Raw genomic sequence first — 72,089 nt, 5'->3', positions numbered from 1 at the left:
TACTCCCCATGAAAAGACTAGTGGCTGAACCTGAAGATGCTCATGTCCTTCTAGATGGTGAGCCAGCTGTCCTGAGAGGATAATTTCTGTTAGAATTTCTCAATCTCAAATTTTGTGCCCACTGCTGATGGTTTTTCTACATATGGCTCTGCTTCCTGACCTGTAGGTATTTTGGAAATCTTTGGCCCTTGGCATGTGGAATTAGAGGGGGTGGTGACAGCTATAAACTCCAGAAGGAACCAAGTTTTAGAAGCCAAGTCTCCCTAATACTCCAGAATCAGTACGCTCTACTGCACTTGGGTCCTGCTTTAGACTTGTGTATTCAGGGCAAACACTTCTCAAACCCCATTAAACAGACTTCAACACTTACTGTTCCTTATGAGTAATAAAATACTTTTATTAAGTTGGTCAACATACAGAACGTATCTGTGTGAGAGATTCCTCATATGTTAAAAGGAAAACTAAGCATTAGCTATTATTGTTGTTGAAAGACACGAACATTAGGTGTGTTTTTGTTTAAGTATTATAACATTTAGAAGAATAGTACATTTTTTCCCTTTTGGCAGTGTTTCTCAGAAAGTATTTCTTCCAACATCAATTTTAAGAGATGATAAGAGCGATAAAGATTCTGGGACTGCACACACTATGACCCCTTCTGGGTTGTTCATAATGTGGAAAGTGCTGCAGTGAAGAAACTTTTTAACATAGTGTTTCTCAAATTTATTTGACCACAAAATACTTTGTTTATCAAGAGCCATTCATATTTCACAGGACTCATTTTCTGTGAATATATTTTAGGAAAATTTATTCCAGAACAAAGAATGGATTAGGAGTTTTCTTTAAAAATAACGACAGCACACATACAACATGTTTAATGTTCTAGAGCTATGAAGCATGTAAGTGCAATTTGGTGGATGCAAATGATTAGGAAAATGGCTTAATAAAAAACAATAGAGCGGAAAAAGTGAGAAGCAATAACTGTGAATAATATTATTGCAGCCTCATCCTGTTTTCATGAAGTGCCATGTCAGGCCTGCTACAGACCCAGATGACAGTCCCCGCTCATCATGAGATTGCTTGTGATGATTCTGTCCCCGATCACGGTAAAGCAGGTACAAAGAGAAACCTCTTGAGATAATCTCCCTAAGGCCTCCATGTGCACAGCAGGGCAGTATTAGAGAGGAATGGGCTATTTATTGAAGGATTTGTAGAGTGGATAGAGGGGTAGGTTTTCATCATACATCAAGCAAACATTTTTATTATCCCAAAGCTTTTAGCTTTTGTCTTCAAAGGAGGTTCTTTACTCTTACATTATCTCCTCTCCCAGATCCTCCTAAAAACTCTACATACCTCTATACCTCATTAAAAATTCTACTCTCTCTTTGCTCCTACTCCAGATATAGCCCAGTCCGTTCGTATACTTAGAAAAATATAAAAGAACATCTATTAACTGCGATTCTCCATAATGCAGGTAACAATTTAGTGATTGTCTTTTTCTGTTTGAACAATCTCTTTAGGATCTCAGCCACGGTCAGCTTACCAAAGTATTTTTCTTCCAAACACACGTAGTGGTGTATTCATTTAGCAGTCTAGTGTACAAAATTTTCTTTATTGATTTCACATCAAAAATTAGAAACTAACCATGCTTCTACAAGTTTCTACTATTGCTCTCTTTAATTCATTGACAGAAGCAGCTTTTACATTTGTTTTTAATAAAATATATTTGAAAGTGTACTTGAATTAAAACTTTGATGTCTCTAAGCTATTCTTAGAGTTTAATAAATAAAACTATTCCTACTCTTTTGGGGTTTTACTGAGATAGGATCTTCTAACAAAGATTATCCAAAGCAATTCTGGGCCAGGTCTCTGACAAGTACAGCTTCATTTATTTCTTTCAGTACACAATGGTCAGTTGGGCATCTCCAGATGCAGAGACCAAGCACACTAGAACATAATCCTGTTAAAAATTAGGAGCTTCATCAAAATGCTCATTAGAATAAATGGCTTATCACCATTACCTGAGTGCTTTCTACCGTTAAAATTGCCATTGTTAAAACCACAATAAAATGCTTACCTAAAAGCCGAAATAATGTCACATCCTCTTAGACATACAGCCCTAGTGAATGAGAATTCTACAGTTATATATTGTTCCATTTAGCACCTATTCATTTAAAACATCATATAGTTTATTGACATTTTCTTACTAAATAATCTTTCTCAATCATACCCAACCAATATTTCTGGCATGAAAACTGGGACATCTGTGGATTTATAACTTTTACTGATATTTATCTGAAGTTATATCAAAGTTTCTTTAATTAATAGGCATAGAAATAATGACATAATCACATGTTGCTTTCTTTATTTTTCTATTTCTTTTTATTCTCACAAGTATACCTGATTGTTTATTATTCCATCCTTAAACGATGGGATCTGCTGCACCCTAGACCAGCTGGATTAGCACCTTTTATGAACCCACAGGAAACCAAACTACAGTGACAGCAGATTTAGCAAGGCTGCCTTTAAAAAGGAAAAATGACTTTATAAATGGCATAAAGAAGGCATGACACAAATGCAAATTGAGACACATCTTCACTAGAGACTTGCATAAGTATTTAGATTTCCTATTTCCAGATGTCAAACTGGTAATATATTCTCTTCAGAATTGTATTATAATTACCAAATATGTCAGTCACTCTTGGCAGCTGGTGGGTAGGTACACTGCGTTTGGATCTAACTTCTGATAAATATATGGTGTGAATAATTATTCATTACCTGGAGACTGAGTGATTTTTTCTAAAACCTGCCCAGTTTTCTTTTTCAAAAAAGTGAGTGGAGGTGGATAAAGAATGGGGATTCTTTTGGAGCATATTGAATGAGGGTGAAGTTTTAATTCTATAGATGCTATATTACAGTCATTTGTAATGCTTATATCTCATGTACTACATCAGGGCTCTATGTCCAAATGCTAGATGAAAAAAATAAAAATTTCTTTCTGCTGATACCCTCAGTGATTTTTAAGAGACTGTTAATGCCATGATTTTTCCTCCTGAGATTCATTACCTGTCCATTCACATTTTCCCTTGTACAAAAAACAAAATGCATTTCAGAAGACCTGGGGAAAATATAATGTACTTTTCAATGTGAAAATAGAAAAAAACAAGAATGCTTTTTCACTGTCAGTCCTATTTCATTGAGGATGCAGATGTAATAGGTACCTGTCCTTGTGTAAGGACCAGAAAATGTTCATGTAGCTTTAGAGTTCTTTTGTCACTGCTATAACATGGGAAGGTATGGGATTGGGTAGCTCTAAGTAAATGGATTTCTCAGGGTCTCCAACTCCCAATTTATAAGATAGGAAAATAAATTAGTCTGTTAGGTTTTTCTTCCATAAAAATAATCTCTAATATTTACTTCCTAAAGCACACTTTACTTTTTTTCTCCTCCCTTATGTCCTTAAACAGGGAGGCCCTATAGATGCATGGCTATTACACAGTAAGAGTTCTTTCCTAGCATCAAGCATGATCTGCCTCTTGAATGTTATCCCATCTTGCATTTTGTTTCCTAATTTGTTTCTGGAATCTTTAAATTCTGACCTCTGGATAATTTCCTAACCATAGCCTTCTACTTGTCTCCTTGGAGCTGATAACTGGCCTTACCATGTCAGTATTGGGTCTCTTTCTCTCTCTTTACTTAGGCATAAAGATCCCCTGCTGGGGTCATTTCCTGAGGGGAGGAGCCAACAAAAAAATAATTTGTGCAAACCCACTTCCCTATGATACTTGTTAGAAATTCTGAACCCAGATGAGTTGAACTGGGTCATCCATCAGTCAAGTGTATGCTGCAATTTTGTAATCGAACTCCCTGATTCTTTGATTCCTTACCTCCAAGTTACCAGAGCTCATACCTCTTATTTCTGCTCCCCTTCATCCAATGTGAATTTTTATAGTTATATTTTTATGCAAATGGGATAGCATATCTCAGTAATACTTAGCTAAAAGTGGCTTAATACTGTGGAAAGAGTTTGTATTTGGGGTTAGCAAATCTGAAATTTGGATCTAGTCTATTGCTTGGGGTGATCATTTGAACTATTCTAATCTCATCTATAAAATGAAAGTGATGTTAACAACAATGATAAGAATACCTAACGTACAAGATAGTTGTGAGGAATTAAAAGAAATTGCTATGTAATCATGAAAAGGAACTATTGACAAAAGAATTCTAAACTCATGGTCTTAATTTCTGTTTACCTCACTTCTTTCTTCTAAATGGCAACAAGGATGACATTCCTGTGATCTACACCACTTTAGTACCTCCTCATTCCCCATCATAGCATAAAGCTCTAATAGTGTTGCCATTTCTCTTCCCAGATAGGGTAAGTTTTCAGGTATTTACATCCTGGATAGGTAGTGGCAAAGTCTGCTAGAATTTACATGATCTACAAGGAGTTATCATACGGGAGATCAAATCTAGTTGTGGAAAGAACATAAGCTATAGAGCCAGACAGACCTGGGTGTGAAGACTGTCTCTACCATGCGCTAGCTTGCTATGTGGCCTAAAACTTGTTACTCAACCTCTGTTTCCGAAACCTCTGTTTCCTCACTGGCCACAAGAGAAAACAAATTTCATTTGTGAAGTAGCACATTGAACCATCGGCCAATGGTAAATACCATTATTCCCATTCATGGAATGTCTCTATAAAGGTTTGCCAAAGGCTTTTATTAGCTTTGTCACATGAGGGGGTATTTCACCTTGGAGCATGATAAAAGCAGGAGGCAGCCTCTAAGGCTCTCGTATTTAATACTTGCTTTTCTGAAGAGTCATACTCAGGGATAATTCCCTCAGGGCTAACGTGAAGTGATAATCCAACTAATACTTCAGTAAGTGGAATGGCTTAAGGTTTCATTTTTATAGGGTGCATGAACTTGCACTTTCCTCACCACAGGAATATAAGTAGCCACATTAGGTTTGGGGCAGGAATTTGGCAGAAGAATGTTTTTCCTGGAACTCCTAAAATCTTTGACTCTGCACAAAAGCAGGTAAAAAGAGACTCAACTCCATCTAGTTATAGAAAATGACTTACTAGTACTGAATATCTACTTTTAGCAGAACTAATACATTTTTAAAATTTGAAAGTTCATAGTATGGTGTAGATTCTAGAAATTTAATGTTCTTTTAATGCTATACTAATAGATATGAAGCTACTCAGAACATAAGTATAATTTAGTTTTCTGTTCTTAGAAGAACACAGACTTTTGTTCACTTGGAGGCATACCGTTTTCAGAGGAACTAGCTAAGTTGTTTTGCTTCCATATAAGAGTGGAGAAGATTGAAGTCAGGTAGAGATTAGCCAAATAAACTAGATTATGTTAATTTTGTGCCTGAGACAAATTTCAGCCTTTCAGAGTCAAGTATCTACCAAAAGCTAGTCTTTTGGTATTTTGTGTGAATGAACATGGACTTAGCGAAGGGCTGTAGCCCTTATACAAGATTGGAACTCCCTTTGAGTAATCAGGGATAAGCCTAGTCATGGTTCTGGGAAAGTATGCCAGAGATTAGTGGAAGCCTGAAGCTCAGAAAGTACTCGACTAGTTAGGGCTCATACCAGGACCATCTTATACTAAGCCCATATTAGTGCAACTAACCTCAGACATTATTTGCTGATGGGGATGGTTGTCATAAGATATTGGCTGTCTTGGTTAGGGCTGGATGGAGAAGGAAAGGACACTAAGTATGTACGTGCTTAGCCTGAGTGACTCCCTCTGAGTAGGTAAAGGAGAATAGGAATTGCTCAAATTCCTGAACAAGCATTTAGTGGCAAGATTCTCTCTTGGGAATTATTGAAGCAGGAGATGGATGACCACAAATTTGTTGCATTTATGGGCATTTAGACTAGATAGATATTAAGACACTGTTCAACTTTATTCCATGATTCCATAGTCAACATAGGAGTTAGCCTGGATCTATTGATGTCTTTTATTTACCTTTATAGTTTTCTCTTTATCCTGAGGACTTTGCCAATTCTTTAAGATAAATCATTTTCTAAGCACAACCTCGTCTTTCTTTTTTCCTTTAGAGAAGTACAAAATGACCTACAACCCTTGGCAAGGACATGATTTCTGGCACAAGGTAAATTCAAAGAGATTTTGTTAACAATAAAATTCAGTCAGCTGGGAATGAAGAATAACATACTTTATCGAATGCCCAAAAGTCAAAAAGAGGAGGAGGTGAAATGGAATAGTCTGTTGATCTCTTTAACACACAGGGCTGTGCTGGGAACAGATACCATGAGGGCAGTGGGTCTGAGAAGATAAGGCTGCTTTCCTTTTATCCAGCAGTTCTGTTGTGAAAGCAAGGTCAAAAAAATGCTAATAAAACAGCAAAAACCTGAGTCAAATAGTATAGATTAGGAGGGCCTATTCTTGGATGCTAATTAATGTTATCACAAGAGATGGCTATAATGAAAATATTACCTACTAGTAAGTTAACAGGATGTGCTGAAACATACCACAAGGGAGGAATTGCCTATGCTAATATTATATAAAAGAGATTGCTACTGGCAAATGGTTCACGGTAAAGAGATTTCTATATTCTGTATAAACTTGAGGAGATATGACTTAAAGTGTGCCATGAACCTTTAACTGAGAGAAAATTATTTGCACAGGATAAAAGTGTGATGAGAAACCCATATGTCATTTTTATTATCTATAATGAACTTTGTGAACCATTCAAAAAGAATATATTGTACTAGATTATTTGGACATAATCAAATTAGTCCAGCAACGTATGTATCTACATTTGCTACAGAAGTCAACGGGTTATTTCTAATCTCAGTGTTGTCATCTTTGACTATGGTCTAATTGTTAGCTAAAGTTACACGGAACTTAAACTAGGTTGATTCCTTGGTGTAATTCCTGGAAGCTAAGAAAAAACTCTATCTCAATGATTTCAGAAGTGAGACCTAACTTTTTTAAATTTCAAATTCAGTTTTTACTAGATTTATCTCAATAGTTGAGAAAGAAGTTGGCCTTGATAAGACAGAGAAAATGAAAAGAATGCAAAAAAAAAATGAAGAAAAATAGGTGAAAAAGAAAAATATTAAAAGGCTGATACAGCAGTTCCCAGATTGCGTCTCAGACTTGAAGTACTAAAGCATACTGAAGTAAAGTTACTAATGCTTTCAATGGTCATAACCCGTAGGACCCCTTTAATAGTAATTTTAAAAAAGAAGATAGAAGATAATAAGCTAATACACATATGCTTTCCCATAGTCTTCTCATTCTCTCACATTCCAAATCAGTGAGATAGCATCCTTCCTAGTTTTTGTACTGTTTTTGTTTTTGTACCCTAGATGACATACTGGTGAACCAGATTCTACATATTCTTTTTTTGTTGTTGTTTAAATGTTTTCTGTCATTATCCTTGACCTTGTAGTTTTTATCAAAGTCATTAAACCTCTTTCTCGACAATTTTGATCAGCAACTGCCATTCTTCATCTTGCCTATCTTCTTTTTAGCATTTACTTCTGTTGGTCATTCTTACCAGACCCTATGACTTTCATATCTATAAGCTCTTGATTTTCCTGCCATTTTTCCCCCACTTTTGATTTTCTATATAGGAAGATCTGTCTTTTGCCAACTTTAAAAAATACTGAGGTTCCTTAGAAATCTCAGTCTCTGCCTCTTCTATAGCTACAAAACTTCCCTGAGTAAACTCTTAAAATCCTGTGTCTTTATCTTCAGTTATCTGAAGGAGACTGATAGCTTCTAATTATTTTTCTTCCACGTCCAATCAATTATCTAACCATAAGACCGGCTTAAGGTTGGGTTTACTTGGCCATAGCCATCTCAAACTCACTCCACTTATCTGAAATCAAACACATCATCTTTTCCCCATCTTACATAATCTCTTGGTTCCAGAGCTGAGTGGCCCCACGTTCTACACAATTTCCTAGGATCCAAGTCTCAAAGTCATCTATGAGCCCTTCCTCCCTTCACCATGCACATCAAATTATTGTGCATTCTGTGGATTCTGCACCCCCTAAATATGTCTTAAATCCTTCCATTTCTCCTCTTCTCCCGAAAATACCATCTGTCACCTAAATTTCTTCAACAGCCTCCTATTTATTATTCTCCAGTTTTACCCAAACTTAAAATATTCACACTGCAGTGATTGCTCTTAGACACAAATCTAGAATATGTCATTACTCTATGTAAACCCTTCAGTGGACCCCCATCACCTTCAGAATTCAACATCACTGACATTGATTGCAATCTCTTATTTTTCTGTTTTGCTGTTTGTAGTCTGATCTTCCTTTCCCAAAAATACAGTCACTCTGAATTTCTTAAAATTGGATATCTGGTTCATTGTGCATACTCCTTCTTGTGCCTAGAATGCTCTATTCTCTTTCTCTTTTCCTTTCTCTCCACTCTTTGTCTGATTTATTTCTAGACTTATTTAATTTCTCAGCTTATATGTTATCCTTCTGATCTTCATGACTGGCTTAGTACTTTCTCTATGCAAACTCTGTGCTTATTCATCTTATGCTATGTTATAATTTCCTACTTTCTCATATATCTCCTCTACTATATTTTAAACTTCTTGAGTCCAGGGAATGTGCCATTTTGCTTTTTCTTCAGTGTTCAGTTTAGTAGCCAGTAAATATTTATTAATGAATAAATAAAAGCAAAGCCCGAACTGAGCTCAGCCTCCAAATCCCATGGATACTACTATGCTAGAGTTTTACCTACCATATCAAGTCATCTATATTTTCCACTGGAATTTAGAGTTTATCTACAGCATTACTACCTTCTAAATCCTGTTCACTCCCTACTACTTCCACACATGCCATAAAAAGTATTGAAGTAGCTGATCCGGCATGAAAACTATTAACATGAACTTCAGCCTTCAAGCTGTCAGGTTACTTACTATTTTCTGATGATGCTATTGGCTTATGTTTCAATTCTTCTAAAATATTTTATTATGACACATACAGTATGTAAGAGTATGTATAAAATAGGCACATAATAAAGCAAAATACCATGTATCAACCACTTTGCTCAAATATTAGAGCTTTATCAACATCTTTGAAGGCATTGTGGGCCTCATCCAGATTACAAATCACTTTCTCCCACCTCAGGTATAATCACTGAAATGGATTTTGTGTTTATTGTTCTTTTTACTTAACTTTAAACTTTAAATATTTAAGTATGAATCTTTAAACAATATGTTATTTAGTTTTTCATAATGTTTGTAATGAATAAAAACATTAAAAGTATTCCTTCTTTTCAGACATGGTCTTGCTCTCTTGACGGGGCTAGAATGCAGTGGTGTCATCACAGCTCACTGCAACCTCCAACTCCTGGGCTCAAGCAACCCTCCTATTGTAGCCTCCCAAGTAGCTGGGACTACAGGTATCACCACAATACCTGGCTGATTTTTTAAAAAAATTTTCTGTGGAGGCAGAGTCTTACTATGTTTACCAGGCTGTCTCCAACTCCTGGGCTCAAGTGTTCTTCCCTCCTTGGCCTTCCAAAACACTGGGATTACAAGAGTGAGCCATTATGCCCTGCCAAATGTATTCTTTTCTCCTTCAATGTTATGTGTCTGAAATTCAACCATACAGTATCTATGGTCCATTTATTTTCACTATTACACAATTCCATTTAAAAATATATATATTTTATTAAATATATATATATGTGTATTTATTCGTTTTGAAATTCAGGATGTTTGTATTTAGTCCCATGAAGGAGAGTTTTCTAATTTTCCTTTCTTACAATGCTCTTTTTTTGTTTTGATATTTGGGTTATGGTAACCTCATAAAGTGAGTTGAGGAATATTTGATATTTTTTTCTTTTTGTCCTGAAAGGAAAGAAATTTCCTGTTCCTTGAATATTTAGTGGAGTTGACCTCTAAAACTACATGAATCTGGTAGTTTCCTTTGAGATAGTTTTCCAAAAAAGTTTCAATTACTTTATGGTTACAGGACTATTGAAATTCTCTATTATATTTTGAGTCAGTTTTTATAATTTATATTTTTCTAGAATTTGGCTCATTTCATAAACATTTTTAAATCTATTTGCATGAGTGATTCATAATATTACTAGTATTTCTTTAATCTCTGCTTCATATTTTTGGGTCCACACTTAAAATTAGCTAAGAGGCTCATATATTTTATTAGTCATTTTCACAAAATCAATATTTAATTTTATTTATTTTTATATTGAAGAACTGAAAATTTACTATTTTTGGATTTATCTTTATTATTTCTTTTCTTTGTCTTTTTCCTAGAGAAGGGATTTAGTATGTTTGTTTATTTTTCTTGCATTTTATGTGAGATACTTAGCTCATTAATTTTTTAGACTATGTTTTTTAATATTTGCTTATAAGCCTGTACATTTCCTTTTATTTATTTTTATTTATTTTTTTATTTCAAAATATTAAGGAGTACAAGTATTTTTGTTAAAGGGATAGCTTTTATAATGCTTAAGTCAGGACTATAAGTGTGCCCATCATCTGAATAGTGTTCATTGTACCCGTTAGGTAGGTTTGTACCTCTCCCTTTCCCCCCTTCATGATTTCCAATGATTTTTACTTCTCTCTGTGCCCATGTGTGATCATCAATTAGTTCCAAATTATTAGAGAGTATATGTGGTGTTTGTTTTTCCATTCTTGAGATACTTCACTTAGGGTAATGGTTTCTAGTTCCAACCAGATGGCTGCAAAAGATATTAGTTTATTCCTTTTTTAAGGCTGAGTAGTACTCCATGGCATGCATACATACATACACACACACACACACACACACACACACACACACATAGACACACACACACACAACTTTTGTTAATCCATTCATAAATTGATGGGCATGTGATCTGATTCCAATCTTTGCAACTGTGAGCTGTGTTGCAGTAAACATTTGAGTACAGGTATCTTTTTCTTCGGGTAAATACTCTGTAGTAGGATTTCTGCATGGAATGGTAGGACTACTTTTTAGTTCTTTGAGAAATCCCCATGCTGTTTTTCATAGGGGTTGCACTAATTTGCCATTCCACCAACAGTGTATAAGCATTCCTTTGTCTCTGCATCTACACCAGAATCTGTTGTTTTTGGACTTTTCAGTAATAGCCATGCTGAGAGGGGTAAGGTGGTATATCATTGTGGTTTTAATTTGCATTTCTCTGATCATTAGTGGTATTTAACACTTTTTCATATGTTTTTTGTCCATTTGTCTATCTTTTAAAAAGCTTCTGTTCATATCTTTTGCCCACTTTTTAATGGGGTTGTTTGTTTTTTCTTGCTGATTTGTTTGAGTTTTTTGTGGATTCTGGATATTAGCCTTTTATCAGATGTATAGTTTGAAAATATTTTCTCCTATTCTGTAGATTATCTATTTGCTCTATTATTTCCTTTTCTGTGCAGAAGCTTTGACTTTAATCAAGTCCTATTTATTTATTTTTGTTGTTGTTGTAATTGCCTTTGTAATCTTATTCATAGATTCTTTGCCTAGGCCAATATTTAGAAGAGTTTTTCCTACATTTTCTTCTAGAATTGTTATGACTTTATGCCTTATATTGAAGTATTTTATTCATCTGGAATTAATTTTGTAAGTGGTGATAGAAAGGGGTCCTGTTTCATTCTTCTGCAGGTGGCTATCCAATCTTCCTAGCACCATTTATTGAATAGGGCTTTATTTCCCCAGTGTATGCTGTTGTCTGTTTTGTTGAAGATCAGTTGATTTTAGGTACATGGTTTTATATCTGGGTTCTTTGTTATGTTCCATTGGTCTATGTCTCTATTTTTGCACCAATACCATGATGTTTTGGTTACCATAGCCTTGTAGTATAGTTTGAAGTCTGGTAATGTGATTTCTTAAGATTTGTTCTTTGACACATCTCAGAGAACTAGAAAAGGAAGAGCAAACCAAATGCAAATCCAACACAAGAAAAGAAATAACAAAGGTCAGAGTAGAACTAAACACAATGGAAAAGAAAACCAATACAAAGATCAAACAAAAAGTTGGTTCTTTGAAAGATAAACAAAATTGATAGGTCTCTTACTAGATTAACCAGGAATAGAAGAGAAAGGACCCAAATAAGCTCAATTAGGAATGAAAAAGGAGATATTACAACTGATACCACAGAAATATAAAATATCATCCATGAATACTATGAAAATCTCTATGCACATAAACTAGAAAACATAGAGGAAATGGACAAATTCCTGGAAATGCACAACCTTCTAAGACTCAGTCAGGAAGAAATAGAACTCCTGAACAGACCAATAAGTAGCAGCAAGATCAAAGCAGTAATAAAAAATCTTCCAACAAAAAAAAGCTCTAGACCAGATGGATTCACAGCCAAATGCTACCAGGCCTATAAAGAATAGATACTACCCATACTACAGAAATTATTCCATAACATGGAGAAGGAGGAATCCTCTCCAACTCATTCTATGAAGCCAGTCACCTTGATATCAAAGCCAGGAAAGGACACAACAAAAAATAAAAACTACAATCCACTACCCCTTATGAATACAGATGTAAAAATCCTCAATAAAAACTGACAATCCAAATTCAACAGCATATCAAAAAAAAAAAAAAAAACCATCATAACCAAATGGGCTTCATTCCAGGAATGTAAGGATGGCTCAATATATGTAAATTAATAAATGTGATTTACCACATAAACAAAAGCAAAAACAGTTTATATGATTATTTCAATAGATACAGAGAAAGCATTTTTAAAAATCCACCACACTTCCATGATAAGAGCCTCAACAAACGAGGCATAGAAGGAATATATCTCAAAATTCTAAAAGCCATATGTGACAAACTCACAGCCAACATCACACTGAATGGAGAAAAATTGAAAGCATTCCCCCTAAGAACTGGAAGAAGACAAGTGTGCTCACTCTCCTCACTTCTTTGCAACATAGTACTGGAAGTCCTAGCCAGAGCAATCTGACAAGAAAAAGAAGGAAAGAGGTGGTCAAAGTATCACTTTTCACTGACAATATGATCTTGTATCTAGAAAAATCCCAAAGACTCCACCAAAACACTCCTGGAGTTGATAAGTAAATTCGACAAAGTCTCAGGTTACAAAATCAACATGTACAAATCAGTAGCATTTTTATATACCAATAATAGTGAAGCTGAGAGTCAAAACAAAGACTCAATACCATTCACAATAGCCACAAGGAAAATAAAATAGTTAGAAATACATTTAAGCAAGGAGATGAAAGATCTCTCCAAGGAGAACTATGATACCGTATGGAAAGAAATTGCAGATGGCACAAACAAATGGAAAAACATATCATGTCCATGGATGGGTAGAATCAACATTTTCAAAATATCCATACTTCCCAAGGTGATTTACAGATTCAACACAATCCCCATCAAAATATCAACATCATATTTCACAGTTCTAGAAAAATAATTCTATGCTTTCTTTGGAACCATTTCTTTTTAAATATCATTTTATCTAACTCTTGCAAGTTTGATATTTGGTGTTTTTTCTTTAATGCTATTTTTTTAATTTATAAAGCAATTTATTCTTTGACATCAAAATAATTATTTAGAAGTTCTGTTTTTAGTTTACAAATGCATGGGTCTCAAGAATTAACTTTGTTAAATTTATTCTGAATGTATTACATCGTGGTCAGATTATGTGTTCTTTATGGTATCAAATTATGTTCTTTTTAATTTGAGACTTTGTGCTAAAGTATATGTATGGAATATGACTTATTTTAATCAATGATACATGAGTAGGTTAGACCTTCTGTTCCTATGTCTTTTAGGTCAACTTTGTTCATCTTGTTGACTTAATTTAATTTAATTTAATTTCTGCTTACATTTGTGCCAGGTTTTTCTTCATATAGTTTGAGTATGTAATTATGCTAATACAAGTTTAGCATGTTTTCTCCCAATGGATTAAACCTTTTATTAATGTGTGTCTTTATCTTTATTTTCTTTCATGGCAGTAAAGCAAAAATAATTTTTTTTATTATTCACTCAGCATAATATTTTTCCATTATTTTATTTTCAACCTTTCTGTGTTCTTTTTTTAATTTTTAATTTTTAATTTTTTTTTTGGAATTATCAGCCCAGAATTTTTTTATTTTTTTTTTTTATTTCAGCTCTTCATGGGGGTACAAAAGCTCAGGTTATATACATTGTCCATGTCCTGCCCATCCCCCTGAGTCAGAGCCTCAAGCGTGTCCATTCTCCAGACAGTGCACCTGGCACTCACCATGTAGTCATACCTCCATCCCCTCCCCCCACCCCCCACCTCCCCCGGGTCAGCACCTTCAAGCATGACCATTCCCCAGACGGTGCGCAATGCACTCATCATGTAGGCATACAACTATCCCCTCCCCCCACCCCCCGTCTCAGTCTGATATCCAATTGGTATCATTCCCCAATGTGCATTTAGGTGATGATCAGGGAAACCAATTTTCTGGTGAGTACCTGTGATGCTTGTTTTTCCATTCTTTGGATACTTCACTTAATATAATGGGTTCAACCTTTCTGTGTTCTTAAGGGTTTTAGAACCTTTCTGTGTTCTAAAATATAGATGATTTTTAAAACTCACAGACTAAAATTATTTATGTTTTGAAAAAGATTTTAGATCATCTTATCTTTAGTTTGATTATGGATTTTTAAAAAATTTCTAAAATAATTGTTTATGCCCTCTATTTCTTCTTTTTTTGATTGTTTTTTCTTTCCTTGCATTTTAATATTGGCTGAGTTTTGTTGTTACAATAGCAATTATGCTTATTATTTAATATTTTCTCTATACATATAGTTTTTTTAGTAATCACAGGGAAAATCTTAACATTCTTATTTTACATATAAAAGATAGACCTTCTGAGATGATTTTCCCTCTGTTTTAAGTATATCTTTTATCATTATTTTAATTAAGAATCTATTGTGAAAAGCTTACTCAGCTATATTTGTGTGTGTTTTAAACTGTCTTCATTTTCCCTTATTCTCAAAAACAATATCCATGAGTGTATAGTTCTAGTCTTATTTTAGGGATATTAGTCCACTGTTTTCTAGCATCCAGTGTGAAGTCTGTGGTCAAATTGTCAGTTATTTGTAGGTTAACTATTCTACCTTTTAAGGTATTTTCCTTCTTATTATTGTGTAATCCTATTATATTGTAAATACATGTATATTTTTTTTATTTATATTGAGATTTTTTGGGCTACCTTAATCTGAATATTTGTGACTCTCATCAATTGAGAAAAACTCTCCATTCATCTTTTCTAATATTTATTCTCTCCTCATTTTTCTTCTTCTCTCTTTATAAATTTAATTAAACATATGGAAGACTCACCCACTCTATCCTTCTCATTTCTCAGCTTCCCTAGTTTCCATCATTTTGCCTTCTGTAACATTCTTTTAACATGTTTATTTCTATCTTCCAGTTCACAAATAACCTCTTAATTTGTGTCCAATTTGCTGGTTATCCAATTCATTGAAGGTTTATTCTTCTTCTAAGAAATTCTGCTTGTTTCTTTTTCAAATCTGACTATTTATTTTAGATTGCTTTTATATGTTTAAGTTCCTTTATATAATGTTTCTTTACAAAATGGTATTTACTATTCTGTATCTGATAGTTTTGTGTCTATAATCTGTGTGGTCTAATTTGTTTTTTGGGGTATTTGGTATTTTTCTCATTGCAAGATTATTATTCTTTACATGTTATCAGTATTACTATTTTGAGGTCTGGTCGAAGTATGATTTTCTAGGGAAAGTTATTCTGTACTCCTGCCAGGTTCCAAGAGGCACTACTACTGAGAACCATTCCAATTTAAATTTATTTCCTTCTTTGGGTTGCCTGAGGAACCCACCTAGTGTGAATACTGTATGTTGCTAGAAATTCTCAGGAAAATTTTTCTTGACCATAAGCTAAAGTAAGCAAGTATTCCCACTTCCTTCTCCCTCTTCAAAACAGTCCATCTCACCACCAAGATACTGAAGGTATCATTTTTGGGGAGTCCTTGTTTTATGTCTTTATGTGGGTAAATTTGACTCAAACTTCCATCATATTTAAGATCCTCAATTTTGACTTTTGTCCCAACAAAGCCCTTTAAATCCTAATGTGTAGGCCACCTTAGATTGGCACATGCCTCCATGACAAATGACAGATTCAGTAGTTGCTTGTTTCTGTGAATTTTTTCTTTCTTAAACTTTTTACTAAGCCATGCAACTTTGGCTATGCCATCAATTCATTTAAAACCTCTATGTATGATGACTCTTCACCTTTACATGAAGGAAAGTTATAGTAGATGATCTATATTATGACACTCTTTCAAATATTTTTTTCAATAACTTTATGTATAGTTCTCAATAACATTCAAGCTGTATATTTTAGGTGTGGGTTAAGTGGTGACCTTACTGGCAAATGGAGAAAGTTGGCGTGTCAAACTTTGTGAATACGAGTGCTCATTTGCTTCTTCCTGAAATGAAGTTTACTCCATGGAATGACTTGCAACTCTATCATCTCATAAACAAATTCCATATGGTGATGATAGCTTATATATGTTATTTCTCCCAGGTGACACTTTGCATATTAAAAGAAATTACTTCAAGATAATGCATTTACACGAAGCAGAGAGTTAAAATGTGGAAATGCCAGGCACTCCAGCAAAACTTTTATGCAGAGAAACTTTATTTTATATTACTTAAATTATGCCTACAATGTAAATCTAATCCATATATATCTGTACTGTGGTCAAGATGCCAATATGCCTTCAATTGTGGCCAATACCCTTTGATCCAATTTTTCTAGAAAAGGTGCAGATAATTTCATTCTTCAGTTATCTCCAGGAATTAGTGCTCACAGTTAATAGGATCATCAAATATATACCACAATATTGGTACATAAAAGAAAACTTAAATAAATTGGACTAAAGAATTACCCTGGTAATCATTTTATTATTCTCCCTTTATAGACCCTGAGTAATGAAAATGCTGCTTTGCTCTGTAAAGATAAGCGATTTCACTCTCCAGACTGAATAGCATGGCACTGATGAACAGCTGTGAATGAATCAAGTGCAGGGTAAATATACAAGACAGAAAATGATTTTTAAGCTCAACAGCCCATGAACAGTAACTGTAATTAAACTCAATAAAGAACAAGAAAAGAGAAAAGAGGCAGACTGAAAAAAAAATCACTGCAATAGCAGCAAAACAGACGATAAAGACTGAAGGAAACCAGCAGAGTACCAGAGAATTGCTGAAGCCACTTTGCTTTGTATTCACCAAAATTGATCATTTTATTGTCAAATATCCTTTCTGCCCCCACTACAAGGAGTATAAAGACTAAATTCATGGTCAATATGTCCTTGAATATATTTGTTCAATTTTAGAGTATATAACAAATGACTGGGAGAAATAAAGCACACCTCAAATTTCCTTCATCTCTCTCTCTCTCTCTCTCTCTATTTGGTAGTCATTTTAACAGGAAGTTTTCTGCATTTAATGGAAACACAGCATCCGAATATGTCTTCACTGGCATAGTTTATCATTTCCCATGTTTGTTCCTAGCTTCTTCATATTCAACACATTTCACTTCAACATTATTTATTTAGTGTTTTTCTCGTTGGTCTCATTTTCTTATCTTCCTGTCACTCTTTGTGGGATGACAGTTCCTGATGCTCTTATAGAAATGGCCATTGTCTTTTCCAGATGCAACATTTACAGCATATTGAGAAGTCACAAGAAACATATGCATGCAGCAGCATGATTTGTTCCCTAAGAGTGCCATGAGGGTCACTGTGCCAATTGAAGCCACTTCTGTCTTATTAATATGAAAAGAAAAGAAAGAAAAGGTTTTTAAGTTTCTGATTTCTCCCTCAAAAAGCATCTTTTCCAATGTAAACTTGATCAATTTCAGGAAGCTATAATAATCCAGCTGCAACTAATGGAGTATGTTAGAAAGATGTGAACAAAAATCAAATCAATGCAATGCGAAGGGTGATGACCCTATTTTGTTCATAAACAATAGAAAATATAAACCTATTTCTCTCTTTTGTGAAGTAAATCGAATAAATTGAACAAAGTCATTTTGAATTAGCCAATGATAATCTCTTTCTGATGTGGCCATGACATTAGCAGAAATGATAGAAAAAGGGATTCAGTCCAAATTGAAAACAGTCTGAACCAATGAGTATTTTGTTGTTATTGAATTTTCTATTTTTCAAGAAGCTGACACTCAACTCTGCAGTACCCTGAGTAACCTCCAAAGATTTTTGTCTGGGTTTTATCATCATTTTGGAGACAAAAAGGACCAGGGTTCTCCTGACCTGTGACCGTAGATTCAAATTCCCATGGAACCTGTATGACTCTAGTCAAGTTATTTGTAGTCCTTGAGATTCCTATTGCAAAACTGAGAATGATGGTAACTAGTTAAGAGAATGCCAAAAGAGGGTTCAAAATCAAATATATAGATCACCATACATAAAGGATGCAAAAATCATATATATTTTATATAGCATAGTTTATATATATTAATAGCATATTACACATGTAGCACATATTAGAAGCTCAATATCAGTTAAGCTGAAGCCCTATTCCCTTTCCTTACTTGCACATTAATCATAAAATGTAATGTAAGTTAAATACTTTTTATGTGCCAAATAATTTGCTTTAATTTCATTTATTTCTCAGCACAGTTATTATACCCATTTTAAATATTAAACTACTTAGCTTTGCATTCCTCATTTTGCATTCATGGTTGCTGTAAAGTAATCTGAGGATGCACTTATACTAAGTGCCAGAGGGATTAGAACTCAGATTTGTCTGATTTTGGAACCCACAGTTCTTAACTACACTTAAACATCTCTGCTTTTCTAACATACTGAAAAGAAATGGAAGAAGGTTTGCTTCAGCAAAATTACTCTATTCCTGAACAACTTGTTTGCCTGATTCTTGGCTTCCATGTATGACCTACTGGCTCTAAGCACATCTACTGCTTTGTATTAGTTATTTATTGTTGCCCACAAATTACCACAAAACTGAGTGTTTTAAAACAACACACCTTTATTATTTTACAGTTTCTGTTTGTCAAAAATCTTGGCAAGGCTTATCTGTAACCTCAGCTTCATAGTCTCTCACAAGCCTGCAGTCAAGGTGTTGGCCTGGAGTCTGCAGTCTCATCTGAAGGCTCAACTGAGAAAGGATCTGCTTCCAAGCTCACTCATTGGTTGTTGGCAGCACTAAGTTCCTAATTGGCTAATGGACTGAGGGCCTCCGATACTTACTGGCTATTGGCCAGAGGCTACTGTTATTAACTGAATTGTATCCCTTCAAATTTATATGCAGAAGCCATAACCTCCAATGTGACTGTATTTGGAGGTAGGGCCTTTAAGGAAGTAATTAAGGTTAAATGAGGTCATAAAATGGGGCCCTAATCCAGTAGGATTTGTGTCCTTCTAAAAAGGGGAAAAGCAGAGATTTCTCTCCAGCTGTACACCAAAGAAAGGCCATGTGAGGGCACTGTGAGCTGGTGGCCATCTGCAACCCAAGAAGAGAGACTTCACCAGAAACCAACTGTACTGATAACTTCCAGAACTATGAGAAAATAATTTTATGTTATTTAAGCCACTCAGTCTGTATTCTGTTATGGCAGCCTAAGCAGATTAATACAGCTACCCTTAGCTTTTTGCCAGGTGGACTTCTCCAACATGGCAGGTCGCTTCATTAAGGCATGCAAGCTGATAAAGCAATAGAGAATCTGCTAGCAAGACAGAAGTCATAATATTGGAAGCCCAATTACAGAAGTGACATCTCCTCTAGGTTATTTCATTCTATTGGTTAAAGGGAAGTTAATCAAAAAATTCCACAAGCCTGTAAATACCTGGAGGTAGGGATCATGGGGGCCGCCTTAGACATTGCCTACCACACTCTCTAATTCTTTATTTTATTTTATTTTATTTATTTCAGCTCTTCATGGGGGTACAAAAGCTCAGGCTATATACATTGTCCGTGTCCCACCCATCCACCCAAGTCAGAGCCCCAGGCGTGTCCACTCTCCAGACAGTGTGCCTGGCACCCACCATGCAGCCACACCTCCATCCCCTCCCCCCCACCTCCCCGAGTCAGCACCCTCAAGCACGACCATTCCCCAGACAGTGCGCAACGGACTCGTCATGTAGGCATACATCCATCCCCCCCTCCCCCCCGCGCATCTCAGTCTGATATCCAATTGGTATCCTTCTCCGATGTGCATTTAGGTGATGATCAGGGAAACCAGTTTTCTGGTGAGTACATGTGATGCCTGTCCTTCCATTCTTTGGATACTTCACTTAATATAATGGGTTCCAGCTCTCTCCAGGAGAACCAAAGAGATGTCGTATCATCGTTATTTCTTATAGCTGAGTAATACTCCATGGTATACATATACCACAGTTTACTAATCCATTCGTGGATTGATGGGTACTTGGGTTGTTTCCACATCTTTGCAATTGTGAATTGTGCTGCTATAAACATTCGGGTACAGGTGTCTTTGTTATGGAATGACTTTTGTTCTTTTGGGTATATGCCCAATAATGGGATTGCTGGATCGAATGGTAGGTCTACTTGAATCTGTTTAAGGTATCTCCATAATGCTTTCCACAGGGGTTGCACTAGTTTGCATTTCCACCAGCAGTGTATGAGTGTTCCTGTCTCTCCGCATCCACACCAACATGTGTTGTTTTGGGAGTTTTTGATAAAGGCCATTCTCACCGGAGTTAAGTGATATCTCATTGTGGTTTTGATTTGCATTTCCCTGATGATTAGGGATGTTGAGCATTTTTTCATACTTTTTTAGCCATTCTTATATCTTCTTTTGAAAAATTTCTATTCATGTCCTTTGGCCACTTTTTGATAGGGTTGTTTGATTTTTTCTTGCTGATTTTCCTGAGTTCTAAATAGATTCTTGTTATCAGTCTTTTATCTGATGTGTAATATGTGAAAATTTTTTCCCATTCTGTAGGCTGTCTGTTTATTTTCGTGACTGTTTCTTTGGCTGTGCAGAAGCTTTTTAATTTAATCAGGTCCCATTCATTTATTTTTGTTGTTGCTGTGATTGCCTTAGGGGTTTTCTTCATAAATTCTTTGCCTAGACCAATGTCTGTAAGAGTCTTTCCTACATTTTCTTCTAGAATTCTAATGGTTTCCCTTTTAAGGTTTAAATCTGTTATCCACTGTGATTTGATTTTTGTGAGAGGTGAAATCTGTGGGTCCTGTTTCAGTCTTCTACACGTGGCTATCCAGTTTTCCCAGCACCATTTATTGAATAGGGATTCTTGTCCCCAGAGTATGTTTTTGTCTATTTTGTCAAAGATTAGATGGCTATATGAGGATGGTTTTATATTTGGGTTTTCTGTTCTGTTCCACTGGTCTGTGTCCCTGTCCTTGTGCCAATACCAGGCAGTTTTAAGAACTACAGCTTTGTAGTATAGTTTGAAATCTGGCAAATCAATACCTCCCATTTTGTTTTTATTGCTTAAAATTGCTTTTGCTATACGGGGTCTTCTCTGATTCCATACAAAGTGTATAATTATTTTTTTCTGAATCAGTGAAAAATGATGTTGGTAATTTAATAGGAATTGCATTGAATTTATAGATTACTTTGGGTAGTATAGACATTTTAACAATGTTGATTCTTCCAATCCACAAGCATGGTATGGATTTCCATCTATTTACGTGTTCTGCAATTTCCTTCCTTAGTGTTTCATAGTTCTCTCTATAGAGGTCCTTTACCTCTATTCTTTTTTTTTTTTTTTTTGAGACAGAGTCTCACTTTGTTGCCTGGGCTAGAGTGAGTGCTGTGGCATCAGCCTAGCTCACAGCAACCTCAAACTCCTGGGCTTAAGCGATCCTACTGCCTCAGCCTCCCGAGTAGCTGGGACTACAGGCATGCGCCACCATGCCCGGCTAATTTTTTCTATATATATATTTTTAGTTGTCCAGATAATTTATTTCTATTTTTAGTAGAGACGGGGTCTCTCTCAGGCTGGTCTCGAACTCCCGACTCGAGCGATCCCGCCTCGGCCTCCCAGAGAGCTAGGATTACAGGCGTGAGCCACCACTCCCGGCTACACTCTCTAATTCTTAAGAGGCATGCATGAGCTTCTGTTTACTTCTAACACATTGGAGAAGGTGGCTAATGCTGGCTCTTGAGTGCTACGAGGTTCCCTCTCAATCTGACCATGCCATTACTCCCTCCTTGTTTATTTTTTTGGAATTATCTTATGAAGTTATAGGGATACCCTTCCCAGAGATCTCTTCCTTGAGTCCAAATGAGAAGCAAAATAGAAACTTTTCTACTCTGAGATGCCTTTTCACTCACACACGTTTTTTCTTTAGGACTTAAGCCTGGACAGGTAAAGTTTTAAAATGTCTTTTATTCCCTCTTTTTCTTAAATTTCTCTTCTCTGCCTCTTTTCAATTTGTCAGGACTAGAAATAGCTTCCTTTCATTTGTCTTTTTGTTTGGGAAAGAATTCCACTTTGCAAAGCTCCATAATCAAGTTGACAAGAATTACCTCTTTAATTTTAAATGAGAGAAAGAAGATAAGAAAGTTAACACAAACCCTTTTTGTAGATAAACCCTAGTTTTCACCATTGTCTTGTTGCAAACTTTAAAATTCAATTGTAGATGTCAGAAACCAAATTTTAACTCTAGTCATGCTGTGATTGCTGTGATGCTCTCTTTGCACATCCATAACCCTTGGTTTTGAAGTAAACACATGTCTTGGTGTGATGAGGGGGAAAAAGGCATGCATAAGGAAACACAGAGACAAAAAAAACACATAAATATTTTTGAAAACATTATTTGTTTCAAGGGTTTTCTTACAGAGAAAGCAGAAAAGATCTATAACCTAAGGAATTTCTCTAATTCTTTGTACACAAAGCTTTCATCCAACAAAATTGGTATGTGTGCAAAGCACGTCTTGGAACAAAGCCAGACCACTCTAATTCTGGCAAAGTAGCAGTACATCTGTTCCCAGGCTAATAGAAGGACTTGTGAAATCATAATTTCATATTTGAATCAATTGTAGTTTCTTAATCAGTGATTAGGAGAAGAAGTGTCAGGATTTTAGTGACACTATTTCAGAAAGTGTTGGAGCACATGGCCCTCCAGGCCACAGGGACATGATCCAGAGCCTCCAGGCTGCCCATCACCTGGAACATTCACGATCACTTTGGAAGCACAGATACTGGAGCACCTGATCAACTCCAACTGCATTCATTGCCTTTGCATTTTCTTCCTTACAGATACAGAGGCAGGCTGTGCCTGTGTTGGCCTGCAGTCTCAGGGAAGTTTGGGAGATTTGTCTGCCCAGAAACACGATCAAAATGGAAATTATATCTTAGAAAGATATTTGGCATGTTTTTATTAGTGACCTGATATTTCCATTATTTGCAGAATTTATAAATTTGTTACTTGGCTCAAAGCATCCATATTGTTGAACCTCTGGAGCACAATTAGGAAAAATCCCTTGGGATCTGAGTTATGAGTATGACATATACATCCATGCAATACAGATTGGAAATTGTGAATCTACTTACACTATGCTATGGGAATGTTACATATATTATCATTCTATGTTTGCATCCATGCTAGCAGAATTCAGTAGGACATAATTGTCTTTCCCGGGATTTCAGGAACACATCTGTATGCTATTTCAGATGATGCCGACTATATCATGCACATACACATTCTTTCAACCATTCCAGATTCAACAAAAATGTACTGAGTAACAACCACATTCTAGATACTTTTGAATGCAGCAAAACCTTAGGCATATATATACTGGATGGGGACTACGATATAACAACAGGAGTGATTTCCTACTTCTTTATTTTAAACATGATTTCCTACAAAGCAAATTCATTAAACCATGAGCTAATTATTTGCCAAAAAAGAATGACACCTCTGATAATGGAGTTTTTCCTATCAGGAGAATTTATGTAATTATCGAATATGGGCTATCTGGAGGCTGATATTTCTGCAGAAAATTATCTTATCTTACAGAATCTCAGAATTGGAAAGATTTTAAAGACCATTTAGTTTAACTCTTTAGAAGGCAGAATTCAGTAGATTCTGAGAATCAGGGAGAAGAATTAGGCTTATTTTGTTTAATTTCAAATTATTGATTAGGTCCAGAATTGATACAGCTGGAAAAAAATCAACTTTAATGTGTAATTTCCCATCCAAAACCATTCCTTTTATAATCACAAGAGAAGATATAAAAAGGAGGAGAAAAAAAAAGCAATAGAACTGCCAAGTAAACCTCACCTGACCTAACAACATACAAAAGAAAGGTGTTTTGGTAAATAGTATCTGAAAACAGCCATCATTAATCCTTTTCCTCCTAATGTGCACATGTTGTCCTTCATATTAAAGGGCATTGTAAAAGGTGCATCCCTTATCTTGGATATAGGGTAGACTTAGTGACTTGCTTGAATAATAGATCTTGGTGAAAATGATGGCTGCTATTTCCCAGGTCGTGTAATACCTTGAAACTTCTATTTTGTGTCTCCTGGAAAGCTTGCTCACGGATTATCCCTCTTGAAACTTGTACATCATGCTGTTGGAAGCCCAAGCCACGTGTAGAGGCCACGTGTAGTTTCTCTAATCAAGTGCCTAGCTAAACTCTCGGTCAACAGCCAGCATCAACTGAGTCAGCTGGGCTTTCCAATAACTCCAGCCTCAGCTACCTATGAAAGACCTCACAAAAGACCCCAAGCAAAAAATTTCAAAATGAGCCAAGTCAACCCAGAGACCCTCAAAATATAATAAGCTATTGTTTGAACCCACTAAATTTTGATGTTATGTAGTCCCAACTGTGTCTATTCTGGACCTAATCAATAATTTTGGATTAATTACTTAATTAATAACTTGAGGTTAATATATTCTTACACAATCTATTGAACACTGCTTTCCAAATAGCTAAAATAGATAATCTTTAAAGTCCCTTTCAACTCTAAGATTATCTATAAAAAATGATTTTCCATAGAAACATTATGGTATCAGAATTGATGGTCACTGGTTTTTGGGAGTAGATTTGTCACTGTAGTGTCAATTAGTTAAAAATTCAGTTAATCATAACTGAAAATATTCCCTCAAGTTTTACAAAAATTTTCTCATATATATAAAGACCCCAATATTCTGCCTAGACCAAAAACACCATATATAACACATGGATCATTCATCTGCAGCAAGAATATGAAGTTATGGTTTCTAGTGCAGTACAAGACAGATTTGTGAATTGAGCAAAATGATTGTACGTGGTTGACATTTGTTATTCATATTCCCTTTCCTATCATACCCAGAACTCTGAAGGCCAGGATGTCAGTCTTTTTCATCTTGACAGCTTTTGATTCACCATCTTCTTTATTTCAGACATGTTTGCTCACTGTTTTTAAAGAGGCAGCAGAGTTGTATTAATATCTGCTTTGGGCCGGCACGGTGGCTCATGCTTGTAATCCTAGCACACTGGGAGGCTGAGGCGGAAGGATCACTCGAGATCAGGAGTTCGAGACCAGCCTGAGCAAGAGCAAGACCTCCGTCTCTACTAAAAATAGAAAGAAATTAGCTGGACAACTAAAAGTATATAGAAAAAAATTAGCTGGGGCATGGTGGCACATGCCTGCAATCCCAGCTGCTCAGGAGGCTGAGGCAGAAGGACTGCTTGAACCCAGGAGTTTGAGGTTGCTGTGAGCTAGGCTGACGCCACGACACTCTAGCCTGGGCAACAGAGTGAGACTCTGTCTCAAAAAAAAAAAAAAAAAAAGTCTGCTTTGTACACAGAGTTAGATTAAAATCTCAGTTTTAAAACATCCCCAGTTGTATGATTTTAGGCAAAAGCCTTTTTATCTCTTGTAATATCATGATTTTCATTTAAAGCAGGGGTTGCAAATTCTGTCTTGAATGCATTTTGTTAATCCTGATTTTTAAATTGTTATTAATAGAGATATTTATCAGGTCATCTTATAAAATGAGAGTGTTATTATGAGATTATTGAGTCATTTAGAGTGGGAATCCAACTAAAAATAACACTGTCTCTTTCTTGTATCCCACTGAATTAATGACCATTTGCCTTCTGGAAGCTGTGTGGCCATGACTATTTTTTTTTCTATTTCTGGGTTCTTAGGACCTTACATGGTACCTATCTCAGAATAGGTGGTTAATAAATATTTGTAGAATAAATGAGTGATGTAAAACCGAAATCATGACTAATTACCTGATATTTATTACTCATAAAGTATTAAATGAGATAATTTATGAAATAGTTCCAGTTGTGATTCTAGCTCATAGTCTATGAAGTCATAAGGTATTTGTTTCCTTATTTACTCTTTAGCTCTTTTTAAGTGAATGCTGTTTTTCTATTTAAGAAATCACTGCAATAAAGAAAAAATAAGTTTTGGGAAAAGAAGACTTCTAAAATATACCATCTGGGCAATCACCTATTTTCTTATAGAATTTACAAAAAAATTGAAAATTTCTTACAGTGTAACACTATTTAGTTTTGTGGATGGAAGGCCTCTGGAAGTATAGTGTTTTGTGATCCCAAATCCCTTTTGGCACTTTTGCTTGCATTCACTGATACTCTTCAGCTTGGTGGATATTGCTCACATTCTAGAATATGTACCTCAGAAAAAGAAAAATATATAACAAAATGGCATTCTCAAATGTTTGGAATAAAATAACTAAAAATTAATTTAGAATTTGGAATAGTGGAATCCATTTTAATCTGTATCATCAGGGTCTTTAGAGAACTTCATGGTAAAGCCAAGTTGGTGTGATGGGTGGTAGTAAGATCTTTTGTTCTTAGGGACAGAGATAGCGGCAAGAAATGGTTTTTCTTCTCTTTCTCTCACTTTTATTTTTTCTGTCATAGTTTGCTCCGGTATAATCTTTACCTTCAGAGGCATTTTGTTTCCCCATACCAGGATTTTTTCTCAGAAAAATTAGATTCAATTTGCTTCTGGAATGCCCCCTCTCCACCTCCCCCCCCCCACAAAAAAAAAGACTTCTTGTTAAGCCAGTGCCATTTGCATTTGGATTTTCTCTTTTGATTTACTACTGTCCTTCTTGTAGAGCTTTGGAAGTAACCTAATGTAGGTTGCAAAAGTTCAAATAAAAATTACAAGTTATATGATTGCATGTAAGTTTTCAGTTTTGCCTTTCTTAGCATGTTTACAGACACAGATACAGAGAATTCTGTGGGACTTGGTGGGAAAATTATGTTGTGTCTCCTTTTCTATGTGTGGTTTCAAATACTGGGCATTGTTATTAATCAATATTTAGCTCTATATAGCAGTTTTATACACACAAATGGGATGGGCACATATGTCCTTGCTGCTGTAGTAGACCCATCTATAAGCCTGCCCATAATATAGCAATCAGCACATCTGATGTTTTTCTCTTAACACAGAATTGCTGAATTTGAGGAGGAATTTGAGGCAATCATTTCACAAGCTTGTATTAACTAGTGTTTGTGGTCTACAAAGAGACTCTTTGGAGAAATGAGTCCTGGAATATTTATTTTGTATCACAGAAAAACTCTAAATATTAGCGTTATGTTCAATGTTCCTTTGCAGCCCCTAATCCCTTGAGCCAGCTTGCTCTCGTAAACAGCTGTAGGGAAGTCTAGATGAGACTGGTACACAATGAATTTTAGATAAAGAATTGTAGAGCCCCCCAAATAAAACAAATATTATTCATGTAGAATAGGATTTCTGCTCAATAAAGATTACTGAAGCAGAAAATAAGCAAGGACTCAGCATTTTTTCAAACTGGTTGTTATGTGTACTGTATGCTTTCATTGCCACAAAGAAAGAGAAAAGGTTATTTCTATTTTTGCAGAGTACTGGCCTTTTTACATCTGGCCCAAACCAAACCTGGAAAGTAAAAGAAGAACTTGTAAAGATAGACACAAACTCTGTCTTTCCTCTGTTGGGCTGAGTCAGCAAGATGGACTGAAGAACATAATAATTCAGAATATTCTCTCCCATGAAGGTAGAGTTGAGGGGGTCCAAAATGGTGGTGGGGAGAGCTCTGGATCAGACTGTGGATTATATTTGATATACACACAGACGATAACCCCAGTAAAGGCCGCTTTTTAAAAATCACGCTGCTATAAGTTGGGCTCCTGAGAAATAGTCCGACATGGAGATAGGCATGTCTGCGGTTTATTAGCGAGCATTCTCAGAAACAACAGCTGTGGGAGCAGGAAGGATGCAGAGGGAGAAACTGAACTGCAATACCGTAGCAACAGAGACCCCCTTCGGTCCCGTGGGTGCTCTGGAACTAAAGTGATCTTTCACAAAGGTCCAGCATTGAGGCAAGACGGGGAGATCTTTGTGTCCTGCCTCAGCCAGTCTTGACTCCTTTTGTCCCCAGGGAGCGGGTATGGCCTTGGATGAGGCAACTCCCTCTTACAGGGGGAGACACATCTGTGAACGGTCATAGTCATGATTCCTGGGAGGACCTGTGTGTCTTGATTGTGAAGAGGGGAATCTGTCTGACTTACCACCATATCCACTACATACATTATTCATTTTAGGTCCATCTTCTACTAAGGGGGCAGCCCATACTTCTTGCTGGTTTATGGTATATTTATGACTAGGTGTAAGTGAATGTTTGCATCTTTGTTTTGATTCTGTATCTTCACTGTCATCATATGAGAAGAGATGGCTGATTATAGAGGTTTGTCTTTAACATAAATCCTCACATTTAAACAGTTCACAATCATTTGAAGGGTGAATGAAACTGGGTCTGTGAGCTTGAAAGGTATGCGGAAAAGTAACTGATAATAGAGCCGCCTGTTTCTACGTAAACAGACACAAATTATACTTTTTTCTTTCCCCTCAGTGATTTTTACCCTGCCCTTAATAATACATGGCTATTCATCCCTCACAAATTTGACCAACCTGCTTTTCACTAGGTCCTAAATATAATACATATAATCCAGAGACATTATAAAATTATATACACAGATATATACATTGTCAATTCCTAAGTTACACCGTTGTCATGTACATGAATTTCCTGAGTTGAAATGCATATATGTCAGACATGTGTATGTGAACCCGACATATCATCATGTCTGTAAAATCCATACACTTGTGTCTGTCTCTAGAACTCCACTGCAGGGCAACGCACTCTGAAAGTCAATGAGAAAAGCACATGGGAAAGTGGTATAATCTTGACGGATCAAATAAAGATAACAAAAAAACTAATGAGAAGGTAGTTGAAAGGTTCCTGGGTTTTGAGCCTGCTGCATTTCCTCTTCAACAAAAGAGTTAGAGTACTGTATTAAAAGATGTTCTGAACTGAGACACAGAATTCTTTTCTTTCTTTTCTGGGTAGATACTGATTGGCAATTTTTTTTTTCTCTAAACCAGACCTGTCTCAGGCTCATTGAAAAATTTGTTCTGGCAAGAACTGCCTCCCTTTTCAATAATAGGAGGCAACATTTTTATAGAGCTTTCCACTGCCTCTGCATTAGTGAAAGTTTTCATAAAAGTATTTTTATGAAAGTATAGCAAATACACAAAGGTAAGAAATATATCTTTTGACAATCTAGAGAGAAGAGTAAGAGAGCCTGTAGACTCTTTTTCTCTGCTCCCTGTGCACAGTAAATTCTGCTTGCATATAAACAGCTAAATCATGAAATAATTGCTCCTTATTTATCAGTGGGTTATTTACAGAAGTAACATTATAATAACTAATATACTACTTAACTCAGAAATCACTGAGGTATCTATGTCTATGTAAGTGAATATATTAATCCATCTAACTCTCTATTCTAAGGCTAAGGAGTAAACTTTGACTTTTATCCACACCAAAAAAGAAAAATTTGAAAACACATGAATTATGGTTCTATTAATAATAAACAAATGTTAGTGAGCTACTGTGTTACACAGTGTGTTAAGTGCTGGTGATTACAACAGTGAGCAGGAGGAATTTGGCGTCTGTGTTCAGGAAGCTGATAAACAATGGCAATCTCTTATTTTAAAGGATTATAACCTTATTAGAGCTCTAACGGGCCAAAACAAAATAGAAAGGTTTTATAATTTCAATATGCATTCATATCATCTTATAGCTTGTAAAAGATAAACAAAGCTGGACACTAAAGTGGCAAGAGCAAATTTTAATTGGTATAATAATGACTATTGCAATAGGGAAAGAGTCCAGCATGAACTGAACTCAACTTCGGTTTGTAAAGAGGTGAATGGGAATTTTAAAGGGACAATAGGGAACAGGGAGAGGGCAAGTGGGAGCTTAGTAGAGTTAGAGAAGTGCAAAATTACAAAGGGTTAGTCCGTGTAAATGCAATTAGGCCAGTGTGTCTGCTAGCTGGCAATGACCAAAGTTAGGATTCACCCTCCCATAAAGACTATAACTCATAGGCTCCAGTCTGCGTCCTCAGGTATTGGCTGGAACAAACTAAATTGTTTTTTTTCCGACAGCCTTGAGTTTTCGTAGGCAGGCACTTTAAAGGAGGCTAGGTCACTTTAGGGATGTGGTCTTGAGCTGTTAGAAACTATGTTATTGTTTGTTCATGTCTTTAGAGGCCAAGGCTGAGGCCTTGAGGAGAGGGCCTGGCTAGAGTTTGGCCAAGGAGAGAATCTTTGTTGAACTTTGCATGTGAGATAGGTCACCTCTCTCATTTTTGGGCTGAACAAACTTGGGTAAGTAAATTAGCAGCACTCTGATCTGTTTTCTCATCTGTATGGAAAGGCTAATGAATCTCCCTAGGGGTATTAGTCTGAGGAAAACACATGATGACATATTTGAAAATTTAGTGTTATTTCTTGAAGTACAAATCTGTGTATGTTCTGTGTATTCCTTTCCCTTTCTGCTCGGCCAATGGTAGTTTGTAGGCCATTTTTCTTTTCTTTTTTTTTTTATTTACATTTTTTTTTATTTCAGCATATTATGGGGGTACAAAAGTCTAGGTTATGTATATTGCCCTTGTCCCCCGCCCCCAGTCAGAGCTACAAGTGTGTCCATCCCCTAGACGGTGCACATCACATTCATTATGTATGTATACACCCATCCCCTCCCCCTGATCCACCCCACACCCGATTAATGTTATTCCTAAATGTGCTTTTAGGTGTTGATCAGTGAAACCAATCTGATGGTGAGTACATGTGGTGCTTGTTTTTCCATTCTTGGGATACTTCACTTAGTAGAATGGGTTCCTGCTCTATCCAGGAAAATACAAGAGGTGCTATATCACCATTGTTTCTTATAGCTGAATAGTACTCCGTGGTATTTTTCTTTTTAAGCACGTCCAAAGGCAGAAACAAATACTCAAAGAAATGTTTACCCTAAGGGCCAAAAAGAAAGACTTGAAATGAATGTAAGTTTGCAAAGTAAGTTTTTGTGCTCTCAAAGGTTACAGAATAATGAACCTGAGAAAGAAGGAGAAAGTACAGATAAATCCCAAGAATGTCACTGAGGGATCTGAGTCCTTGATGAGGGAGAGGTGAGAAGGATGTTTTGTTAGGAGTATAAGGGAAACAAGTGGAAGGAAAGCAGAGCCCCTGAGCTGTCCTCCAATGTGGGCCTCCTCCCCCCATTTCCTATGACATCTCTGCTGGTTACCAGTCCTGGGTACCTGTAAAGTCCCTTTGGCAGAGGGTGGCAGAATGCAAATTTTCCTGAAAAATGGGATGTGAAAGGAAAAACCTTATCTCCTGACCAAGATGGAATTTAGAATTTCTCCCCGAATTGAGGCAGTAATGAACACACAGCAAAGGTTACAACTAAATTACTAAATATGTTAGTAAAATATAAGGAATATGTTAATATTATTTCTGAATACTGTGCTTCCCTGTTTCCCCAGTCCTAACTCAGTCAACGCTCTGTGTGCTTGTTTACCCTAAATCCTCATAAGTCAAGTATGACCGGAAGCATAGTTCGCAAATATGCTGCGTGTTCTTCCCCGTTGAGGACATCTGCCATGTTTGCTCTTCACCACGGCGTCGATGTTCTCACATGAATGGGCCACAGCGTGGGTGAGCCATTTGGTGCTTCCCCTTCTCAGTGATCGTGGAGGCTATGTGGAATGTTCAATTTAGCAGTAGCCACCCCTGCCTCTCACAGAGACTGCCAATGTGAACAGATGGGCCATTCCACAACCCAGGTGGCCTGCCCTATACAGATATAACTTAAAAGATCTCTTCTTGGAAATGCTTGTGACTTGCTTCCTGCAAAACTCAGTTTCAGGTGGGAAACTGCTGCAATCCAGAAGACAGAACTTTCCAACAGTGCTGGTAACGGGTCATGTTGATTTATTTTCTGTCTGAGGGTAGATCCACCATCTGTTTCATGTAACAAATATAACACAAGGGAGACATTATACAAAAGTAAAAATATATATACACACACACATATATGCACAAACTCACATGTCTATTTATGCATAGATTTAAATACCCAGAGGTTTCAATCTTCCCTAAAGTACTATTATTCTCTGATCTCTTTGATTTAGCCTATGTTTTATGGGGTGTCTTTTGAAATTTGTACTCATTCGAAAAATTTTATTCTTATGAGGTCTAAGCTTAAATATCTTGTGTTTCTTCCTTAAAGAGAGATAAGGGTGGGGAGGAAAGTTACAGAGCTCAGTGGGGAAATATTTTTTAGACAGAAATATTTCAGCACTGAAAATCAGACTTTGGACTCCTCAGCATGGATTGGTCTGGATAAAGCACAAAGCTTTTGTTGACTTCTATTTGCCAACTCACATAAGGACTTTGTAATGACATTCTTTCAAACCCATCTGGTGATTTAGCCAGGGCTGCTAAAAAGTTTCAGTTAAAATTCTAAAAAAGAGACATAAACTGTGCTGTGTCAGAGAACTCTGGCAGCTAGTTCCTTTTTTGCTGCACTCATTTGGGCAGAAATTATTTGATAAGACTTGCTAGAAATTGGATTGATTTAAGAAGTGGCTTTATAATTGCAAAAACTGGATAATCTCACTTCCAGTCTTTTGTTTCTGGGTCTTATCCCAGCCCTAAAACAGACCTGTAGAGCTTAGATTAGTCTTTCAGAGGTGAAATTAAATGGAGGGTGGGGCGGGATTTACACGTACAAATGATGTTATGGGACTCTGTAATTGAACTTGCTCTGAGTTTCATCTTGAAATAGGAGAAAGAACATAATATTCCAATGAAACATGATAAAGAATGAGCTACAGCACTTCTCAAATTTTCAGATTGGAGAACCCACAGCATTAATTTAGTTGATTAACTGTCTCTGTCCCACAATAGCTCTGTGATTTTGGAAATGTCAACTCTTTTTCATATTCTTTATTGTCAAATTATGTGATATATAAAGTTCATGGATATGGAAAAGGGATCTAAGCCATGGATTGATTAGAGGAAAAAATTCAGTTTAGTCTGAAATCTGAAGATCTTAAAGATTAGCTCTTTAAGTCATGAACAGTGGTATAAGTTTGGGATTGACAACAATATGGAGAAGAATGTCTCAGGTTAGTAAATTCTAATGGGTATTCAAATTTTAATCTTTAGTTTATAAATTTATCTTTTCTCCATTTTTGAAATTTTCAGTCATTCCCCAGCACTTCTCCATGTTCTTAGATGAATTTTGCTTCTATTTAAAAGTAAATATTGGATGTCTATAATATATTTCTTGTCAACTAACCTAGTAACCTTTTGAGATCAGAAAACAAAGCACATTTATTTTTATATCCTCAGCAACTAGCACAATAGAGTTGGGGTTCCGTGTCCATGGGTTTGGCATCTGTGGATTCAACCAACCATGGATTGAAAATATTAAGGGGAAAAAAAGATGGTTATATCTGTAGTGAACATGTACAGACTTTTTTTTTCCCTTCTCATTGTTCTCCAAACAATACAGTATAACAACTATTTGCATAGCATTTACATTGCATTGAGTATTATAAGCAATCTAAAGATGATTTAAAGTCTATGGGAAGATGTACCTTGGTTATATTCAAATACCATTTTATATAAGGGACTTGAGCATCCACAGATTTTGGTATCTGCAGGGGGTCCTAGAATCAATGCTCCACAGATATCCAAGGGTGACTCTATCTGATAGGTAGTAAGGACATAATCAATATTTATTTAATTTAAACATCCATTAATATTTGTGGAACACAATTTGCTCACCAGGCATAATGGGGATAAAAGACAATGTAAGACAGAGGCCCTTCCTAAAGTAACTTACAGAAAAACACAGCAAGATTTTATTAAAATGCTATGGAACAATTATTTGAACCTGTTTATGATTTTATCATTTTTATTATTCTCCTGACTCTATCATTATTCAGATCATCTTTTAACATTTGATAATGCTATAAGTGCTTGTCTCAAGGTATCCTTTTGAGGATCATTTACTTTATTTCTATTTCTTCCTAAACCAATTTCTTCATACTACTTCTTCATTTCCATCTTGAGTTGTCTCTGACTTGTCACACCTTATTAACTTCCTTCTTTATTCTTTTTCCTTTATCTGCTTATGTCATTTTCTCTCCTTATCTCTCTCTCTTTCCACATCCCTCCTCAGACCAAATACTATACTTTGAAAACTATTTCTAAAATTCCCTTTCTCTTCATGAAAATCTGCAATTAAACCATCCACTAGATGTTAAGGAAAATGCATTAATCATAGTAAACTCTTTGTTAGATTGAGGACTTCAGGAATAACTCGTCCACCTGAGTGATTTACTAAGATAATTAGAAGTCTCTGGGTTAAAGATGTTAGCAGTGCCACTTCATTTTCCATTTCCTGGTACTCTTTATTCATCTCTGCCAGTCTGCTGCTTCTGGCTAGCTGCTCCAGTTTCATGAAGTCGGCATCATCTTCTATTCCCTCCGGGTGTACACATTTCTGAGTTCTAAAATATGAAGCTTTTTTTTTCTTATTTTCATAATCAAAACTTTTTTCAGATCTATATTCTTGCTATGGACTGAATTATGCCCCCAATTCCTGCAAATTCTTATGTTGAAGTTCTAACCCCCAATGTAACTTGGTATTTAAAAATAGGGCCTTTTGGAGATATTTAAGATGAAATGGGGTCGTAAGTGTGAGGTCCTAATCCTGACAAGGCAAGAACACTCCTAAAAAGAAAGAGACAGAGATCAGAGCTCTTTGTCTCTGTCATGTGGGTACACAATGAGAAGGCAGCTATCTGCTGTCAGGAAAACAGCCCTCACCAGAAACTGAATACTGTAACTCTCCAGCCTAAGAAATTATGAGAAAATAAATTTTTGTTGTTTAAGCCATTCAGTGTATGGTACTTTGTTGTGGCAGCCTGGGCTGACTGTTGGAATTCTTTTCCCGAATTTTCGGAATAATGTTCCCTTTGACTTTAACTTCATAATTTATATTTCCTAGAGATGTTGTTATGAGACTTTCCCCCATTTTTAAAATATATAGAAAACTGACCCTTATCTGATGATTAACTGCCCTTGAGTAAATTCATTGTCCCTTCTCTGATGCAGAGGTCGGAGGCTGTGTCAGCATGCGGAGCCCTTAGCACAGTTACAGTGTGTCAGCACTGGTGCTACTCAATTCAGTTTCATTTGAAACGAAACTGGTGAATATCTTTTCACACTCTTGTGAACCAATTTCAGTGGGGATGAATTAAGTTGAGTAACATACTTACACCAGGCTTATTGAGGTAGAACACAGAAAGGACAACACTCTGGCCTTTCTACAGAGACATTAGTCAACCTTCAAAGTAGATTTCTGTATTTCTCTTTTCCTAAGCTCTCCTGAGTATTTTAATGGATAATTAGGCACAAAATAATAGCAATAATGATGTGTTTTATTCCATTTACATCGCTATCAAAGGATATCTGAGGCTGGGTAATTTACAAAGAAAAAAGATTTATTTGGCTCATGGTTCCGCAGGCTGTACAAGAAGCATGGTGCCAACAACTGCTTCTGGTGAGGGCTTCATGTTGCTTTTACTCAAGGTGGAAGACGAAGGGGACCTGGTGTGTGCAGAGATCACACTGTGAGAGAGGAAGCAAGAGAGAGAGAGAGAGGAGGGAGGTGCCAAGATCTTTTAAACCACCAGCTCTTGAGGGAACTAACAGAGTCAGAAGCAAGGATGGACTAAGCCATTAATGAGGAATCCACCCCCATGACCACAACACCTCCCATTAGGCCCCACCTCCAACAATGGGGATCAAATTTCAACATGAAAATTGAAGGATAATCATCCAAACTATAGCAATAAGTTAATATTCATTGGTGCTTATTATTTGACAAGTATTATTAAATGCTTCAAAGTGATGTATTATTTAATCTTTGTAATAACCCTATGTGTGAGCCATATTGATAACATTATTACTGGTCCCATTTAATAGATGAGGAAGCTGAGGCATAAAAAGGTTAAGTAATTTGACCTAACTCACACAACTATCAAATGACAGAGCTGGAATTTGGCCCTCATGAGTCAGACTTCAGGGCCTGCCATTTTAGTCACTGCCTTAACAAATAATATTCACTTAATGCCAGCTTGAACAAAACATTTAGACTATGAATAATGCTACCGCAGATCCTTTCTTCCTGGAATTCAAATACCATTCAGAAAAAAAGTTTAATGGTAAAATATAAAATATAACAAAAAGTTATTTTAGATACAAACAAAAAAATGCATCTTCCACTGATGTCATTAAGGTTGTAAATACACAGGAAGAAACTAAAGCTGCAAAGTTACAACTAGCTAGGCTGCCACAGGTTTCACTCAAAGAAACAAGCCAGTTTGTCCACAGTGCTAGTTTTGGTGGCATAATGATTAACTGCCAGATGCCAGCATTAAAACAGGCTGAGGTGAATGGCCTGAGTTTTTACTGTTGTCATTCTTCTCCGTTCAGTAAAGGGCAACTTCTTTTCCTTTGAAAGATAACAGAAAGCTTCTACTCATTTCCATGGCTTATTTCCATCTTACTTTCTGTCTTTGTTATTTGAAAAAGTAAACACAATCTTTGAGGTTTAGTAAATTTAATTTGGTTTCTTTCACTGCCAAGTGCTTTCTAATGAAAGCAGAAAGAATATAATTTTTGCAGATTTCAGGAAATGTTTTTGATAACTTGTCTGTAAAGATACATACTTACTTTTAGATTATTTTCACTTCCATTATTTCTGTATAGGTAGGAAAAAACTGCTTTTTGGCAGAAATTTCTATTTGATTACAATTTGCTGATGACTTTGTATGTGCCAAGTGCTGTGCTCAGTGGATGAGGCACCGGGTTTGGGTGAAACACACCCATATTGAACTCTAGTTCTGCCCCTTTCTAGCTGAGAGCTCTCATATATGTTACTTAATCTCTCTATACCTCCAATTTCTTTTTCTAAAATGTAGTCTAAAAGATCTACAATTAAGTTTGTTTCCAAATAAAACAAGATGATATAGTAAAGATGTTGGCATATAGCAGGGACTCATTAATGTCATTTATTTTTCTTGTACCTTTCATGCCTTGTGCTATTGGAATTTTTTATAGTCAGAATATAAAATTTTTAAATATTGACGTGTGAAAAATAAATGATAATTCTCATTTATTCAGACAAGAAAGATATTTTTCAAAACAAATGACTTTTTCTATGGAACAGCAATTAAGGGAATAGTCATTCTCTGTGCAATTTTGACAAAAGAGTAGCCATTCCCATTATATACTTAAAAAGTAAAGAATATACTTGTTAATATAAGAATTGCAACATTTACTTTAAAAAAGCTGAGGTAAAGCAGTTTTTTCACTGACTATATAAAGTCAGAGGGTTATGTAAGGCAAGCAACAATTTTTGGTTGTGTATGCAGAGCAATTTCTCTTCCTTTTATTTTTCTTTCTTCTTCCTTTTTTTTTTTTTTTTTTTTGGTAAAATCTTTCTGTTTTCCCTGCAGCTGTGGCCTAGCTGCAATGTTTTTATAGCCCGTTCGGTTCTTACAGGATTTCATCATATTCCAGTTGACACCAACTGTTCTGAGGAGTCCCCGGGGTTCACTTTGAGTCTCAATTCATAACCTGATGTTGGCAAGTCTAGTTTAACATCATCCACATCAATCTAAGAATTAAAAGGAGTCTGAGGGTGTTAAATCTACAATTGTTTTTACCTAGGCAAGGAGATGAAGATGAAATGAAAACTAAACGGCTATGTGCTTTTCAAAGAGATACAGTGAATTCCACAACAGTGCATTTGGTCACATAGAATCCTCATTAACCAAGTTATCTACACTAGGGGACAAGCACTACAAGTTTCCCTTAGGAGGATTCATCTGCCATTTGTTAAACTGCTGGAATTCTAACCTTCTCCCTGCAAGATTTAGCTGGTTAAATGCATGGCATAGTGGAAAAATCTGGAGAAAAGTAAGGCTCAAATTTTCTGGTTAAATTTCTTTTCACTCATCCTCTCATTCATAACCTTATTTGACTTAGTTTGCTCATCTATAAATTGGCCAAACTAAAACCAGCCCTTCCTACCATAATCCTGAGTATGAAATGAGATAATCAATGAGATAATGTGAATGTACTCAAAGAGTTGTGAAGTACTCTACAATATGAGTTGTAAAATGGTTTTCATACAATAAGGTAGGTTTTGCAGCGAGATAAGTGTGGAGAAGAGAAGAAAAAGTTTCATGCCCAAGGAACAAATATGTGTCAGAAATAATATCATAGTCATGTTGAGAGTGTGAGGAATAGAAGAGTGTACATCAATGTGCACACGGAAGAGATGAAGTTAACCGGTAATGTCAGGACTGGACTTTAAGGTATCTGAATGCAAGGTAAAGAGACTGAGTTTATGCTTTAAATGATGGGGTATCATGCAATGCTTTTGAGCAAAAAACAGAAAGAGTAAAGCTTAGTAAAGAAACAGTGTGGAAGTTTAGAAGGTTGATGAGAAGGAGTGAATCTAATTTCAGAGTCCAGGTTGTAGATGACAGCAATCACCCAGGGATAGATAAATGATAGTCTAAACTATGACTGTGGTAGCAAGAATGTGAAGACATAGATGAGAGAGATTCCAAAGGAGAACCATCCCATGTTTTTAGCCACCTTTGACCTAGGAGCCTATGTTCTTTTCACCACTGTATCTCCAATACCTCAATCAGTACTCAACACATCTGTGTGCAGTGATTAATTGCTTAATACTAGTAATAATAATGAACTTGGATGGAGGCAAGAACACAAGGTGAGGAAAAGGAGGTCCTGAGATGTTTGCCTTGAGAAAAATGTTTGTCAGAAAAATACTGATATAACTGAGAATCTGCACAGATAATCAATAATTCTAAAAAAGACACTAGCTTTAGGGACAGTAAAGTTTAATTTTAAGCATTTTGCATATCAGTAAGACATGAAGATAGAGCTGTCAGCTGTCAAGGAAGTAGCTGAAGGTGCAAAATAGAATCTTAAGATAGAAATGTGAGATTTGAGATTTAAAGGGTATTTGGTGAGATGATAGATGTAGCCCACAAAAATTGTTTTTCAAATGCTTAGGATGCACATGCATACACAGAAGTTGGCAGAAACCTTTAAGTAGCTTGAATAAAACTAGATCTTCTCACTCCTTCCTTAAGCCTACCTGGACCCTGTGAAAATACTTACAAAGGAAAAGCAATTGACTTGAATTTTTTTGAGGGGATGTACAAAAGGGAATACAATTATCTATACTTAATAAATCATCCTCAAAAGCTTCTTTTCACCCATCTCTTTCCAAAGTTCCACACAGCCCAGCAGTAGTGAAGTTTCTTTCCTCTCTCTCATAATAGTGCTCTTATGACAGCTCTTTTAGCTCTGGGATCGTTCCTTTTCTTGTCCTCTCCTACTTCACTCTCCCCAATTCTATGGCCCTTGTCAACATTTCTTTAGTTTTCAACATTACTCAGAGTGGCACAAATTTAGCGCCCCAAACCAAGGATCCTTTATCTTTATGGATATAGAAAAGTCAAAGGGCTGTAAATATTTACAGTTTAGTATAATTTTTCCTGCCGTAATTAAAAACCCTACAATCGCACTTTCACCCTGCGCTATGCAGTAGGAAGAACAAAGAGAAGGCAATGAGAAGACCATTCAAAGTTCAAAGTTTTGTCAAGAAAATGGGTTTGGTTTGAGGCCAAAGAGTCATAAGCAATGTACTGTAGCAAAACAGAAGTAGTTTGAGTATTTTATCTTTAAAAACTTCTTGATAATCTCACCTCTAGTTTCTGAAATTCTGGAATTATCACTTAAAGAGGTAATGGCTATAGGCAATGCTAGACTTTGCTTGACAAATCAAACCCGTAGCTGACAGCATCAGCTCTTCCTGGTTGCTAATGATTATGGTAAATGAATAAATACTAATAAATCAATAAAATATAAGCAATAAGTAAATTATTAGGGAGTTCTTTGAAGGGCTAACTACATTCTTCGAAGTCACCATTGCTCCAACCTTTGATTTAGAGTTTCTTTCTTTCTTTTTTTCAGTGCTGTCATTGTCATTGGCAGTCTGAAGTGTATTTTAACTTTCATATTTTAAAGTGCATATGATAAAATACATAGTATTATAAAATAAATAAATTATATTAAAATATAGTTATACAAATATTTTTAAAGCACGCCATATATTAATACATAAACTTCTTTATTAGCACATTAAATAAGATTTTGTAATGGATCTAACAGTTAGTGTAATTTTGAAGTAGTCAATGTAATATTTTGAGATATATACAATGACTATAAAGTGATATGAAATATCTGTGACTTAACTGGCGACAAAGACAAAGATACTATTTGATACCAATGTTATTATTATTATTTTTGGCCAATATTTATGATTGCAGGACATACTATGTATCAAATACAGGCTACCAAAAATTAAGATGCATTTTTTCTTATTCAAGTTGATGAATTCTACACAAGGACTTATATAGACCCCAGTACAAGAACTCTGCTAAGTTTTATTTCTTGGCTACTTTCTTGAAGCTGGGAGCTAGAGCTTTGATAACTACAGCATTACCAAGAATGGTGAGGTGCTTGTTGAGTGAGACCTTGACAAGAAGATTTCACAAGCTGGGACCTATGTCTGTGTGCCATATAAATTATTCTTGTGGTAACAAATGGCAGGTGGTAAGATCAATATTTTTACTTTGATCGGACTCATAAAAAGGAAAAGCTGACCTGTCTAAGCTTTTCCTCCCTGTGGAAGGAAGGCAATAGAGTGATTGAGTTAAGACTGGGACCATTTCTTTAGCAGCTTTCGAATGACATATATTCAATCCATCTTACCCAAAATTTGAATTATTTAGTTTTTAAGTAAATTCTGAGACACAAAAACTGTTAAGTGACTTTGGGAACAACATAGCAAACTGAAACAAGTGCATATTTGTGAAGTGCACAGATGTGAATTTGAATCATGGCTTTCTGTACCCTTTGAAAAATTGCTTTATACCTCTCTCTGTCACAGTTTTTATCCATTTTCTACGGTTTTCAGACAATTAAATTCTAGGTAGAGTGTGTAGCATAGTGCTCAGCACTTAAAAGGCACTAATGTATTATTACTGTTCAAGTTTACACAACTAAGTAGCCAACTAATACTTATTTTCTCTGTGTGTCAATCACTATGCCAAGCATCAAACTACTTTGTTGTTTCAACAAACTTACAAAATAAAATCTGTAATTATCACTAAATTACATATGAGAAATTTGAGATTTCTAGATGTAAAATAATTTGCTTAAATTTAAGTTGCACAACTAGGAAGTACTTCTAGGAAGTAGAGTTCAAACTCATGTCCTTAGATTCCAAATCTCCCCCCACCTCACTCACCACCTGGGCACATAAAAACTATCTTCTACCAGCTATATTTGTGGCAGGTCCAGTGAGTGAACTTGAAAGTCCTCTAACTTTTAAGTGTTTTTTTCCTAATGCTTCATAAATAGTTTAACTCTTCATAAGTTGTAACACTTCTTCCAAAAGTACTTATTTCAATCAAGAATACTCTATATTTGAACTTCCTATTTCATGCTTATGATAATGGCAGTTTTTTTTTTTTTAATTTAGTTTTGAAGCTCATCCCACAAATGAATTCACTTTCCTAAAATGTAAGAACAGGCTGTTCTTTTGGCTATTGACATTCCATTTTGGATTTCACAAAGGGCTTTAAACACAATCGCTTTTACAAGACTTTGATGCAAAGCAAGTGACTGCCTAATGTTATTAAGCAGCAGAAGGGCAGGTAAATTGGCTGTGTTTTCTAAAAATGACTTTCATTTCCATCTCGAAAATGATTGCACATTGTAATATAGCACAACAAATCAAATCGTTAAACTCTGAAAAGATAAGCTTTAAAACAGAATATACATTCTTAAACCACAAAGGCCATAATTTTTAAAAAATGAAAATAAAAAAATACATGTCTTTCTACCATGGCACTAAAAAGAACTTTGCATGCCTCTCAGGTGTTTTCCACTTTTTAAAGCTAGTTTAATTGCAGCATTACTTTTATTTAACAATTTCCATTGAATAGATTTTTGAGCTTAAAAAATGGGACTACCCTGGGAAATTAAAAACTTTGACAAAGAAAGCTCAGTTAGAGCTAGAGGTCATAAATGTTGTTCAGTGGAATGTTTCATATTTTGCACGACCTATAATTGATGAGTGATAAAAATCAAAATAGGTCCTTGCAAGGGTAAAAAGTCGCTTTTAAAAAATAGCTAAAACCTATTGCTATTTTTAAAAAGAAAATCATGATTCTTTATACTCTATGAGAAAACTATTTTAATTCCATAGCTTCAAAAAGGATGCCTATTCATTAATTGCAAAGCTAAATGTTTTAAAGGAATGTAGGAAAAAATTCAGTTTTTAACAGAGACTTCATTTTTATTATGAAGTACTTCCCCTTACTGTTCTCAATTGTTGAAACAAATTGGCAATGCAGTCAAACAGGTTCCAAAATTTACTTTAAAAGTTAAAATGGATATTATCAGTGAATCAAATAGTTATATTACTTGTGGCTGACCAAAACTACAATTAGATTTTATTGATCATTTTATCAGTTCAATGAGTACAATCAGTACATGTATTAACGGTCATCCTGAGAAGGGGTCATTGGGCCTGGGAAAAGCTGCTATTCATTTTGTTATTGTTCTTGTTTTAATAGAAGTGAGTGTTTTGCCACTTTATAGAGTCCTAGAGAAAACTAGATTACCTCCAGTCTCCTCAGACTTGGGGAAAATTGATGTGGTGCCCCCTTGTCTACTACATCTTAGTCTGCTAGTGGCTTTAACAGTTGAACACGACAGTTGAGATAGCAGTGTGTCAATCCCAGCAGGCCTAGGAGTAACCTCCCATTACCGGCTGAGAAAATAACTCATCCACTTATTCATTCACTCATTCATTCAAAAAATAATTATGGGGCAACTTCTTTGTGTAAAGCACTGAGAGTCTGCCTTTATGGAACTTAGTGGGATGGGGGATGGCAAATGGACATTAATCAAAGGGTAAATTAAAATGTAAAATGGATATTTCACCTACTGTTATAAAAGGTAGATGGATGATACTATGAAAGTATGGAGGATTGATTTGGAGGAAGGCCTCAATTCACTACCACTTTTCAATGTGCCTTTACAGTTCTTCTCATTAAGAAGTAAAATCTATTTCCCTACTCTTTGAATCTGTACTGGCCTTGTGACTTTCTTTGGCTAATAGAAAGGGCCAGAAGTGATATGGTCATAGTTCCAAACCTAGGCTTGAAAGGCTTTGTGAGAGTTCCCTCTTTCTCATTCCTCTGCCTTCATCCTGGGAACATGCCTGGGCCACTCTGCTGGATGGATGAGATACATGAAGCAAAGTGGAGTCGGCCCAGCTATCCTAGCCAAGACCCACAGGAGAGAGCCCAGAGAAGATCAGCAAAGCCACCTAGCTAACTCACAACTGACCACAGACACACGAATGTGCCCATCCAAGCTCCTCTCTGGTTTACAGAATTGCCCCACTGATCCAGAGGCTCATGAGCAAAACTAAATGATGATGCTTGCATGCTGATGAGGTCCCACGGTTGTTGTGCAGCATTAGTGCGTGAACAGACAATGGGCTTGGCTATATTTATTGTGTTGAGGCAAGGCTTTCTTGGAGAAGTTATTCTTCATTGTTATATGAAGAATATAAAAAACTAAAGATTAACAAGGGAAATGCAAGGAGAAAGAGCATTGAAGGGAAACATAAACAGGGACAAAAGCCCACTGGCAACAATTCTAAGGAGTCCAGGGTGGCTGGGACAGAAGCGTCCAATGCCAGTGTGGTAGAAAGGCTGGAGGTAAAGGTCACAGCTGTAGGGCCTTGTAAACCATTTTGAGTTGTTTTGTCTTTAATCTGAAAATAATGAAAAGAATTTGAAGAATTTTAAGTAGAGACAGATCATGGTTAAGATGAGACTGGCTAAAAGGTACAGAACATGAATAAAAGTGTGTTTTCGTAGGAGGAACCAACAGGAAAGTAGTCATTTTTAGTTTGGGACAATGAATCAATTCATCATCCCAAAGCTGAGTCATCATAAGAATTTTATGATGGGTGTCTGGCTCCCGCTCTCCCAGCCATTGCAGTACATTGAGCTCCATAGAGACAGCGCCGGGGCAAGTGAGAGCCGGACCGGCACTGGGCGACTGTGTGCCTCGCTGAGGAAAAATAGCTAAACACGGGCCAAGGAGATCCTAAGAAGCCGAGAGGCAAAATGTCATCATACACATTCTTTGTGCAAACTTGCCGGGAGGAGCACAAGAAGAAGCACCCAGATGCTTCAATCAGCGTCTCAGAATTTTCTAAGAATTGCTCAGAGAGGTGGAAGACCATGTCTGCTAAAGAGAAAGGAAGGTTTGAAGATATGGCAAAGGCAGACAAGGCCCATTATGAAAGAGAAATGAAAACCTATATCCCTCCTAAAGGGGAAACAAAAAAGAAGTTCAAGGATCCCAATGCACCCAAGAGGCCTCCTTCGGCCTTTTTCTTGTTCCATTGAGTATTGCCCTAAAATCAAAGGAGAATATCCCGGCCTATCCATTGGTGATGTTGCAAAGAAACTGGGAGAGATGTGGAATAACGCTGAACAGATGACAAGCAGCCTTATGAAAAGAAGGCTGCAAAGCTGAAGGAAAAGTATGAAAAGGATATTGCTGCATACCGAGCTAAAGGAAAGCCTGATCCAGCAAAAAAGGGAGTTGTTAAGGCTGAAAAAAGCAAGAAAAAGAAGGAAGAGGAGGAAGATGAGGAAGATGAAGAAGATGAAGAGGAGGAGGAAGATGAAGAAGATGATGATGATGAATAAGTTGGTTCTAATGCAGTTTTTTTTTTCTTGTCTATAAAGCATTTAACCTCCCTGTACACAACTCACTCCTTTTAAAGAAAAAAATTGAAATGTAAGGCTGTGTAAGATTTGTTTTTAAACTGTACAATGTCTTTTTTTGTATAGTTAACACACTACCGAATGTGTCTTTAGCTAGCCCTGTCCTGGTGGTATTTTCAATAGCCACTAACCTTGCCTGGTACAGCATGGGGGTTGTAAATTGGCATGGAAATTTAAAGCATGTTCTTGTTGGTGCACAGCACAAATTAGTTATATATGGGGATGGTAGTTTTTTCATTTTCAGTTGTCTCTGATGAAGCTTATACGAAATAATTGTTGTTCTGTTAACTGAATACCACTCTGTAATTGCAAAAAAAGGTTGCAGCTGTTTTGTTGACATTCTGAATGCTTCTAAGTAAATACAATTTTTTTATTAGTATTGTTACCCTTTAAAAAAAAAGAATTTTATGATGATTCTTCATATCTTCTTTCTAAATTGCCTACAACCCACCTTGGAAGGCAGCATGGTATAGTTAAAAAAACTTGAGTTCTAGCATAAGACACAACTGAGTTTTACTTCTACTTCCTCCAAATTATGAGCTTTACTTCTGTAAGCTGGCATATCCCAAGCCCATCTATTTATCCAATTCGTTTTTTCTAACATACCTCCACGTGGATCCTAAAGTATGCTGATTTATTCATTTCTAATGGCTCTCTGTCTCCCATAGATGCTCCTTTTGCCTTCCAGATAATGTAATGCTTTATTTTTTTGTAAAGTATAAAGTACAAAGGTATTAGCTTTGATTACCCTGGCTGAAGCCACATCTCCTCTGTAAATCCGTTTCTGATTATTCCCAACTACTTTTCTCTAGTACTCTAGAGTTGGTCCCTACCACATAATTAGTATCTTAATGTGATATGTCAAGAGGGATGCTGGTAGCTACAAATATCAAATAACTCTACTAAAGTTACTTAAACAATGCAGTCTTTTTCATATCACTTAAGTAGAATATGGAAGTAGCTAGATTCAGGTTGGATTAATGCCATCAAGGCTTTAGTTAATAGCTCTGTCATCTTTGTGACCTTGTCCTCAGAGTTACAAAATGTCTGAAACTCCCTCCTATGTTCTATTGGCCAAAATTGGGTCATATGCAAAACTGCAGATCAATATCTGGCAAAGGGAAATAGAATTTCCCAGACTGCCTTAGCCCCACTATTACTCAACCTCTGCGCTAGACACATTGAGTATATGTTATAAGTAAATGGCTACTGGGTAGGCAGACAACAGTGACTGTCGCTTATGGCTTAATGATCTTTAATGTTCTGATTCGTCTACCAGTGTGTTCCTCTAGACTTTTAATATCCGGTCATGCCAATTTCCTAAAGCTATCTGAACATACACTGGTTGATTTCTCTGTACCTTAGCACAACTGATTTTTCTATGTGGAATGCCAATCCTTTACCCATTTCTATCTGCCTAAGGAAATATTTTACTTCTGAAGTTCTGTAGAATCATCACTTTCTCTCTAAACCTTTCACTGAACTCCATACCCAGGTACATATGTAATCACTCCCTTCTTCATATTTGCTCTGCTTGTTGTATATACTTGCATTATTGTACACATTGCACTGCACTGGGATTTACTTACATGCCTGTGCATGCCTCAGCATCCCCATCCCCGCCCCCCATGGCTCATTGTCCTTGTTGAAATTTTCCATTATTCACCCTGAAGCCTACTGTAATTCAAAGCATTTTGAGTAGTGCTAGGCAAGGTGGAACTGACCAGCACAGACTTTCTCATTGATGGGTGTTTTAACCAACAAGGAAAGAGAGACAACTACATAGAAAATAAAATGATGGGTGTACTTCCGCATCACAGGGGATGGAGGTAGCTGGGCATGTTATTGTGAAAAACACCTTGATACACCTTGATGACCTATAACAGACACTTCTGCCTGGGAAATGTGGGGCCCTCTGGGCATAAATGGATAGTTGGGAAAGAACTTTATTGTTCCACAAGAGTAATAGCAATGTGAGGATTTGTGCTGGCATCTGTTGTATTAAGGAGAAAGATCTTCAGAGGGAAAAGAGGCCTTAGAGGATGGTAGTAAGATGGACCAAACACCGAGCCAGGCATAAACATCCCCTTTAGGAGGAGGGACCACTGATATTAGAGGCATGGTGTTTAATGTAAGTTGTTTTTTGTATCATTCACCATTAATCTGAACTTTTAGTAAAAATCTGCCTCACAAAACAGTTTATGGCAGTGGTACCTGAAGTTGAAAGGAAGGAGTAAAGAAATTGTAAGAGAAGTGGTGTAGTTCATACATGGCCCTCCTCACAGAGCAGTGGTAATATTTTTCATATAATCTCTTAAATTGATCTACTAGCCTAATTAACACAATACATAGAAAGTGTTACATCTCTCCATTTGTTGTTCTGGGTTGTGGTAAAAGGAGGTTTCTGGACAGGGAAAATGGGAAGAATTACAAGAGTAAAGCAACTTGAGTTATACTGCTAAGTGGAAGTCAAAATAGAATTTGGAGGCTCAGATTCAATTTCCCTTACTTTTCCTCAGGTTTACTCTAAACCACCACCACCACCAACAACAATAACAGCAAAACTTCTTTTCCTTTTTTACATGTTAGATGGAGGCTCAGATTCAATTTCCCTTACTTTTCCTCAGGTTTACTCTAAACCGCCACCACCACCAACAACAATAACAGCAAAACTTCTTTTCCTTTTTTACATGTTAGATGCTTTTGTCTTTTTATGAGAAATTTTTAATATTTTACAGGTTTATGCAAACATACAAATATCAATTATGAAATACCAAATTTATAAAATACCAGTGTTATCTGTTATTGAAGAATTCACCTCTGTCACCAAAGATTTAGAGCACAGTGAGTGATTCACTAGGAGGGAATTGCATGTAGAGAGATACAATGTGTGTAACCCACAACTGGTCGGCTGCATTAGCACCTCCCAGCCTTTAAAATCCTTCAGTGGCTGGGAATGTTGCAGTGCAGGAAGGAAAACAAAAAATGTCAGTGTTGGTTGGTACTTTACAATCTTTAGAATCAGATTTTCTTATTTGGAAAGCAAAACTAATGATATGAATGAATTCTGAGTATCATTGTGAATGTGGCAACTCATCTTTTTAAAATGCATTTACACTGCCTGGTGAAAGGCTCTGCAAAGGAGAGCACACCCCACACACTGTCCTGAAGGCAGACATGGGATCTCGTGGCTCCATGCTGCTGGAACTGTGGTCTTTGGAGCAATGTGAATCTGGGAACTGTTTTGTCAGTGGTCTGCAACATGGTAAGCACAGACTTTGAGAGTAAGCATTTAGAAACTTTTATAGCCGTTTGTTAATGTCGAATCTAAGAATAAAAAAAAATGAGCTTGAAGTTTTAGGATTTTATTCTTTCACTTATCTAGTAAATCACTTTTATTTTATTATGTTTTATAAAAATCAATGATGGATTATAAAGATAAATCAATGGACAGACAAGCAGAACTTGTTCTTCACCATAGATAGCTTGAGAAGCACCACTTTGGCAGATACACATCACGATTTTCCTTAGGTGAAATGAAGCCAGTTTACTCTACAATCCCGATTTATTTATTTAAAACTCACTAAAAATCATGAAACATAAAGAGAACCCTAAATCCCATGGTATCTCTTTGGCTGGTCCAACTGAACAAACGAAGACAAGGGGGGAAGGACCACTTTGAGAAGGAAGGCAGCTCTATGGGGAGAAACAAGCAAGAGGATAAAAGATCCTTCAGCGAAAGAAAAGGAGAAAAACACAAGGACTGTGCTTTATCACAGGCATAACCTCAGCAGCTAGCCCAGGACCTGGCATACAGTTGGTGCTCAGTAAATATCTATTGAATTAAAGAAATGGTGTCATTATGGTTGAAAAATGGTGAGAAAATGAAGTCTAACATATCAGATTCTAAATCCCTTAAGAAATTTTAAGTCTAAAAGTCCTAGCCAAACTGAAAGGAATTTCCTTTAAATAAACTAAGACCTATTAGGATTCTGGCTTTTATGTTCCTAGATGTTAATATTGTTTTCTATATTGCTGTGACTGTAAAAATAATTTTGTTTGGGAAGAGTCAGTATAATTAGAAGAGCTTATATTCATAAACTACCTAATTTTTCTCTCATAAATGAGAGAAATTTGACAGGATCTCAGAAAATTGATAAGGTTGCAAGTAATTATTTAATCATGTTGGTGACATTTTAAGGAATGCCTTATGATGAATATACTACCAGCACTAAAAAGTCATTATTGATTAATGTGTAATTTTTTAGTTTATATATATACCTATATTCATGTTGGCAAAGTTTAAAATAAAGAATAATTCAAAGAATGAAATAAAAATTACCTCTCATTTCCTGAGTAACACTAATATTCTAATTTTTTTGATGTGTTTTCTATCAGTCTGTTTCGTGAATATGACAGATAAACATTATGTCTTATAGAAAATTTATTCTTATATGAAATTATCTCATCAGCTTCTGAGATGGTAGGTCTTAGTAAATGGGTGAAATTTTAAACTATTCTACCACCCCTTCCTGGTCTATGTGGGGATAACAATAGTGGCCTAAAACAAAGAGTTATCATAAATATTACTGAGTTAGTATCTGTATAACATTTAAAAGAGTGATTGGCACATAGTAAGTGCTGTATATTTTGTATTTTCCCTTTTGTATGCATAATCTTTTGATGCTACCAAAAGATTTTGGTGTTAAATTTGCATTCTTAAAAATAATATAAAGTGTTGGGAGAGTGGTGTCTGGAATGAGTTTGATGGTGTGAAATTTCTTTGCATAAGAAAAAAGAGAGAAATTGAGAGACCCAGAAGGAAAATCCAGCCTAGTGCTGGCCAATTGCAACATAATGTAAGCCACATATGAAATAAATTGTATTGTAGCCACAATACAAAAGTAAAAAACAAAATCAAAAACAAAAAAACCCAGGTGAAATTAATTTTAATAATATATTTTATTTAAACCAATATATCAAAATATTATTTCAATATAAAACAAAATTTTATATTATTTTATTTGTATTAAATACTCAAAATCTGATATGTACTTTAACAAGTTCATTTCAAGTGCTTAGTAGCCACAAGTGGCTCAGAGCTACCACACTGGACAGATCCTAGGACAAAAGCCAGAACAGACACAATGCCCGTAACGAGGCAATGTTACAAAGTAGAGAAGAGGTAGACTTTAGGGTGAATAATAAAGAATTTCAGAGAAAAATCGTGTTTTCCTTGTGAGTGTAAAACCCTCACCTCACTACCTGGCAAAAACATTTTAAGAAATCTTTAACAAAATATCCATGTTTCCATAAATTCCTGGTGAATTAAATTTTCCTTTTGGAAAGGCAGAAAATGCTAAATCCTATTCCAAGACTTTTTAGCCAGAAATGCATTTGCAAGATGTAAATATGTAAAAACCTGTTGTAAATATTGTTCATAAACTTTGATTTTGGTTATGTTTTTGTCTTTACAGTTTGCTGCAGTTAATCTTATAAAACTATTTATGTGAGCTATCACTTATTTAGGCAATTCTTCTTGTTGAGCATGTAGCATATTTGTATTTTTATTATTATAATAACATTGAGTAAATACCCTTACGAATGAGTCTGTGTGCTCATCTCTGATTATTTCCTTAGACTTGATTCTGGGAAGGGAATCAAAGGTTATGCAAACATGTAAGTCTCTTGTCATATGTCTTCAAATTTGTTCTCATAGAATATATGATGTATGGTAGGACTCAGTATACAGCCCTATATTCTTTAAATAATTACATTTTTGATGGGGAAAATGGCCTATAATTGTTGTCACTGTTTTAAGTTTCAAGTTTTGAGTATTTATAATATTGAACATTTCTCCTTTGTCTTGTTGGTCATAGTTGGTGCAATTTTTTCTGAATTGCTTGTTCATGTCTTGTGCCTGCTTGCCATGCCATTACTTTTTCATCAGACTCCTTGATTCCCTGTTCATCCTGGCAATCTGGGTATACAGAAAGGTAAAGTGACGAGGAGGCCCTGCTGCCAGGCCTTAGAGATCTCACTATTGGACTGTGGTCATAATAAAATACACTGCAGTTCAAATCAGTTAAATCTTACTAAGCAACTAAGCTAACCTTTGGAACAAATCCATATACCCCCAAGGTCTGTCTGCTATAATAGCACTATTTAAAAGCAGACAAATACTTTGAGTTTTATAATTTAAACTTTGCCATCCCCTTAGAACAGGATTGACTTTATGAAAATATATCTGTCTGCAAACAGCCTTGGGGCCTGTGTGCTCTTTTTGCATTTAACCAGCTATTAAAAATCCCTCAAAAGCTGTGATCTAAACAAGTTCAATCTGCTTTGGCTAGTAAATCAGCTAAGACTGAAAGTCCCCTAAATTATTTCAAAGATACCTTGGAGATCCTAAAAATAATTCTTCTGTCTCAGTAAAGGAGGAGAAAGTAATTCAAGAGTGGTTCAAACATAGTCAGAATCTGTCCATCATAACTCTTTGATTATACTTTTTTGCTAAAACGCAGTTTTGCGTTTATACAATAAATGTTTGCATGCCTGCTATGTTCCATGTACCATATTAAGAAAGGGAGCCAACCATAAATAAGACATTCCTTGCCCTGAAGAATTCAAGCTTGTTGAGATAAAAATACATATAAATAAATACAATATGAGGTGACAGGTGTTACAGTAGAGGTGTGGTCAGGAGCTATGAGAGCGTAAAGGAAAGAATAGCCACACAGATTGGAAAAGGGCTTTATAAGGAAGTTGATATTTGAGCTGAGTTTTGGGATATGAGTAGAAGTTCACTGTGCCAAAAAAAAGAAAAGAAAAAAGAAAAAAAGCAGGAAAGAGAGGGAAGGGCAGATCTGACAGAGAAAAAACAAGGAATCTGCACCGGCCCCCCCAACCCCCATAAAGGGCGTGTTAGAAGATTCTAAGTAAGAGAGTGATGGTAATCAGAACACATCAGATTCCTACGTCCCTTCTGGGTTGCTATCACTACTCTGGCATGTTATGCTTCAAACAGATTCTTGAAACACTTGTATGCCAGCTTAAACAGAAAGCACATTGTCCGATTTAAATACTAATGCAAATTAAGAAGAAGAGGCAAAAGAATCTCCCTGAGCTCCCAATGACATCTAGGACTTCTGCTATCTCATAGCACATACTCCTCCCATGAGGATTGTAAATGACAAAGGCAAATTTGTATAATTGGCGTGTGGACATTTCTCTGCACTCAAGTGCTGTCTGCTGTATTCGAAATTTTCAAACCCAAACATGACAGCAACCAGAGCAGAAAAATGTAATTGGCCAAGAATGTCCTGTGACGTTTACAATGCACCCCTTTTTCTGCATATGCATTTGAAAAGTTGGTTATTCTATACTGCAGTCCAATGGGATTTGGCTAAAAATCCCACTGAAAATGATGCCAGGATGTCCTTTACCTTTTGATGGATTCTCAAATACACGGCAGTATAATCTTGAGCAAGAAAAGAGCTGGCTTTCTACACCAGCAGAAATAAAGCATAATGTAGCACTTTGACAACCTTGAAGGTGACTTTTCCAAGCCATTGATTAGCAGGTCCATGCCCTGAAATTCAAGTCAGAGAGATTCATTTCAGTTCTTTCAGTCACTAGAGTATTAAAAACCAAAATGCATCATTAACTCAGAAGTGGTGTGTGCCATTTGGCAATAAGGGATCATCTTGACTTTGGTGACAAAGCCATCTGTGCAGATTCTTTGGACTTCAACACAAAAGGAATTAATTGCTTTTTGCATTAGCAATAAAAGCAATCATTTTTCTACTATTATTCACTTTTGTCTATTTATTCAAAAAGTATAGATTGCTGGGAAGAACCTTGGCAGAGATCAGCTCTAATGAACAAAAGCAGTGTTGGACACTGTCCCTGAGAGGAGGTGTAGCAGATTTCCATGGTGATAGTCCACCACGAAGAAGTTAAGAAGTTTAAAGGAATTTAGGGAGTTGGGGAAGTGGTGACATGGAGTGACTAGTGGGAGGTACAGAGAACAATTTCTCTTTCCTTCTTCTCCTATTGCCAGAAAAAAACAAAGCCTTAGTTAAATGTCCAACACTGAAAATGGCAAAGCATTTAAATAGCATTAGTTTTAATAAAGTTGATTTTCAAAAAGTATATAATGCTCCTGAACGAGATTCTTCTTGTAAAAGTAACTAAAAACCAGCCTTTAGTCAATGTGATCCTTTACTTCTGCAGGATCTTTTCATGTGGTGTGGCAAGAAGGTAAGCTGGGCATACAGTCAACATTTTGAATTGGATTCCTGCATCTACTGTTCACTAAGTAAGTGATATTAATATTATCTCAGGGAAGCTCCAACTTTGATGAGCTTCAATTTCTTCATCTGCAAAAAGGGGAGCTAAGAGCACTGCTTATTCCTATTTATTCAATATGTGGTTTCAAATATCAAATTAGATAATGAAAACATATGTGTGCTATAACCTCCTAAGCTATATAGATTCAGCATATGCATATCCATCCTGTGTCTGTCAGATAAGCATTTTCAAGTCCATTACCTTATTTAATCTTCATAACAACACTGAGGTGAGTGGCAAAACTCAGAGAAGTTTTAACTTAATAAAAAGATCTTATGCTCCATTTTAGATATGTGTGATATAGAGGTGACTATAACATGACTTCAAGAAACAAACAACCTAGTGTAAGAATATAAATGTAAGCAAATTGCAATACAATGAGACAAAGAATACAACGAATTGTTAAAAATAGATAAAAGAGACTGAGTTTGCACATAGGAGGAATGCTAACCCTCCCTGCTGCCTGGAATAGAGGGTGATGGAGGAGCAGAAAAGAGTGTATGAGTTCTCATGAAATGTGTTTGTGTGTGTGTGTGTGTGTGTGTGTGTGTGTGTGTGTGTGTGTGTGTAAGGAACTGTATTCCAGGGAATGCTTTCTAGAGGAGAACATTAAAATGCATCTTAGAAGACTGATAATTATACCCAGCAGACTAAAGGTGGAGAGCATTTCAGGTTGAAAAAAAGGATGCTAACAGAAAGACAAATAAGCATCTCACTTCTGATACCAACTGCATGTTAGAAAATAAAATAAAAAATAAAGATAAATGGGCATTATACACATGCTAATTAAGCTAACTTGTATTAACATAGGTACTCAATAACAAAAGAATGAAGTAAATTATGCAGACAAGCAGGAAAATTTAGGATCTATCCTCCATTTACTACCAGCAATTAGATATTGTTTGAAGACAAAATAGCATCACGTTCAAATATATGTAGTCTTTTTACTTTCTCTTCCTTTTTTTCTTTTGAGTAGCATGTTTCAGCACTCTTCAGCACTGTTTAGACACACAGACACCCCTATTCCTTTTTTATGACTTTTATGGCCTCTAATAAAATTCAATGACTCTTTTCCCTCCTTTAATTTCATGTAAAAAGTCAGGCAATGTGAAAACTTAAAAACCAAGATAGCAAATGTGGTGCTTGAGTGTCTGAGACAATCAAAACCATCTTGAGGTAGGATAAGGCTGATGGGCATCAAATCATGGAGCTATGAAAGATGATTATAACAGTAGATTGGATCATTGCTCCCAGTTATTCACTCCTTTGTCATGTCTTTGCATTGCCTCCTATTCTGCACTGGGTATGCTTTCTCAGCTCATCATTTCATTGATGCTGACCTTAGCTATATGAGTTGGTTTGGTCAAGACATGACTTGAGAAAAGTGTCTAAAATTGACTGTATGGGGTGGTTTACCTTCTGTGCTCCTTGATCCATAAGAAGAACATGTCTCAGATAGCGCTTACTCCTTCAGCCTGAGACTAAGAATGAGACACAGTAGAGCAGAGCTATTCCTGATCTGCAGCCTGCAGCCAAGCCCAGCTAAACTTGTGGGAATCACCCAAACCTTAGCCAAATTACACATCTGCACCTGAGCAAAAATCACTATTTATTTATATGTAGGTTGCTGATATTTGGTGTTGGTTTTTATGCAGCAAAAATTAATTAATACAATTCCTTTTCCATTTATGTACAGTTGGTAACTCATTAATTTTTTTTTATTTCATGAAACCCCCAGGTGTAAAAAAAACCCCAATGGTTTCATTTACTAAGTAGATCAAAACAACTAACAGGTATTTCTATCCTAACAACTTAGTAGCAGTATATAAAAATAATCCTCATAAATTAAAAAAATACATTTTTATTTCATTGTTTAAATAATCAGAACTACTTACAATCTGAGTGCCATACAATTTCTTGAAATCTCGGAATCAGATTAGTGACTGCCACCCTCCTGTCTTCTTCCACACTGAGTTTCATGGCTTTTCATCACAGCAACTGCTGAAAACTCAGCTTCACAAAGGTATGACATGATTGAAACAAACGTAATATGATCTAATGTCGAAATTTTGAACTACCAGAAACTTAATTGTTTACAGTGTCTGGCATATGTCATTGTGTTTTCCTAAAAAATTTAAAAGATCCCTCACTGCCACATTGATAGACTGCCATGAGGAGCTTAGTTTACAAACCGTGAGACTAATACAAGAAGCCACTCTACCACACTCAACATTTTGGGAGAGGATGTCTTTGAGATCTCTATAAACAAGGGTTAAAAATACTTTTTTGAAATGAATTTGAGGCACTGCATTGTTTTTTCCTGTGGTCTCCCTGAATTTTAAAAGGATAATACAATCTCCCAAGTAACTCCCAGTCTAGGACTTCAAAAAAGAGTACTGGGGTCCAGAACCTTAAAAACAAGTTCAGTTCAGGAATTCTTCTCAAGGAAGTTACCAAAAGTGGACACACAGTTAAGAGAAGAGACCTTCACAGTTTGAGTACATTGCATGTGCTTGATTCTGGTTTATGGTGATGATTTATTTTGTGCAGATACAGTTCTAAACAATTAGGAAAAGAGAAATTGGTCATAATATGATGGAAAAATGATCATCTACACTCAGATGCAAAGTAAGCAAGACCTGGAATCCATCTTCAAATAGAGAATGAATTTAATTCATTTATCAGAGATCTATCAGAATTTGAAAAAAAGAATAAAAGGCATTTAAGGGAGCATTGATCTTTATGTTTTCTTGCTCATATGAATTAAGAATTTAAAGCCACAGAGAATGCCTACATTCAGATATCATACGAGGAATATGTCACAGAGGCAATGAAAAAGACTATATGAGTGACCAGAATTGAATTAATTCAGTTCATTTGGTGATACAAAATTCCAGAGATTTCATACCAGCTCTGTTCTGGGATGTTCTAGAGGTTTCTGAAACTTCTTGGACATCAGTTCCTCATCTGCAAGCAAAATGAAGGCTTTGATTGAAACTATCAATGGCCCCTTCCAATTCTGACTTCTCATAATTTTGTAAAGCACTATGTTGTAAGAAATTTAAATACCTTCTAAAAAAAATGCATGCATACAATTGCAAAATCCCAAATTTATGTGAGCAAAAATGATTCTTTTGTAGCAATGTATGCTATATTTTCATATAAGATTATTCATCATTTCTAAAAATGCAAACATAAAAACTCTTTTCAAAAACACAAAATACGGACCTACAAAATTTTCTTGGAATAAATGTATGTCAATTTAGTGATGATTCTTTGGTTTGAGAACCAGAGGATTTAATTGTTCATCTCCTAACCATTCTGCAAAGATGAGAACATCTTTGCATTGTGAAAACTTGTCATGTAGAGCTGAGTTTTTTTATTCTCCTCTGAGGGAAAGAAATCATTTTTTCATGAAACATATCAAAGCTAGAAAAATAACATATTCCTAGATTCAGCTATTTTCATAGACAGTGGAAATCTCCACTGTAACAAAAATGAATAAAATGCTCTGCCAGCACCAACTCAATGGAAGCAAAAGAGAGAGTGTTTGCTGGCTTTGGAACTAAGGTGCTCACTCCCTCCCTCCCCATCTTTTACCATAGTTATCTATTATAACCATTGCTAGTCTCTTCTATTCTGTGATAAAGCTTCTTTATAAAATTTAAAAAAGTAAAATACAAGAAAAAGTGGTGATTTTATAACATAGGAGGTGGCCCCTTTCTGAGAACTGCAGACTTCTATTGAACTTCCTGAAATTTCTGAATTCATCTATCCCAAAGTGGTGTCTGTGTGTATGTATGTGCTTGTGTGTGTATGTGTGTATTTGTAATTGCCATAGCATTTTTTAAACATTTTTTTCCATTAAGATGTTAGAAGAATTCCACATAAATTTCTACATTTACTATTTTATTTTATTTTTGGATTTACTTAAATATTTTTTTGAGCTCCTGTTATGCTCTGAGCATTAGAAATATCAACATATAGAAAACAGTTTGTTTGGAAAGAATGGCATGGAAAACGTTATGACAAGACTGACATGGCTCTTTGGGGACCAGAAGGAGGTAAAGACTAAGTATAGATGCACAGTGATATGCAAGCGAGAGCTTGTAATAGTGGAAATCTACAAGGTTCCTATTCAAAATGTGGTCCATGAACTAGCATCCTGGGCACCAACTGGTAGCATATTAGAAATGCAGAATCACAGGCCCTACCCATGAACTTCTGAATTTGAGTCTGTATTTCAACAAGATCCTAGGTCGTTATTATGCACTGAAGTTTGAGAAGCTCTGGTCTACATAAAGCTTGTGATAAAGAAATCTGCGGAGAGAATATGTGTGAGTAGATTATTGAGGCAAAGGTGGAGGGGAAGATCCCCTGTCTGATGGGAGACTGAAGAGAATGTGAAGACTTAAAATAGATACACTTTGGGGATGGGAGTGTGGCCAAGTGATGATTTCAATCCTGGGAAGCCATATCAATAAACACTCTCATCCACAGTTTTCCCCACCACTGCATTTCTGGCTGGCTACACGGTAGAGAAATCTGGTCTGGGACTGATCCTGAACTGGAAACACACATATATTTAAGTTGCCATTTCAACTGATTAATTCCTTAATTAAAGATCAACAAGTCAAGCTCCCAAGTCAACACATCCAGAGAAGAGGAACGGAGGCAAAATGGATGGAAAGTGACTCTTTGGAACAACTGTCTTTTTATCCCACGTACAATCTAGAATATATTGAAATAATTCAATTTCACTATGATGGAAACATTCTGAGGATGGCTTTAGAGTCAGTGTACTGCGTAAAAATTTTGCATGGTCACAGCAATCCTTGTAAGTCCCTTGAACATGTATTAAGTCAACAAAAGCAAGATTGGCAGTGGATTCAGTAAATCCAGCTCCTCCTCCAGCATAAAAAACAGGTTGTTTTCTGAGGAGCACTATGCGAACTGATTGGCAGTGTTTAGGGACAGTTTTGTATGAAAATAAAATGAAAGTCTGTTAACTTTTGAACCACACTGAATCCTCAGAAATCAATCCCAAATCCTGTCTGGTACAATATTTATAAGCAGATGCCTATATGATTTGACTCCACTGTATCAACTTCATGAATCCACCTGAGTTGTCGCCTCTCCACCTTCAATGGTGCTCATGGAAGAACCAAAAGATATAGTTTGTCTTTATCAGGATATTGAAAGAAAGTAACAAATATTTTAAGCAATATTAATTGACTTTACTGAGATGCAATTATCGTACTGAAAATGTACAGAACAGAGATAAATTCTTTGCAGTTTCATAGTTAAATACATTTATGTCACCACCACATAAAATAAAATATAGAATGATAATTTCACTAAATTCCATGCAGCTCCTTTCCAGTCATCCTCTTCAACCTCTTTTTGATTTATATCACTGTAGATTGGGTTCATCTATTCTTTATTTCACACACTGGAATCATATAGTATGTGTTTTTTGTGTGTGTCCGGTTTCTTTTGCTTAACATGATATTTTTATAATTTATTCAAGTAATTTCATGTATAAGCAGTTCACTCTTTTTGATGCAGAGTAATATCCCATTGTATAAATACACCACAATTTCTTTATTCTGTTGATGGATATTAGGGTTGTTTCTCATTTGGGGCTGCTCCAAATAAGATTCCTATGAATATTGCTATATATTTTTTTTGTGAAGATATGATTTTGTTTGTCTTGTTTAAAAATTTTACATGGCACTTCCAAATAGATCTTCAAAGAGCCAACCAGCAAAATATGAAAATTTCATTTTCTCACCAACATTTGATGCTAGGCTTTTGGATTTTATCTACTTTAGTATGTATGCAGTAGTATTTTTATTAATGTGTCCTTAATAACTTAGAATTTTGATTATGTTTTCACACGTATATTGTATATCTTCTTCTGCGAAGTGTCTAAGTCTTTAACTTATTATTTATTGAGTTTGTCTTATTATTGATTTTGATATCATTTCTTTGTCAGATATATATTTTGCTAATTATTTTCTTTCTGCCTATGACTTACCTATTCATTTTATTAATAGTGCTTTTGGATAGTAGAAATATTTCATTTTGATAAAGGCCAACTAATTAATTTTTATTTTTATAGAGTTAGTGCTTTTTGTGTCCTCTCTAAAATATTTTTCCACTTTTAATTTGCAAGGATAGTTTTCTGCCTCAAATTTACAAGTATAGTGTTTTGTTCATTATGATTCTGGTATTTAGAATTAGATCTATTATCCATCTCAAATTAATTTTTATATATGTATTGTGATAGACATCAAGGTTCATTTTTTCCCACATTAAACATTTAGTTATTACAGCAACATTTGTTTGAAAAAAGAAAAAAGAGAAAAGAAAAGAAAAAAAAGACCTCTTTCCTCATTGAATTAATTTCACACTATGACTGAAAATCATTTGGCAATATATGTGTGGGTCTATTTCTGTTACTCCTATTTTTTGTTCCTTGATCTCTTAGTCTATCTTTGTATCAATAGTACACTGTCTTCATTACCGTAGCTTTATAGTTTGTCTTAAAATCAGGTAGTTATAAGTCCTTCAAATTTGTTCTTTTCCAAGATTGTTCAGGCTATTCTAAAACCTTTATATTTCCATTCAAAAATAGAACCAGCTTCTAAATAAACCTAACATAATTTTGACAGAATTTGTGTTGAATCTATTAGTCAATTTAGAGAATATTGAGTAAATATTGTCTAGGTCTTTGTGTATAAATGTAAATCTATATGATTAAAGTAAGGAAGTGGAGAAAATAAAATTATAGTTACAATGTTTTAATGTCTTAAACAAAAAAGATACATTTATTGTCCCTTTATATGAGAATGACTTTTTTTATTGTCATAGCCATTGGAATAGAAAACAGAAATTTGTCTCTCCTGTCAAAGACCTTACAATTCTTGATACTAATGTCCTTGTTAGGAAATTTTGAACCATATTCTATTTATTTTTACAAATACACAATTAAAATATTTTCAATAGTTCATCTGGAATCTTTAATAATAATTTTATTGATATTAAGAATTACTAATTTTGTGTTTTTCTACATTGCACTATACATTGAGTAAGGAAGATATGAAAGAATCTTTGAGATTTATTATTCTTTATTCTTTTTCAGTATAAGTTTGGATCAATATAATTATATTTTTTTCCTTAAGAAATATCTGTGGTGTTTTAGTTTTCCCAGCCTGAACTCTCACACTGACCCTTTGGCAGGTTGCATTCTTTCTTGTTCAAGGGCCTTTGCATCCCTTCAGCTGCAAAGCTTTTCACTTGAACCTCCCCAACCCCTTCTCATTGTTCAGATGTCAGCTTAAATACAAGCTCCTCAGAAATGCTTCTCTAACAGACATATCTAAACATATCTAAAATACTCACCTCCATAATTCTCTATCCCAACACCCTTTTATTTTCCTTACTTAACTTTTTTCATTATCTGAAATCACACACTTTTTGTTGCATGTTTACCATCTCTTTCTCTCCATTAGAATGTAAGCTACAAGAAGAAGGGACCACATTATCCTCATCATGCCTGGCACCTCATAGTAAGATAATAAATACGTGCTGAATGAATTAATGGATTTTAAAATTCACTGTACTATTTTAATTTACCACCAATATTGCATGAATCTATCCATCCTACCTATTCAAATTTGACCTTTGAAAAAATGTCAACGTTTGTAGATGGTCTTTAAAATTTGCATTTCTGGGATTATTGTTGCAGGACCATTTTGCATGTTGCACTAATAATTGTATTTTAAAAAATAATTTTACTTACTCTTGTGTTATAAAATTGAGTGAGATTTGACCTTAAAATCAAAACAATGAGTTCAAGTACTGGTTTTATCATTTACTAATCATTCAAGCTTGCAAAAGCCACTTAATCTTCCTATGCCTCAGTTTTCTCATATGCAGATTTTAGATAACAGTGCTAGCTCTGCACAGTCAATAAGATTTTTGTGGAGGTGAAATTAGGTAATGTATTTGTGAAAGCACTTTGTAAATGGAATATGTAAGGCCTTATTATTAAATTTAATGTACTAATTCATTGCCTAATGGACTGAAAGAGTTAATTGTTCTTCCAAAATTATGTAATTTATTTTCAGGGCTGGGGAGAATTTTATGCAAGGTGCTACTAATAGATAATAATAACTCATTTGTTCCTCTATCATACCTTTACTTAGAAGACTCAGAGAGCTTTATTCTATCTCATTAATCCTTAACAATGCTTCTGAATCATTAGACAACCTGATGATAAGCACTGTTCTCCTGATTTTTACAGCTGGAACAAATGAGGCACTGAGAGGTTATGTGACTTTTTCAAAGTCACACAGAAATCAATGAGGCTGCTGTGGAAAGAGGGTTGAGAATCTTGGCAGCATCTTTGCCTGTAATGGACCTCAGTAGACAGTGCCTAGCACACATCATTACTAAGGACCAGGGAGGGATGCAAGGAAGAACATGACAGGCGTACTGTCCTCAATGAGCTTCATTCTTAGAGTGGCAACAGGAATACAAATTGGCTAAGACAGAGCAGATTTGAAATGCTATGAATGACTTTTTTTTTTAACCTCTGAAGGTTCAGTGTGGATAGATCTTATTGTTTAAATCAGAATAAACTTCATAGAGTGGGTTGCATTTCTGATAGACCACAAAATATTGGTAAGCTTTCAAAGGACAAAAAATGGAAGGAAAACATGCTAAGTAAATAAAATGAAACATACTAACCAAACGGAATTGAATGACCAAAACATGAGAGAAATCACGGGACATAGCTAAAGAACAGTAACTTGTCACGCTGAATAATTTAATACCTACAAATAACTTATAACAGTGTTAGTTAGATACTGTTAAAGAAAAAATATTCAATGACACTTATTAAAGTACAGAAAGGCATATTTTGTCCAAGACCATTGCAATACGTACAGGGACGATGGCAATGGAATTTTGCAGTGTGAGAGAGTGATTGGGCTACACTTTGAAATATGGCATGGGCACGTGGGAATTTACAGCTAAGGAACAGAGGTGGAATATTGTTAAGAGGACTTATCTGGGATAAGGGCAATTCTGACTAAACCAATCTAAAAGGATTCTTGTTGAGGACAGGCCAGGGGATCAAACATCACCTGGTGATGGAGGCTGAGGAACCTGAGCAGATAGTGAGTGTGGTCAGATATGGAGGGTGGAGTTTTGGTCTAAATTGACTTAGCAGATTCTTGCTAAAACTTGATTCTACAAGGAAATGCACAGATAGGCTTTGTTTGGGAAGAGGGTTCAGGAGCCTGACTAAAATTTGGTGAAGCAAAGATGAAGTTTTGTCAATGTATAATAAAATCACCTCAAAAAAGATAATTATTATTACAAGGACTTAATAGTTATATTAACTACTTACATAGTTATCATTAGAATTAAAATTATTTTTTACTACAAGTACTTATGGAAACATTAGAAGGAGTAGTAAATTAGGTTTCTGTGACAAATCAGAGTTGGCCTTGGTGTTTGTGGGGGATTGGTTCCAGGAACCCTCCAACACCAAAATCCACAGATACCCGAGTCTCTTATATCAAAATCCATGGTTGGTTGAATCTGCTAGATGTAGAAACTTTGGATGCAGAAGGCAGACTATACTGTTTAAATATCTCCCCTTCCCTTCCCTTTTGGGTCACAGTATACCTCCCCGTCCAGACCTTGGATTTGGGGTTCAGCCACGGGATTTGCTGGGGCAAATGGTATATGGTCAGATGTGACTCAAGCTGTGGTTTTAAATGTGCTTGTACAGTTTGGCTTGCCTCTTCCTGTAAAATGGGCCTAAGAGCTAAAACCCCAAGGGTAGCTTCTGGTCTAAACAGGGACAGACTTGGACCCAATGTATAGTCTGCATGCAAAACCAGCTAAGCCCCCACCTGAAGCAAAGCTATTCCAGTCCTAGTACTCTGGGAGGCCGAGCTGGGTGGAGTGTTTGAGCTCAGGAGTTCGAGACCAGCCTGAGCAAGAGCAAGACCCCGTCTCTACTAAAAATAGAAAGAAAATTAGCTGGACAACTAAAAAATATATAGAAAAAATTAGCCAGGCATGGTGGCACATGCCTGTAGTCCCAGCTACTCGGGAGGCTGAGGCAGAAGGATCACTTAAGTCCAGGAGTTTGAGGTTGCTGTGAGCTAGGCTGATGCCATGGCACTCTAGCCCAGGCAACAGAGTGAGACTCTGTCTCAAAAAAAACCTATTCCAGCTGATTCATAGACCTGTAAGTGTGAAAAATGAATGCTTATTTTTGTAAGTCATTTCACTTTAGAGTGGTTTGTTATACAATTAAAGCTGACTAATCCAGCTGGTAATGTCTAGTGGGGGTATACTGTATAAAATCTCGAATTTTAGTATGTAGTCCTTCTCAATTTAGTGAACATAAAAGGACTTTTATAACAAGAGTCCTTATAAGTATTTCACTGACTGTTAAAAAGCCTATGGATAGCCTCCAGTTCTCATAATAGAATAAAATGTTAATTTAAATGTGTATATGTACATTTTTCTGGGCCATACCCTAGTGCTCGGAGCCATTACCCTGAAGTATTATGAACAGGAGAGTAACATAGCCAAAGCTCAACTTCAGTAAAAATCATTTGGCTGAGTGTGTAGGACAGATGCAATGTTGGGGGGAGCAGGAAGACATTGCCAATATCTAAATGATAGGCAATGATTAACTTGAGTGAAAGTAGAAAAAAAAATGACAGTAAGAAAATGCAGGCAAGAACTTTTGCTAGAGTTGATTATTTGATGTGACAGCTGATGGAATGTTGAGCACAAGGTAAGTCAAAAGTGACTCAAGTTTTTGAGGCAGTTGTTGATTGTCAGAGCAGTGTCATTCTCAGTAATGAAGAGGATGAGCAAGTGGTTTCCATGGTGGAGAGATAATGAGTTTCATTTTTAACAAGTTGAGTTTGAAGTTCAGACAAAAAGTCAAGGAACTAGCATAAAAGATAAGGCCTCAGACTCCATCTACCTGATTGTCAAATGCCTTTAAGTGATCAGTGTTTTTCATGGCCAGATGGAAAGGAATGATCACATGCCATATTTAAAACTCCAGAAAGGAGCTTAAGGAAATAAAATCAATGGACTCCTGCTGGAAGCCAAGAACATTAGATTGAGGGTTTGGTTTTCATTGAAATTCTGTTGCCAGGAACACCAGGAACCTCTTCTGACTGAGAGAGGAGGCCTGGTTTGGAGACCCATGCTGCCTTTGGGGGACATTCGAACTGTGCAGCTGATGGAGAGAAGGCTCAGCACCCATACACACGTACATACACCCACACACATCATCACAGAAACCAAAGTTTAAAATTAGTTTTACATTTAAATAAAAAATTCAATGCTCTACATTTTTTAGTAGTCAATAGGTGATAAAGACTTTTGTAGAGGTTTATTTGATTGGCCAGTAATTTAAGACATTTTAACATGTGATAATTTATGTCCTATGGACTTGGTTCTAGGGCATAGCAGTGGAGAACACTGGCTTTGGAACTCTGGTTTGAATTTATGCTCTGCCAGTTACAGCATGTTGGTTCATTCACTTAACAAATATTTGTTAAATTCCCACCATGTTCCATACATGAGAATAAAAACATACAAAGGCTAAAAGATTGCTTTTGGGAGTTTACAATTCAGGGGAAGGAGATATTTAATAAATAATAAACATAATACTAAAAATAGCAAAGAATATTAATAAGTTATAAATGCTATGGAGGAAAAAAATGAAAAAAAGAGAGAAAAGTAAAGAGGATGGGGAGTTTGGTGGGGGTGGGAGAATACTTGCATCATTATTAAAAATGGCAGTTAAGATAGATCTCATTGAGGTGGTGATAGTTTAAGCAAAAACTCAAAGGAGTTGTGGAAGTTAGACAGGAAGGTATAAGCAGATAAAAGATCTAGAGCACAGGGCCTAGGGAAGGATTGTGCCTGATATGTTTGAGAGAGGCTGGAGCAGAGTTAGCAATTCAAAGAACAGCACGAAATAAAGTTAGAGAGAAACATGGGGGCTGATCAGGTAGGTATTTTAGCTTTTACTCTGAGTTAAAAGGAAAATCATTAGAGAATTATTTTTTTTCTCTTTATTATAGAAATTGTCAAATACATATAAAAATAGAGAGACAGTCCCCATCATCCAGCTAAGACAATTATCAATATAAGGCCAGTCTTGTAAATTGGTTAATGGGTACCAAAATGAAGTTAGATAGAGGAATAAGTTTAGTGTTTGATAGCAGAGTAGGGTGACTATAGTTAACAATAAAAATATTGTATACTTCAAAATAGCTAGAAGAAAGATTTAGAATGTTCCCAACACAAAGCAGTGATAAATGTTTAAAGGGTTGGGTATCCCAATCACCCTGATTGATCACTACATATTGTGTGTGTGTGTATATATATATATATATCCAAATATCACATGTACCCCAGAAATATGTACAATCATTATATATCAAAAAATATAAATATGGCAAGTCTTATTTGTTTTATTTCATCTGTATCCCTGCCCCATCCCCCAATTCCTGATTATTTTAAAGCAGATTCAAGACATTGCATCATTTCATTTGTATATATTTTAGTAATATCTTTAAAAGATAGGACTGTCATTATTTTAAACATAACCACAAAACTATTATTATAAATAAAAATAAAGGCCTTGATTTTACCAAATATCCAATGTGTTCACATTTCCCCAGTTGATTTAGAGATTTTTGTTTTATTGCTATTATTTGTGTGAATCGGACATTGTAGAGTGTTTTGAGCAAAAAGATAACAGAAACGCTCTGAGTAATGTATTAATAGTCTGTGAGAAGGCAAAAAATAAAGGCAGGAAGAACAGTTGGAAGCTACTGCAGTCATCTAAGGGAAAAATATGATGGGTCACACTAGGATGATGGCTGTGGAGTGGTGATGAATGACTGATTCCTGGATATAATTCTTTTAAAATTTATTTTTATTTTAATTTATACATTTATTTTAAAATTAGAACCAGCAGATTTTCCAAAGGGACTGGATATGGGGTGTGTGAGAGAATAATCAAGGATGATTATGAGGTTTGTGGATTAAGCAGGCTGACAGGGTTAATAGGTATGAGGTAGACAAGGAGTTAAGTTTGTACATATTGGCTTGAGATAGCAATTGGACAACTCAATATTGAACATAAAAATTAAAGTCTTTAGCATATTATTGGTGTATAGAAATATGAGACTGGATGAGGCCATGTATATATGGGGTAGATTGAGAAGGGAAGGTGACCAAGGACATAGCCCTTGAGCATTCCAAGGTTTTGAGTTTGGGGTATGCAGAAGAACCAGCAAAGGATGCCGAAGAGTGAGCAATGAAACAGGTGTACTGTAAGTTACCTGGAGGAAGTGCCTTATGAACAAGGCATGATCCACAATGTCAAAAGTTATTGTTGGACCAACCAAAATGAGAACTGTGATATAGCATAAGATTACTTATTAATTTATGCAATTTATTTATTTAAAAAATATTTATTGCCTATCTACTATATTCCAGCCACTGCATTAGTCACTGTAGATAAAAATGAGAAAAAAGCAAAATTTCTACCTTTAGGAATCTTATTTATCAGTAGGAATGTAGGGAATTAGAAAAAATTTTAAAACACTATTATAACGTGCTTATCTTCTTTATGCTCCAGTTGGCTCACTTATAAAATAGGGCTAAATGGTACCTTATCATATGTTACTGTGAGAATCAAACAATATTATATAAAATGTGAAAAAATTTTCCCTAGAATTATTTGGTTAAATATCTTCTTTAGAAGAAATGTCAATACACTTATGGTAAAGGATGAAACCGAGAGGTTAGGTTTAATTGACAAAAGACCATTTTTAAGTCTTAGGCTTAAGAGGAGGAGAAAACCACATCTATAAAAAGGCTTTGGAAGGAATGCGAGGAACCTCAAAATAAGAATAAGTGGATAGAAGAAGATGAAGTCATGGATTGGAGAAAGGCCAGAAAAAGGAAGGCTCAGTAGTCTATGGCTGAAACAGAAACATCTAAAACAGAGTTGCAAGTAGGTCCTTTTTAAACTGTGGAATTAGATTAAGACAAGATGAAAATAGGGACAGCTTACAAGGGCACAACACCAAGTTCTCTAAAATTCATAAAAAATAAGAAGAGGGAAATGTACTGTCCTAAGCCCTAGACTGAGGGTTGAGTTCAATTCAACAAAGACTTCAATAGCCCAAAAGAGCAGAGCTGACATCTGGGCTAAATTTGTAGAACGCTTAGCATAAAGTGTTCAGTAAATGGCAGTGATAGTCACCCCTCTCTCTTAATGAAACAAAGTCTACATACTAAGATGTTGGTAGTTGCTTGATTTTACATTCTTTGTCATTTTATACATATATATGTGTGTGTATCTGTGTGTGTGTGTGTGTGTGCATAGTTGTTTTGCTAAAGTAACTCCATATTACTTTTGTAATAAGAAAAACAATACTGGAAGTTTTATTGGGAGACAAATAAAACCTAGCAATATAGAGCTTCTCTAGTTCTTATGGAACCAATCTAAAAGTGAGAATAAATATGACTGTTGCAATCTCCTTGAATGACATTTTCTAACATGAACAAAATCTTAAGACCTCCTAGTCACAGTGGTGCCACCAGCACTAATGGTATCACCAAGTCAGGGGTCCTAATGTTTTCTGTTTGCATCTAACTCTAAAAAAATATGCATTTGTAAATATAATTATAGCTTCCCCCTTTTGTGTATTCCAACCATCTTAATTTTTATTTTTTTAAGTTTTTTTTTTTAAATCTACAATGTTCTTACAAAGCAGAGTACTCATCGAAAGAGGTACATAAAAGCATTCAATCTGAAAAATTCTCTCAAGAATCTTTGAAAATATATTATTCATAAAGGCAAATAATTAAGGAGATAATTTAATTCAATTGAAATATTTGCACTGAACTATGTTGAGTGCTGGGAATTCAGAAGTGGATAAGACATGAGAGTCGTTCTCTACCAGGGGAGAAAGACATGTAAACAAATAAGTGACAGTGTGACAAATGAGGCAACAGAAGCAAAGAGGAGTTACCTGGAAGTGCCAGGGTAAGAGTGAGTACTTTTATCTGTAAACACGCAAAAATCTTCCTGAAGCAGGAACTCTATAAGCTGATGACTAAAAGGAAGATCCTCAGGTGACCACAAAGAAGCACCCCATTTTAAACAGGAATCAAACTTGATACATGATGGAGAGTGTTGGCATGAGGAGGATATTAGCACATGAGATGAGAAAGTTTGACTAGCAGAGGGCAAACTCAAAGGCCCTTGTGTGGTATACTTAGGAGCTTGCCCAAGTGCACTTGGCAGCATGGAGACAAATGGTTAGGAGGATCATTTAGGATGCATCGTGTTGTACGAACTGGAGGAAGATAAGGCATGCAGCAAGCCGACTACCACCCATCAAAAACGTCTAAATACAGCAAGGAGATATGCACCTTGTACACAATAGGGATGGAGAATGAGCCTAGAATATGAGCAACTTTCAAGAAATGGTAGAGCTGCACATAAAAAAAGAAGATTCAGGGAAATATGAGTTTTGTGGTAAGTAACTAAAACAAGCAGTGAAGCCCTGAAGGATGCTAGATAGGAGAGGATGTTCCAGAGGGCAAATCATGTGAGTACGATTGAGAAAATCTTCAAAGCTTGAATGCAGAATTATGTAACAAAGTAAAAGTGAGTCTGCAGTGACAGATTTAGTGGAATTTAAATATTTTAAAAGACCACTTAAGCGGTAATTTATAATACTCTTAGTTTTCTTTTTTTTAATGAATCTGAGGGGCCAAAAAGAGCATCAGAGGGAAAAAACTGAAAAAGGATTCATTGGCTTTAAATGATGAATGCCACAAAAGTTTCTTCAAAAGTTCAGCTCCACAGACATTCTACTGAGTGCCTATTCTATGTCAGAAACTGCACACTGTGGTGCTAGGGACATAAATGTGTGTAAGATATTGCATCTACTCTTAAGAAACTTATATTTTGCTTGGGTTATCAGATTTACAAATAGGTGTGGTGATACAACATTCTCAGTGATTTCTAGAGAGAACAAGAAAATATTCAAAATTCTGTGAAATTTATTAATTCAATTAGTGCAGTATATCAATGAGGTAGTAGCCATGGATTTTCTCATTGTTGTGTCAGATAGCTTAACTATGTCCCATGACCAAAATATCTCCTGTAATCCAAGCTAATATCCTTACTTTACCTATGGAAAATGATGGAATATATAATAGGAGTTGGCAAAAGTCATATATACTTTTCTTCATTACAAGAAAAGAAATTTAAAACAAATATCCTATGGTTGGAGTGTAATGAATATATTAGTCAGTGAAATAAAATTAAATATAATAGACTATACTTCATCTCCTGATTTTCTCTAATCAATTTTATGGCAGACACAAAACATATAACCCTATATGATGTAGTGCTCAATGTGTGCTGAGGAAATACTTAAAAAGCTGAGGGGCTAAAGAGTCTTCCAGGGAAGTAAGGTGTCTCTTTCGCAGTTGAAGTGGTAAAAAGTTGACATCATTATGCTGTGGTAAGTTACATAGGTATATGGTAATACTAGACTAACCACTAAGAAAAATATATAAATCAATATAATCAAAAATATTATAAATAAATAAAAATAAAATCCTAAACATGATTAGGCAACCCACAGAAAGGCAAGAGAAAAGAGCCAAGAAATGAGAAACAGCACTAGCAAATAGAAAACAAATAATAAAATGGCGGACTTAAGCCCTGCCATATCAATAATTACTCTAAATGTTCTATTGCACAGTAGGGTGACTATAGTTAACAGTAAGGTTTTGTATATTACAAATAGCTAGAAGAGAGGCTTTTGTATGTTCTTACCACAAGGAAATGATTAATGCATGAGGTAATGGACTCACTAAATAATCCTGATTTGATCATTACACAGCATATCGTATATATATCAAAACATCAAATTGTACCCTATAATTATGTAGAATTATAATGTGTCATTTAAAAATAAGTTAACTAATTTTAAAATAAATAAAAACATCAATAAAAGACAGAAATGGGTAGACAAATAGAAAACATGACCCAACTTTTTGCTGTTCAAATATAATGATATAGGTAGGCTGAAAGTAAAAGAACAGAAAAAGATGAATGATGAAAACATTGGAGGAAAGCAGGAAAGATTATATTAATATCAGGTAAAATGACTTCAGAAGAAGAAAAATTACTAGTGAAAAAGAGAGACATTATATAATAATAAGAGAATTAATCCACCAAGATGATAGTAGCAATCCTAAATGTGTGCACACCAAACAAAAGACCTTCAAAATACATGAAGCAAAAACTGACAAAGCTGAAAGGAGAAATATACAAATCTGCAATTACAGTTGAAGACTTCAACATCCCATTCTCAGCCACCGTTAGAAATGTTAGATAGAAATTCAGCAAGGTTATAGAAGAGTTGAACAACACTATCAACCCAGTAGGATCAAATTGACATTTATGGAACTCTCCATTCAACAACAATAGAATACATACTCTTTTCAAACACCTATGGAACATTCACCAAGACAGACCATATTGTGGACCATAAAACAAATCTTAACATATTTTAGAAGAATTGAAATCATACACTATATGTTTTGGGACCATAATTGAATGAAATCAAAAATTAATAAGAGAAAGACAACAGAAAAATATTTAAAACACTTAGCAATTAACACATGGTTAAAGAGAAAATATCAGACAAAAAATTTTTAAATATATATAACCAAACAAAATAAAAGAACAATGTATCAAAATCTTTGGGATGCAGCAAAAGTGTTCTTGCTAAGAAGGAAATTTATAGGATTAACTGCTAATGTTAGGAAAAAGAAAGATCTCGAATTAATGATCTAAGTTCCTACCCGAAGAAACTGGAAAAGAGAAAAATAAAACCAAAGCAACTAGAAGGAAGGAAATAATAAAGACCAGAGCATCATTCAGTCAAATTGAATATAGGAAAATAATAGAAAAAAATAATGAAAGAAAACATTGGTTTGCAAAAAAATTAATAAAATTGAGAAATGTCTAGCAATACGGACAAATCATCAACATCAAGACTAAGAGCTACCACCACAGATCTAGCAGTCATTAAGGGGATGTAATAAAGGAATACTACAGACAACTTTACACTCATAAATTTGACTGCAAAGGAAAAATGGATGAATTCCTTGAAAACAGAAGCAAACAAAACTTAGCCTAGATAAAAGGGATCATATTCTAACAATTTTATAAATATTAAGGAAATT

At 35.6% G+C, this 72,089-nt stretch overlaps 1 pseudogene; it reads left to right on the top strand.

Annotated features, from left to right (window-relative positions):
• The first annotated feature begins 38,762 nt into the window (after positions 1 to 38,762).
• Positions 38,763 to 45,308, top strand: LOC123643372 (annotated as a pseudogene).
• Positions 45,309 to 72,089: the final 26,781 nt, after the last annotated feature.

Source organism: Lemur catta, chromosome 1 (assembly GCF_020740605.2).
Source record: "Lemur catta isolate mLemCat1 chromosome 1, mLemCat1.pri, whole genome shotgun sequence".
Lineage (NCBI taxonomy): Eukaryota > Metazoa > Chordata > Mammalia > Primates > Lemuridae > Lemur > Lemur catta.
The sequence above is the reverse complement of the archived record's forward strand: the minus strand, read 5'-3'. Positions and strand labels throughout refer to the sequence as shown.